This window comes from Oratosquilla oratoria, chromosome 23 (assembly GCF_046742065.1).
Source record: "Oratosquilla oratoria isolate Oo_2021 chromosome 23, ASM4674206v1, whole genome shotgun sequence".
NCBI lineage: Eukaryota > Metazoa > Arthropoda > Malacostraca > Stomatopoda > Squillidae > Oratosquilla > Oratosquilla oratoria.
This window is the reverse complement of record NC_134799.1, coordinates 15,467,607-15,532,929: the sequence shown is the minus strand read 5'-3', so window position 1 is coordinate 15,532,929 and position 65,323 is coordinate 15,467,607. Positions and strand designations below refer to the sequence as shown.

The window sequence follows — 65,323 nt, the reverse complement described above, 5'->3', positions numbered from 1 at the left end:
AAGGAGTAGGAGGAGGAGGAGGAGGGTGAGAAGGAGGAAGAGGAAGAGTAGGGGGAGTAGGAGGAGCAGGGGGACGAGCAAGGGGAGCAGGAGTAGAAGGAGAAGGAACACTCTCAGAAGGATGGCCAGGATGAGCATGAGGAGGAGGAGGAGGAGCATGAGGAGGAGCATGAGGAGGAGGAGGAGGAGCATGAGGAGCATGAGGAAGAGGAGGAGGAGCATGAGGAGGAGGAGGAGCATGAGGAGGAGGAGAAGGAGCATGAGGAGGAGGAGGAGGAGGAGCATGAGGAGGAGGAGAAGGAGCATGAGGAGGAGGAGGAGGAGGAGCATGAGGAGCATGAGGAAGAGGAGGAGGGGCATGAGGAGGAGAAGGAGCATGAGGAGGAGGAGGAGGAGCATGAGGAAGAGGAGGAGGGGCATGAGGAGGAGGAGGAGCATGAGGATGAGGAGCATGAGGAGGATGAGGAGGAGGAGCATGAGGAGCACGGGGAGGAGCATGAGGAGGAGGAGGAGGAAGAGGAAGAATCAATCCAACTCTTTTTTATTTATTCACAGTTCTCTTGTCGCTGTGGCCCGCCAAGCGGTTCCAGTCAGCCAGAGGGTCGGGACCTCCTCCCGCAACCAAAAGGTCGTCTTGCGACCTTTTACACTTTGTTCGAGGTGTCGTCAGATGATTTTATTATACTGAGGTGGGAAACTAACGCCCCTCCTCCTCCCTCCTCTTCCTCTCTCCTCCTCTCCCTCCTCGCCCTCTTCCTCTTCCTTTTCTGAGAGAGGTCCTGTTTATCTTCTTGGCTTGAAGATAGACAGAACTTCTCCCAACGAAGAAGACGAATAAATAGATAAATAAATTAATGTATAAATAGATGAATAGATAAATAGATAAGTAAATGAATAAATAAACAAGTAAATATATAAATACATAAATGAATAATTAAATAAACAAATAAATAGTAAAGAAATAGATAAAGAAATAGATAAGTATATATATATATATATATATATATATATATATATATATATATATACAGTATATATATATATATATATACAGTATATATATATATATATATATATATATATATATATATATATAAACGAATAGATAAATATATGAATGAATATGTACATATACAAATAAGTAAATGAACAAATAAATAAATAAATAAATAAATAATACAAATAAATAGAGATAAATTATGAAGTAACTCATAAAATAAATAACACTGAACAACAAATTAAAAAAAAAATTACTGGAGATGTGTAAAGTGATTTAGACTAATTTGGGTACGCTGATTTCAAAAATCATAACCGTTTTGCTGTATCACGTCAGGATTTTCAGTGACAGAAATATTCCCATTGCCTAGAAGTCAGGATTTCAATGAAATTTGCATATGTCTTTAACATGTCTGTTTCGTACAATTGTTGTTAACTTGTGTTATATTTCTTTCAGATAAAGATGAGTAGGCGTTCCTGTACCAATCATCCTGACAACTTCTGTTATGTCTGTGGTCGGTATACCAAAAAAGATCAACGGCGAAGTATATCTACAGCAGTGAAAATGAAGGCCGCCTACTTTCACTACTTCGGGTGTAAGGTGGGGGACCAAGAACAGAGCTGGGCACCACACATCTGCTGCACAAGCTGCCACACAGCCTTGACTCAGTGGTTGGTGGGCAAGCGCGCGAGCATGCCATTTGCGGTGCCCATGATATGGCGTGAGCCGCAGAATCATCATGATGATTGTTATTTCTGCTGCACAAGCATCGCCGGCTTCAACAAGAAGAATAAAGGCCACATCAAGTACGCTGACTGCGTCTCTGCTCGTAAACCTGTGCCTCATGATGACGAGAACCCCGTTCCAACACCTCCAGCTGATCAGAACATAGCTGTAAGCAGTGGTGAAGAGGATGGTGATGATGAACCTTTTGAACCCGACACTCAAGAACCACACCTTCTGAACCAGGGAGACTTAAATGATCTTGTAAGAGATCTCTCGCTGTCAAAGGCGAAGGCAGAGCTGCTTGGATCAAGGCTTCAGCAGTGGAATCTACTTGAACCTAACACCAAGATATCCTTGTTCAGAGCACGTCACAGAGACATGGCTGAGTTCTTTGAGATGGAAGACACGATGACATTCTGCAGTGACATCAACGGTCTGTTGGAAGAACTTGGGTGTGATCACGATCCTGCAGACTGGCGCCTCTTCATCGACTCGGGGAAGAACAGCTTGAAGGCTGTTTTGCTCCACAATGGCAACGAGAAACCATCAGTCCCACTGGCTCACGCGTTCGGCATGACAGAGACCTATGAGACTATGCGGCAGCTGCTTGATTCCATCAAGTACAATGACTTCAACTGGCACATCTGCGGAGACTTGAAAGTGGTGGCGCTGTTGTTAGGGCTGCAGTCAGGCTACACGAAATACATGTGCTTCCTTTGTCTCTGGGATAGCAGAGACGACAAGAATCACTGGACGAAGAAAGATTGGGAAGAGCGAAAGGAGCATGTACCTGGTCGACACAACGTGAAGCATGTCGCCCTTGTCGACCCAGCCAAGATTTTCCTTCCACCACTCCACATAAAGCTCGGCTTGATGAAAAGTTTTGTACGGGCAATGGATCTGAATGGGCGTGGGTTTTTATACCTCAAGGAGAAGTTTGGCAACACCTTGTCGGAGGCCAAGATCAAGGCTGGTGTCTTTGTTGGACCGCAAATCCGACAGATTATGAAGGACGAAACTTTTCCGACAACTCTAAACCCCAAAGAGCTGGCAGCGTGGAGGAGCTTCAAAGCTGTGACGGACAACTTCTTGGGGAACGAGCGCGCGGACAACTATGAAGAAATAGTGCAGCAGCTGCTGGAGTCCTTCAGGAAACTTGGCTCCAGGATGTCCCTGAAAATCCATTTCCTACACCAGCACCTGAACTTCTTCCCTGACAACTTGGGAGCTGTCTCGGACGAGCACGGCGAGCGATTCCACCAAGAGATTTCACTCATGGAGTCGCGTTACCAAAGGCGGCACAACCCGAACATGATGGGCGACTTCTGCTGGTTCCTGCATCGTGAAACTGACACAGAGCAGCACAAACGCAAAGCCAAATGCCTAATTTTGAAGCATTCATGATGAAATAAATGAATAAATGAATTTTTGTAAATTTCATTGAAATCCTGACTTCTAGGCAATGGGAATATTTCTGTCACTGAAAATCCTGACGTGATACAGCAAAACGGTTATGATTTTTGAAATCAGCGTACCCAAATTAGTCTAAATCACTTTACACATCTCCAGTAAAAAAAAAATTTGTTCTGTGTAATCAAATAAAAATAAATAAATAAATACATAAATAAGCAAAATTATACCGATCTAAATGAAAATAGATAAACATATATACAGATACATACATGAATAAATAGATCGTCACCCTTGCCCTAGGTGCTCCATCTGCCACTGGGCTCAAATTCGGACTAACAAAACACGAAAAGTGTTTGTTAGTTATTTTCAAGTCTCACTATTTATCTATTTATTTATCTATTATTTGATTGATCTATTCATTTGTTTACTTATTTCATATTTTTATATATTTATCTATCTATATACATGTACTCATTTATTTGTTTGTTGATTTATTTATTCCTTTATTTATTTTATATTTTTATATATTTATTCATTTATTTATTTATCTATCTATCTATCTATCTATATATATATATATATATATATGTGTATATATATATATATATATGTATATATACACACAAATATATATATATATATGTATATATACACACAAATATATATATGTATATATATATATATGTGTGTGTGTGTGTGTGTGTGTGTGTGTGTGTGTGTGTGTGTGTGTGTGTGTGTGTGTGTGTGTGTGTGTATATATATATATGTATATATATACATATATATATATATATATATATATATACATATATATGTATGTATATATATGTATATATATACATATATATATATATATATATATATTTATCTATTTATTTTTATTCATTTATTCAATAATTTACTTATTTATCTACTTATTTATCTATTTATTTTAACCTACTTATTCATTCATTCATTTACCTATCTATATGTTTATTTATTCGTTTATTTTTTATCTATTTATCTATCCATCTACTTATATATTTCTTTATTTTTCGTTGTACACGGTTATTTAAGTTTCGCGTTAATGTTCGCGTTTCGCCAACATTTTTTTCTTTCCCGAACGCCCTATATACATTTATATCCTCTCATAAACCTTAAGGTGGTGAGGTGGGAGAGTGGGAGAGTGGGAGGGTGGGAGAGTGGGAGGAGGGAGGGTGGGAGAGTGGGAGGAGGGAGGGGGGAGGTGGAAGTTGATGTGTCTTTATGTTTATTATGTGGGAGTATGATTTGATTTGGCCATTATTTATCTATTAATTTGTCTATTTATTTATCTATTTATTCATTTACTTATTTGTTTATTTATTTATTCATTTATCTGTTTATTTATTCCTTTATTTATTTATTTGTGTATTTATTTATTTGTTTGTATTTTTGTTCATTTATTAATGTGTTTACTTGTTTGCTTGTTTTATTTTCTTATTTTATTCTATTTGTTAATTCGTTTATTTTTCTGTTTTATTGATCTATTTGTTTGTTTATTATCTATTGTTCTATTTATTCATTAATTACACTGGGGAACACTCATTTTGTTGCATTTAAAAAAAGACTTTTCTATAGTCAACTTGAGTGTGCTGATTTCAAATCTGAAGTCGGGTTTTGTCTGCAAGCTACAGATTTTATGCAATTTGACATTTTTATTTATTTTTTAAATTTTCGTTATTATAGGAAATTGCAATATCAGCCACAATTCTTTTGTTCACTTGAATCTTAAAACAGTATGAAAGCCATTTCTGTACATTTATTAAGGCAAAAGAAACAGAACATTAACAGAACATCTATCCCAAAGTTAGATTAGCATCCTTCAGAACATCACCACAGCTGATGGAAGCTTATCAATTTCTTTGTGTATTTTTTTCAGGCAGGAATTTGCGTTTGTAACTTTTGCGTTTGTACATTTCATCTGGGCAATTTCGTTTAATGCTCCAGCAGTAGTCAGCCATCATACTTTTGTCCCAGCGCCCTTGGTAGCGTTCTTCCATGATCTTTAGGTCTTGGTGGAATCGTTCTCCTTGTTCGTCACTCACAGCCCCCAGGTTGTCAGGGAACTGATCAAGGTGGCTGTTCAAAAAATGAAGCTTGATGCTCATGTTGCACCCGAGATCACGAAAAGCGAGGAGCATTCTGTTCACAAGTTCACTGTAGTTCTCCGCCTTATTGTTTCCAAGGAAGTTCTGAACGACTGCCACAAAGGATAACCATGCTGCCCTTTCTAAAGCGGTCATCTTAGCAACAAACTGATCATCACGAATTAGGGTTCGAATCTGTGGACCATCAAACACGCCTGCTTTGATCTTCTCAAATGATAACCCTGGTAAAGCTGTGATGATGTGTTGGAAACATTCACCTTCGGTTTCCAGTGCCTTGACAAATTGTTTCATCAAACCTAATTTGATGTGAAGAGGAGGAAAGATGATCTTATCTCTGTTTACAATTGGGTCTTTCAAGGGTGTCACGAATAGGCCAGTCCTTCTGGACCCAATGTCTGTCTCGTGCTCGGCTGTCCCACATACAGAGGAAACATGGAAACTTGGTGAAACCTTTCTGTTGTCCAAGAAGAAAGTTTACCATCTTTAAGTCTACACAAATTATCCAATTGTGCTCATGATACTTTAATAAGTCCATGACCATTCTCATATCATCATAGTCTTCCCGCAAATGCACTGAGTGACCGACAGGTACTGCTCCATAAACATTGCCATTATGTAAAAGAACACACTTTAGACTGCGTTTTGAACTGTCTAAAAAGAGTCTCCATTCAGCAGGACTATAGTAAGGTACACCCAGTTCTTTGAGAAGCCCTGGGATGTCATGGCAGTAAACAAACTGTCTGTCTTTTGAAAAGAAGGTCACAAAAAGCTGGTCACGCTTTCTGAAATATGATACTTTAACAGAGTGATCAACAAGATTTCTGCCTTGTAATCTTGATGCCAAAAGCTCTGCTGCTTTCTTTGAAAGACCTAAATCCCACACTAAATCATTCAGTTCAGCCTGGGGAAGAGGCTTAGGGACGGGGAAAGGTTCAGTGTCTGAAGAACAGTCCTCCGATTGTGAACACTTTTCTGACAATTCACTGTCACAACTGTCTTGCTGGCTTGTATCATGTCCAATGTCTTTATCGTCCAATGAAGGCAAGCCTTTGAAAACTGGAACAGGTACTTCTTCAGAGTGCGGAACAGGCCGAATAGCTGAGGGAATGTTCGGATACGTAATCTTATGTCGGTTTTTCTTCCCAACACCCGTTGTGTTTACCATGCAGAAATAACAGTCAGTTACATGGTTGGTGGGTTCGCGCCAAATCATTGGAACTCCAAAAGGCAGACCTTTGCGTTTTCCTTTGGTCCAGTCTCGAAGCATTTCCTCACAATTGTGGCACACAACATGAGGAGCCCATTGCTTGTCTTGATCACCAAGATGAACTTCAAAATATGCCTTGTAGGCACGCTTGACGAACGAGGATATGTTACGTCTCTGACGATTGAGTGTGTAGCATCCACATATGTAGCAGAAGGCATCAGGCTTGTTTCTGCAATGATGTCTCATTCTGGAAGCCATGTTTGAACTGAAACAAAAGAAGAATGATCAAAATATTAGAAGCTATCTATATATATGGACGTTAAAATGCTTATACATGGTTTACGCAAGTTCACATATGTACAATTTCATTAACCTCAAATTGCATACAAACTAGAGCTTGTAGAGAAAAACTAATTTCAGATTTGAAATCAGCGCCTAAAACTCTTTCAAAATCCGTTAAAATATCCAATGCAACTCAAAGTTACTGAAAAAGTGTTCCCCTGTGTTATTTTTCTTTATTTGTTTATATACTTATACCAAAGGCCCTCTCCCCCTTTATAAAGAGGGAGACCATTTGAAAACATACATCTCAATATATGAGCTCTGAGCTCTCTTCCGGAAAAAAAAATAGCTGTCGATCACGAGTCCAACACGTGATCCAATACCATGATGAATCACAGCTTAGATGAAGGTCATTCCAGTCTCCTGCCACATCGTTCGCGTCAAAAACAACGTAAACGTACGTTTTGCTCGGTGCGATAATCATTCAACGATAATCGTTCATGGCTCAACGATGATCGTCCAACGATTATCTGGAGCACTCGTTCTTTGGTTTTGAACGGGGCTGTTCTCCTTCGAGCGACTGTTACTAGAGTCGCTAAGAATAAAGAATTTGTGCTCTATACAATCGTTCAACGATCATCGTTGAGCGATAATCGTACTGAGAAGAACGTACCTGAAGACCAGAGTTATTTTAACCCATAGCTTCATCCTATAAATCACCAGGACAAATGCCGAGTTAGTCTTGTAGGGGATAGTGGGTAAAGGACTGATTCTGTGGAGATAAACTTGAGGACGTAAACTAAGGAAAGAATGTTCTTTCCATGCCAACATAATACCGTTTGGCAGCCCTGGCCATTTCTTCATCGGTTGAGACGACGCACATATCACAACAAACTAGATGTGCACATTATTTTTTTCATCATCAAATATACTTTTATCACTGTTGGCATAGTATAAGTTTTGTTTATGTAATTTATGATAACTAAATATCCTTTTATTAATTCATTCTGTCGTGTAAAATGCAAAACGAAAGTGAATTAGGAAATCATAACACTACATCTAGTGACGCCTCGAGCAGGGTTGCCAACCGATGTCGTTCGAAGTGAGAAGGAGAAGAACGCCTTAAGAATGTGGGTGATAAAGAGCATTGGAGAGGAACAGAGCCCAGCGGAGGAGAAGAAAGGGCAAAGGAAGACGGCAGCCTGTAGTGCAGGACCTCCAGCTGGGGGAACGAAAAGTTATGAAGACGAGGAAGCCCCAAGAAGTCTTTTAAAAAGATGTGAAGAGAAATTGAGTCCTCTTGTGTGTCGCTGGGCTTGAGGAAGAAGTACGAAGAAGAAAAGGCAGATTTATAAGAAACGTAAAACTAAATTGAATAATTCTCAATAAATTTCATAGTAGGCCCGGGATATTTTATTCAATTACTCACGACAATTGTTAAACATCAGTCTAGACACGAAGGCTGTCAACAAAAATGGCTTTCAGCAAGGACGTATCAAATTACTTTCCACCTCAATGTTTTGTTTTTGGATGAGCTTAGGGTGAAGTGAACTTCGGGACCTACGCACTGTGAAGAAAGGTCTTCCAAGGATATTAAAGTCTTCATAAATCCCCAGGGTTTCTCTCGGCAGCTACGTCACTCTCTAGACGCTTTACCCGGCGACTTCCCTAAGCTTTTGCTCTCTTGGAGTTGATCCAAACTAAACCGACAACATTTGCGATTGCACAAAGAATCAGTCAAGAGAAGTCTGAAGGATGTCGAAGGCTGAAACATTTCCAATGACCCAAAATAACAGAAAATGGGAAAAGTTTTGTTGGGGGAAAACGAGGAACGAATAAATAAAATATTTTATGAATGGATCGCCTAAATATAAATCGCGCCATAATTTATACATTGTAATCAAACTACATTTCAAATAAATCACAAAATATATACATTTCATAGCCCTTTTCATCAGCTGATTGAAATTGCCTGTCGGTAGTTTCCAAAATAAACAACTAAAGTTATCAAACAAAACGAAAAACATAATCTACATGAAGTGTTTCAAAACAAGAATGTCGGTTCAGAAGGAAGGTTTGATTACTAGCAATAACGAAATCAAATGATAAAAGGATATGTAGGACTTAAGGTACACTTTCAGCGAAGTTAGAAGAGTAAGTGGCACAATGAAATATCACTGAGAGGAAGTCTACATTTAAATTGACCCTCAAAATTACTTTATATAAACTTTAAGTTTCGTTTGAGTTAATTCATTGGATCTAAGTTGTTAGAACGTAAGTATAACATGGTAGTTGGAAGAACTAACTTTGCCAAACGTGCATCTGTTAAAACAGGTCTAAGTTTAAAAATTCATTTGAATAAACACCACAAACTTAGTAATATATTGAAATATTAGTAAACATTTATACATTCATTAACATATTCAATTTTTTCCTATTTATCTATGTATTCATTATGTATTCATTTAGAGCTTTTTAACTGACTTTTTGTACACAACATACGGAAGCGCAACAGCTACAGCCTAAGATGTCTTCGAAAGATGCCTTCGGAAGATGTCTTCAAAAGATGTCTTCGAAAAATGCCTTCGGAAGATACCTTCGGAATATGTCTTCGAAAGATGTCTTCGGAATATGTCTTCGAACATGTCTTCGGAAGATGTCTTCGAAAGGTGCCTTCGGAAGATGTCTTCGAAAGATGCCTTCGAAAGATGTCTTCGGAAGTGCCTTCGAAAGATGCCTTTTAAAGATATCTTCGAAACATGTCTACGGAAGATGTCTTCAAAAGGTGCCTTCGGGAGATGTCTTCGAGAGATGTCTCCGAAAGGTGCCTTCGGAAGATGTCTTCGAAAGATATCTTCGAAAGATGTCTTCCAAAGATGTCTTCGGAAGATGTCTTTGGCGCCATCTCTTCCTTTCGCCACGATCACCCTACAGTAATGTATTTTGCTAAGCAAGGGGCTCCCGATACTCTCGCCGGATATTGCTCCAGAGGGTCTCTCTCTCTCTCTCTCTCTCTCTCTCTCTCTCTCTCTCTCTCTCTCTCTCTCTCTCTCTCTCTCTCTCTCTCTCTCTCTCTCTCTCTCTCTCTCTCTCTCCTATCCTCCCCCCTTTCCTCTCCTCCTATTTTCCATCCTCATGAGTGGCCGACCAAGAATGAGATGGATGGATGGGGTAAAAGGGGCATTGGGAAAGAGGGGAATGTCTGTTGAGGAAGGACGGGAGAGGACAGAAGATAGGGGTGAATGGAGACTGGTTGTGTATGGATGATACTGTGATCCATGAAAGGGAGTGGGTGGGGGATGGGGGTGAGGGAATATGTGTGAAGAAAAAAAAAATTGACGCAGCCCAAAGGGATTTCTCCCCGTCTTCTCCATTTCTGCATGAGGGGACGGAGAGGGGGTGTTTCCGATTTAATGAAGCGGCCTTGCTGTGAATGTGCTGTGTCTTGCGACACTGCTTCTGGCCTAGGGCGGTGGATAAGATACAGGGATGATCCATCATCCAGGAGGAGCCAAGATAAGAGGGAGGGAGGGGGGGTGGATGGGAATTGAGTATATGGCTATCTCCCTTGTAAGGGTGTAAGTATGTATGTACGTATGTATGTATGTATGTATTATTATTATTATCATCATCATTATTATGATTATTGTTATTATTATAGAAATAGAATATCGTATCAATACAAAATTGATACAAAGGAAGATAAAAAAGGAAACTCGGAAAGGGACCTAGGAGTAACAATCTCGAACGACATGACAACAAACATGTCAACAAATTAGGCGGAGAAACTTTCAACTTGCTAAGATCAATGAAAGTAGCCTTTGACTATATGGATGAAGAAATGGTAAAGAAAATACCAGTAACACTGATAATACCAAAATTGGAATACGCAGCGTCACCATGGATACCTAGTACCAAAAATAAGAACATAAAGGAACTAGAAAGAATTCAAAGAGCAACGACAAAGATGGCACCAACACTTTGCAATTTGACATACGAACAGAGATTGGGTCAACTAAATTTACCAACCTTGGAACAAAGAAGAGAAAGAGGTGACTTGCTAACCATCTACAGAATTATGAAAGGGATGGAAATTCTTGATAGGGATGACCTACTAAAATGGGACAGAAAAAACACAAGAGGACACAAGAAGAAACCTAAGGTGTTACAGAAGAGATCTGAAAAAGAATAGCTTTCCACACAGAGTGATTGATATGTGGAACAAACTGAATGAGGAAACAGTGAGTGCTAGAACTATAACTGACTTTAAGAAAATTTTGGATGGGGAAAGATACAATAGCGGGTCACTGCGAGCATAGCTCTCTTCCTGCAAAATACAACTAGGTAAATACAACTATGTAAAAACACGTACACATACGGCTCGACGGGGTAGTGGTAGCGTTCGCAACCCTTACTCCAGCGATCCAAGTTCGAACCCCGCCCTGGGCTGAGATTAATTCAGTATCGCTGTGCTGCGAGCCGTTACTCCAACATTCGTGAGCGGGGAGGTGTGTGTGTGTGTGTGTGTGTGTGTGTGTGTGTGTGTGTGTGTGTGTGTGTGTGTGTGTGTGTGTGTGTGTGTGTGTGTGTGTGTGTGTAAGGTCACAACACTACCCACAGTTCGATCACATATGAGCTCTGAGCTCTCATCTGGAAGGGTAACAACTATCAATCATGAGTCCAACACGTAATCCAAGACAATGGTGAATCACACACACACACACACACACACACACACACACACACACACACACACACACACACACACACACACACACACACACACACACACACACAGAGAGAAAGGGGGGGGATTCAAACTCAGATATATATATATATATATATATATATATATATATATATATATATATATATATATATATATATATATATATATATACTAGGGGTGATCAGAAAGTAATGACAGTCGGACTCGTAGCTGAGAGACTATAAGTGTTGGGGGGGCGGGGAGCAAGGGGCAGCAAGTGTTGCCTGTTGTTACATGTTTGAGCTTGTCGCTGTTTGTCTAGCTTACATTTTATCGTTGCGCTGTGCGATTGCGTCATTGTTGGTTTGCCTCTCTAACCGGAAACATGGATTTTTCGAAAGAAGGCTGCAGATTCTACACCTTCACAAGGTGGAAACTCGGGAAAAAAGCAACGGAGATCAGAGAGGAATTGTTGCAAGTTTTTCCCGAGTCTACTCCATCACTGGAAACTGTTTCTCGCTGGATTCGAGCTTTCGCAGCCGGAAAATTGCAGCTAGAAGGTGATCATCGTCCTGGCCGCCCTCGGACATCCGTGACCGAAGCAACGACGGTCCGTGCGCGGGCCATCATTGACGAAGATCCAACTGTTACTCTTCGATTCTTATCCTTGGAGCTCGGTGTCAGTTATGGGAGCGCACATGACATCGTGCATGAACACTTAGGGCTGAGGAAGAAGTGTGCTCGATGGATACCTCATTTGCTTACGGAAGAGCAGAAGAGCGAACGGGTGAGGATTTGTCGTCTATGGCTGGCTGAATTCGAGCCAAATGGTCCGAAACGGTTCTCAGATGTAGCTACCGGAGATGAGTGTTGGATTTCTTTCTTCACCACCAGAGACAAGCAGTCTAACATGGTGTGGTTGAGTGATGAAGAACCTCGACCTCAGATTCTGAAGGAAAGATTTCGCAGGAGGAAGCGCCTTTTCACCATCTTCTTCAATTCACAAGGACCAATGTGTGTGGATGTAATGCCTCAACAGTGTACTATCACAGCCCAGTACTACACTGATCACGTCCTTCCTCGAGTCCTGGAATATCAGGCCAAGACTGCACCAACCCGTCGCCGATCGCGCCTTTTGCTGCACCATGACAATGCTGCCCCCCACAAAGCTCGCCTCACTGTGCAGTTCCTGGAGCAGCAGGGGATCACACTTCTCCCCCACCCACCCTACTCGCCTGACCTTGCTCCCTGTGATTTTTGGTTGTTTCCAAAGATCAAGGGTGCGATCGCAGGGAAGCTGTTTCATCGCATCCAAGATCTGGCGCGAGCAGTCAATTCAGAGCTACGAGGTATATCGGCTTCTGAGTACCGTGAGTGCTTCATGAAGTGGCGAAAGAGGATGGAACGTTGCATAGAGGCAGGAGGGGAGTACTTTGAAGGAATGTAGGCCACTATTTGGATTTACCTCTGTACCGTGAAAATATATGGTATCACTGTCATTACTTTTTGACCCTCTCGTATGTGCGTGTGTGTGTGTGTGTGTGTGTGTGTGTGTGTGTGTGTGTGTGTGTGTGTGTGTGTGTGTGTGTGTGTGTGTGTGTGTATGTATCCACGTATGTGTGCGTGTGTGTATGCATAAGTGTATGTATGTATGTATGTATGTATGTATGTATGCATGTATATGTGTGTGCGTGTGTGTGTATGTGTGTTTGTATGCATACATGTATGTATGCATGCATGCATGTATGTATACAATGAAGACATATTTCTGGTAACCGGAATGTAGTTTTGGGAACTATTATGTTCTTAATAATGGAGAATATATAAGGTTTTCATTGTCACTATCAATAATCCACACTTCATCAGATTGAACGAGATAATAGTGTGACACTCACTGTACGGTGATAAAGAAAATAAACACTGTTTTCACCGTACGGTGATTATAGTCCATCAGGTGAGACGTTCTTAGAAAAATTCGCTTTTTCATAGAGATTTGAGATTTTTTCTTCAGTTACGACGTTTGAAATACAAGAGAACGTAATACGGCAGCGCGAATTTCTCCATAATTATAGAAGCTCTGGTAAACTACTACGAGTCCAAAACAATTGTAAGGGAGGATCTTAAATATAAAGATCATTGGACTAAAGAAACCACTACGTCACTGTAAAGCTCACCTAGGACTTTGCTTGCATTTCCTCCTGTAGTGTAACTCAGAAAAGCAAGTTGTGATATCTTTTGAAGAAGAAAATCAAGAAAAATATTCACAATTTCAATTTACCCTCGATTGAAGACTATAATAGAAGGAAAAGAACTTTAATGGTGGATGCTTGAAGGCACAGGGCCTATCAACTATGATTAAGATTGACTAACAAAACAGTAGAAACAAAGGCAATGGTGAAAGGAGGGAGAAAGTGAAAAAGAGATTGAAACAGGGTAAAGTTTCATTGTTTGATTTCAGCCAGGAATGTAGATGATATCGCCCCCACTGTAGCATCTGACAAAGAATAAATCGCCAAGAACATGAACAATACGCCTTTTTTTTCGCCAGCACCTTCAATAAAACAATTAGCTATCCCGAGTCCACTGCTGAACAAGTGCCTCTTTCATACTATTCCATGACTCGCACGATTGCGCCACTCTCTGCCATGTCACTCCTGCAAACTTCTCTATATTTTCTCTCCACCTTCTGTCTGGTCTCCCTTTTGCACGCTTCCCATCTCGCAGCGTCCATTCAGTAATACATTTGTTCCATCGTTCATCACTCGTTCGCGCTAACTTGTCCAATTCCATTTCCTCTCTTTTACCACCTCCACATTATATTTCACTCAAGTCTGCTCTCTCTCATCCAACTTGCTCTCTTTCAGCGTTAAGCCTCGTTTACACGGGGCAAGTTGAGAGGCAAGTCAAGCTTGCAAGTTATCTGCCATGTGTAAACATCTGCTTGACAATGAAAATTGGGCAAACTGACTAATTTTCTGTCAAACAGATGTTCACACACGGCAAGTAACTTGCACGCTTGACTTGCCTCTCAACTTGCCCCGTGTAAACGAGGCTTTATTCCTACCATTGATCTCTCCATTCACCTCTGTACACTCCTCAGCTTTGTTTCTATCGCCTTCGTCAGTTTCCAAGTCTCACATCCGTAGATTATTGCTGTCAATGTAAATTTATTGTAAACTTTGCGTTTTAAACATTTTCCAACCAATTGTAATACGTCTTTTTATTTCATCATTATGATATTTAGTCACTTTCACCATCTAGCCTAAACACTCTTCAACTTCAAAACTCTCAGTATCGATTAAGATATTTTTGTTTTGAACTTTTGTGTTGAACATTACTTTGGTTTTACTTTTATTCATCTTTAAACCTACTTCCATCCTTTCCTTGTTCAGATCGCTCAACTTATCTTGCAAATCTTCTGCTCTTAGGTGATTAGAATAATTGCCATTTATTTTCAAATTTTTCACTCCCCAACTTAACTTTCTGAAAATCTCTTCCAACCAAGCTATACATAGTTTGTGCGAAAATATATCACCTTGCCGTACTCCTTTCTCGATCTTTATCTTTTCTGTACCTTTAGTAGTCGAATCATAGTAAAACCCCTCCCAGTATATGGCAAATCCTGTAAGAGTGTAAGTAAATTATCTTATAAAATCAATAGGGAAAAAGCTCATCAGAATATTTTATACATCATATATAATCGTTTTCTTTAAAATCAAGTCCATCTATATTTGACAAGATAATAAGCCACAAAGTAGGATTGGATATGTGGAGCAGCGGAAATAGGGAAACTGACGCTTCCGCCAGTAAATGGGACATGCGTAAACGCGAACTCCCATTTTGTTGAATTTGTGAATTCTGCATTTTTGGGATGTTAACTGGTTATTTTCAATAGCTAGGTTATTCTAGTTTCTCACTTAGATCATGGTAAATATTTGATATTTGTGCGCCATGTGTGGAAGAGGAGGCCAGGAGGGAGAACTTCACTTGAACATGGCGTGATGTAATGGTTGATATTTTTTTCATAATATGCCAAAGTTGTAGAAAGTGGCGTATTATTTGCATAGTGGCTTTAACCTAACCTAACGTATCGTAGCCACCCAAGACTATCTAAACACATTCTTACATAATCAACAAAGTACCGCCCTTTTTCTCCCAAAACATAGCCATACAGCGAAAATTGTTTCACACTGTGATGTATGGGGGAAAAGTTAATATCGTTAACGATCTTAAATGACATTGGATATTTTTTAATTTGAGTCGATCATTTTTGTACTTCCCATAAATGAGATAAAATTTACCAAAATTCAAGAGAAACATAAAGCAGTATTTTATTTTTTAGGCGCTCCTTTGTAACAAATGGAAATTAATGGAATAATAACTATTTTTCATCTAGCTGACGAGAAAGTTGTTTACCATAGAGCACTGTACGTTGATAATTCCACATGCTCATCAAAATTCTCTTCATATAAAATACAACAAAATCATTTGTTCCATATGGCTTTTATAATATAATTTCATAATTTGTTTATTTCACTGATACAGAATGTTATCTAAATTTTTATTGGTATATTATGTCCATTTTAGAAATCTGTTTGCTACTGCCACGTCTGTTGTTTTCTTCTCATCAAGTATTACATTGGAGCAACTGCTGCCAGTGTAGAGCTAAAGATGGTAAGAGACCTATTTTTCTCTACTCTTGCATTTACATTTATCAAGTTCTTCCGAGGTCATCATCATCATCCTGTGATTTTTAAAATATTAATGTCAGCATATTTTATTTTTTAACCTTAGATAATTACATTGTAAAAGTCACAAGTGTGTCAAGTTGACACACCAATGTTTTGATTTCTTACGAGATGTTGAGTATTCTGCTACTTATTTTAGTAACAAAGTAGGAGACCGTTAATTATAATGCTTGGATATGTGGAAAGTTGCAAAACAAATAAGTGCCATATTAAGAAATATATTTCAAGCATTGAAAGTATTGCCAGATTATTGGTTGATTTAAAACTTATTGACGTATACGGGTCATTCATCATTGGATTTTTTTTTAAATTTCTGAGCCTTGTCCTGGCTTTTCCATCAGCTTCATGTATTTTAACAATGAAATTAGAACTGTTGCTCAAGTCACAATGTTAGCATAACCTTAGGTATCATTTTCTTTTCTTGCATGCAAGTTTTAATTTTTCTGTAAGACCTTTTTCTTGGAATAACAGTAAATTTAATGGAAAAAATTACAATATATTGCTATGTAAACTTTACTTGCTTGATCACTGTCACCATTGTTACTGTAATAGTCTTTAGCTCCTGCCCAATAAGTAATACAGGAATACCTCACTATAGGACCAAGACCCAAGTGCTATAAAAAAGTAGGTAAAACAAATGTTGGGTGTATGTGAAAGCCTCAGGAGGCAAAAACTGTGGATGGGGTTGACAGGGTCCATGAACACAACCCCCCCTATTATTTACATGTAAAACCCACCTCGATATACAAATTTTCGTATCGCAACCAGTCAACTGGAAACACAACTCGGTTGTATAGTGAGGTATTCCTGTCATAATATTCTGCAAGCCATTAACAGCCCAGCCGGCTAATGTAACCTAATGTAATAAATTAAAAATAGATAACCTCTAACTACAGAGCGATAAATATTTTTGGTAAATTCTTAGAAGTGCACACCTATGTGCTATAGCAATAAAAAATTATAAATTTTGTAAATTATAATACATCAACGTAATATGCGATTTTCTTGGTGGAAATTGATAACAAAAAAGTTGCTCAAACTGATCTATAAACGAACAAAGTCACAGCGGTTGAATGATAAGCCATATTTTGATCGATTCCAAATTTTTTTTTTTTTTTAACCTAACCTACCTAACCTAACAACACTATGAAACCTAACCTATATTCAGTAATTCGGTGCCTCAAATTCTAAAAATTATCCAGGTTGTCATCATCATCATGGATGCTGACAACCTGATTATTATTGTACCTCAGGCAATTAACAGACAATGCAGAACCCCGTGTTCTCTCAAAAAGTCCAAGGAAGGCCTGTTGTTTTTGTAACTGCATTTATTAACATCACCTGGAGTTGGAGAACACCTGGCCCACAACATGAAAGCCATCGTCTAAGTGACTGGACAGACAACAACATAGCGTCTTAACTGTGTCCCAGCGGCTTTGTTCATCAGTAGATTTGCTTGTAGCAAGGTTTTTTGTTATTTCCACCAAGAAAATGTCATATTACGTTCATGTATTATAATTTACAAAATATTTAATTTTCCATATTGTGTAGGTATGCAAATTAAAATAATACCATATTTTTGTCAGATGCAGTACTCTTGTCTGATTTACTTGTATTAATCTCAATATATAATTAAGGAGGCTCACCATGGTTCAGCATGGGCGCATATTTCTAACAGCAGCTAAATGAAATCAGACATGTGGGTTCAACTCCTCTTCATGGCAGAGATTAATTTTCCAAGAATATGATGGTCTAAGGGAAGCATAATGTTCATAAATATGCAGTCTCACTAATTTGTGGCTCCATAGTAATCTGTTAGTTGCATGCCTTGTATGAGTGAAAGTAAAACATTTCCCTTTAATCATGTTCATGTTATGTTAAACAGTTACTATTTGTGATTTTTTTTATGTGTATGCATGTCACCATCTTAAAATGTATTGTCTCGTAGTTGTGACTGGACACATTTCTCCATCTGACTGTTTTAGTCAGAATAAAGTTAATTTGGCTAATTTGTGCCAGATATCACCATTGCACGAGCCGTGCAATAACCCAGTGAATAGAGTGTCAAACATGGGACAGGTGAAAATGGTACAGGATAGTATTAAGAGTGGGGGATAGCATAATGGAGGGACAGTTCTAGAACAATAAAGTATCATAATTTCTATGAGTATAGATTTCTTCCAACATAGACAAAACGATGTGTGGCTCTGCTCCGTAGGTTGCATGCTGCTGCACAAAATATACCACACAATAACATTCAGCCAATACTCCAGACAAGGAGGGTGGGTTGCCAATTAATTGTAACATTGCTTCTGACCCAGGGTAATGGGCAGGATACAGGGATGACCCATCATCCCTAAGGAGCTAAGATGAGAGGGAGGAAAGGGTAACAGATGGGAGTGTATACTGGTCTTCTGACTTGGCTACTTCCCTTGCAAGGGGAAGAGAAGCTCTTGGTATATAAATACAAATGATTAGTCACCCACTTCTTTTCATTTCAGGTGTCCGTGATCAGTCATGTTGACACAGGTCATGATGACATGATCCATGATGCCCAGATGGACTATTATGGGACACGTCTAGCCACTTGTTCTTCAGACAGGTCTGTCAAGATCTTCGAAGTTAAAGGAGCAAAACAAACCCTGTTAGCTGATCTGAGGGAGCATGAAGGACCTGTAAGTGTCTCATTTTTTGTGATTAAATTCTTGCCTCTGCTTCTCTGCTTTTCCTAGGCCACCACAAGCAATCCCTAATCTTTGTTACTAGTATCTATATTACCACTATTACCATTCTTGGGTCAGTTTACAAATACAGACGCTCCTCTACTTCGTTCATTCGTTTTACGTTTTTTCGATTTTACGTTTGAACTGACTGTAAAAAAATTGTATATATATATATTTATTTTTATTTTTTAGTTTAGCGCGCTCTCCGTAGTTCAAACGATACTTACGCATGACGCTGTGTCCATTGTTTACATGGCACAAACGACAGACTGAACATGCCTTGCCTCCTCCTCCACCATCTCAATTTATGTTGCTTGAATTTAATTTATTTGAAATTAATGTTATCATTTTACAATGTTATGTGTATAATTAATGATTTAGGGGTGTTTTATAAGATACAGTAATAGAATTTACGGATGTATGGTACAGTAACAACTTACATTCATTTTCAACTTATGTTCGGCCGTTCGGAACATAACTAAAACGTAAGTTGAGGAGCGTCTGTATTCATTATCAGCCACTGTCCTGAAACCCAACAACCACCATTTCCAGGTCACTTACCATCATCACTTTGTTATGCGACAGGAACATTTCTTTAATCACCGTTGCTATTTGTCTTAAATCATTCTCTTCATCCTAATCCAAATCATCCTTTTGAATTTAAATAATCTAATGGTAGTTGGATTACAGTGGTTGGTTTTCATGGGGCCATAGATCTTCCATAAGGGATCAATCAACCTCTTGCCCTTGATCTCTCTTGCATAAGACTTATGGCCTCCAGGAAACCAGTAACAACCTCTAGATAGGACCATAAGTCACAGAGAAGATGTATAAACACAGCAAAGGAAACGTGGACTGGAAGTGAAGTATTTATTCCTGACATTTCGTCTATTGACTTGTGAGAAAGTCAACAGATGAAACGTCAGAAATAAACGTCTCACTTCCTGTCCATGTTTCCTTTTCTGTGTTTATGCAAATTGTTCACATATAATTTACATAGAGAAGAGATGTGTTGTTAGTGTTGGGCATAGAAGTAGTAGGTGTTTTCTTCTGTGTGGTGGTTCCATGCGGGGCAATTTGAATCTGTGGGCAGGCATATTATGTACTGGAACTGTCTACCTGCAAGAGAGAACCAGGGCAATAGATGGATTAATTGCATATGTATTAAGTCTTTGTTCCCATTTAATAGTTATTTCAGTGTATTTTAGGTGTGGGTTCCCATTTGGTATTTTATTTCAATGTATTTTTGGTGTGGATTACTATTTGATACACATTTCAATGTATTTTAGGTGTGGCAAGTAGCATGGGCTCATCCCATGTATGGGACCATTTTGGCATCTTGCAGTTATGATCGTAAGGTCATCATATGGCAAGAGGATGGACACACTTGGAGAAAAATTCATGAATATGCAAATCATGATTCCTCTGGTACGTGTTTATATATTAGTAATTGTTATTAAGAAACTTCTTCTGTTGTTAAGAAACTTGTTATTAAGAAACTGCTTCTGACCCAGGGGAGTGGACGAGATGCAAGGATGATCCATCATCCAGGAGGTGCCAAGATATGAGGGAGGGGAGTGGAGTGCGATGGGGATGGAATGGGTGGGAGTGGTTTTTATGCCTTTGTTTTTTGGCTACCTCCCTTGGAAGGGGAAAAAAGCCTTTGGTATATGTATGTACTTTTAGGTTTTGCCTTGAGTTTCACTAACTGAAAATCTGCAGCCTCATCTGCCAGATGTACTTCTCTAGTCCTCAAGGAAGAAATGGTAGAGTATTGTCTGTAATATATTAGTGTATCACCAACTTTTGTTGTTGGAGGAAGGAAACTGTTGCTAATTGTTAGTTCTCTATATATGAAAAGGTGAGAGACTAATCATTGTTCCATCAGGCTTTGCAGACAAACCTGCAGCTCACCAGTGGTTGGCAATGGTCCTTGGGCTCTCGTAGATCTCGAGGAAGAAACTTTGGACTGTTATCTGTTTTGCTTTAGTGTGGGACTGTTTCAGCATTTAACCACTTTTGGCCAATGACGAAACCTCCCACATGGATACAACACAGACGACAATTTAATGTTTCTTCCTGGAGAGATCTTTGGGAGGTTCCAAGGGCTGTTGACAACCACTGTGGGACTGCAAGTTACTTATTGAAACTTGAGGCAACACTTGATCAATCGATTGATTGATTGATATACAGGTAAACGTCGACTTACGATGGCATTAGGTTTCGATAGAGCCATCGTAAGACGATCTCATCGTAAGTCGATCCCCACTCTGTTCCGTGGTCACTGTACCTAGCCTACCTGTATATTAACCACCAGAGATACTGAATATAGCCTATTAAACATGTACAGTAGTTTATTTAATTATTTTTATCCTTTTTACCATATTCAAACACTATGATATGTATTTTCAGTACGGAACTTAAATCTCGCGGGCAGCAGCCAATGCCAGCCGTACGACGTGACGTAATAATACTCGCATCATAAAATATAGTCACCGCTTTTATCGATCGTTCTCTCTTTCACCCGCGAATTTTGAAAACCACAGAGAATGGGATTTAGGGCACATTTGAGAGAATGTAAAAACACAGGGGCGACTACAATAAATATAATCAAGACGCCGATATGGCAGAGTCGCGAATCCACTTGCTCCTCATGACGCCTACGTGTGCGGCACCGTATGGAAGGGGTTAAATTATCATATCGTCGTCGTCGTCATCGTAAAGTCGAACAATCGTAAGTCGCGGCCATCGTAAGTCGACGTTTACCTGTATTAATTGAACACTCACAAACACAGAGCCATGAAGTAGTTAGCAGTTATGATCAGGTTCTCTCATAGATCACCCAGGGAAGAAATGTGGACTAAATAACAGTGTAAGTAATATGGGTCTGGTTCTGTCACTAGCCAATAGGAGGAGAGTAAGCTGTACTAATAGGAAATAGTGATGGAAAGATAGTTTAAATAGATGGAAAGCTCATAAGCCTCATCTAGAGACTGCCTCAGTCCCTTGGGTCTATGCACCTCCAAATGGAGGCGAGGGCATAATGTGAAGCAAGTGGTAGAGAGACGATTCTTTGATCTTTGACGTCTTTCACATAAGATCACTTGTGTAGGTGCCCATCATGGATTCCGGCTTCATGACTGGTATTTATTATTTGTAAATTTATTTGTGTTTCTATGTTTTAATTACCCACTGTCGGAGAAACAAAGCAAAAGAAACAGACGAACTGTATATTTCTTTTGCTTTGTTTCTCCGACAGTGGGTAATTAAAACATACATACATACATATACCAAGGCTTTTTCCCCCTTCCAAGGGAGGTAGCCACAAAAGGAAAGGCATAAAAACACTCCCACCCATTTCATCCCTAAATACACTCCACACCCCTCCCACCCTTCCTCTCATCTGAGCACCTCCTGGATGACGGGTCATCCCTGAACCCTGCCCACCGCCCTGGGTCAGAAGCAGTGTCACAAGACACAGTACATCCACAGCAAGGCCGCTTCATTTAATCGGCGACCCCCCCTCTCCGTCCCCCTTTGCATATAAGGAGAGGACGGGGAGAAATCCCTTCGGGCTGCGTCAAAATTTACTCACACATACTACCCCACCCCCCACCCCCCCGCCTATTCCTCCTCATGCAGTCACAACATCATCCATATACAACCATTCTCCACTCACCTCTGTCTTCCGTCCTCTCCCTTCCTTCCTCAACAGACATTCCCCTCTTCCCCAAAGCCCCCTTCACCCCATCCATCCACCTCATCCTAGGACGTCCCCTCATGTTCACTCCCTCCACATCTGCCTTCCATACCTCTTTTACTAGTCTTTCTTCACTCATTCTTTCCATGTGTCCAAACCATCCTAATATTCTTTCATCAACCCTCTCTCCCAAATCCTTTTTCACCCCTGTTCTCCTCCTCACCTCCTCATTTCTCACTCTATCTAGCCTAGTAACCCCCACCATACTTCTCAGACACCTCATCTCAAACACATTCAAACTCCTTCTCTCTTCTTCTCTTATGTTCCACGTTTCTGCCCCATACAGTGCTGTTGGCACAATCACTCCTTCATACAGTCTCCTCTTCGCATCCATTCCCAAATGTCTATTTCTCATTACACTCTTTAAACCACCAAGGCATTTACTCGCTTCTCTCAATCTACATTCTACCTCCACCTTCACTCCACCTTTTCCTGCTACACTTGCACCCAAGTATCTAAAACTATCCACTTCCTCCAGTCGCTCTCCCTTAATGTTCACTTCCAGTCTACTGCCACTTTCACCCCTTGTACATCTCATCACCTTACTTTTACCCACATTTATCTTTAGCTTTCTTCTATCACATACTCTCCCAAACTCTGCCACCAGCTTCCTCAATCCCTCCTCTGACCCTGCCACAAGCGCAGTGTCGTCCGCAAACAACAGCTGGCTCACCTCCCACTTTTCTCCATTTTCTTTAACCATCTCCAATCCCTGACTCACTACCCTAGCATTCACCTCTCGCACCACCCCATCCATGTATAAGTTGAACAGCCAGGGCGACATAACGCATCCTTGACGAAGTCCCACCTTTACTTCAAACCACTCACTCTCTCCATTTCCAATCCTAACACATGCTCTACTACTCACATAAAAACTCTTGACAGCTCCCAAAAGCTTTCCTCCTATCCCATAAATCTGCATAACCTCCCACAGTGCCTTTCTGTCTACCCTATCATAAGCCTTTTCCAGATCCATAAAAGCCCAAAAAACATCCTTCCCCTTTCCTATAGCTTTCTCACATATCTGTCTTACCACAAAGATCTGATCTACACAACCTCTACCCGTCCTAAATCCACACTGTTCCTCACCAATTACTCCTTCTGTTCCTCTCCTAATCCTCTCAATTAAGATTCTCCCATAAGCCTTCCCTACTACACTCAACAGGCTAATCCCTCTGAAATTACTACATTCACACTTGTCCCCTTTTCCCTTGTACAGAGGAACTATACAGGCACTACTCCAGTCCTCCGGTACTTTACCCTCTCTCCAGCAAACATTAAATAATCTCACCAACCAGTCCACCATCACTGAACCTCCCTTTTTCAGACATTCTGCATGACATCCATCCAGACCAGGTGCCTTACCTGCTTTCATCATCTTTACAACTGCCTTCACCTCATCCTTCCTTATTTCTCCTCCGTTCTCCTCACTCATCACTCTCATTTTCTTCGTATTTCCCACTGCAGCTATCTTTCCTTCCCTATCCTGCTACTACATTTTCGTCTTGTGTTTCTATGTTCATGTGGAGATCTAAGTGCCTAAAAATATTGTTAATTTTTTCTCTGTTTACAATGAATAGTGCTTTGTTCATTTTTTCTCCATTTACAGTGAATAGTGTTTGCTGGGCCCCACACGAGCATGGACTAGTGTTAGCCTGTGCCTCTTCAGATGGAACCGTCTCAGTTCTCACTTACACGTCCGTACACACTTGGGAAGCAAAAAAGATCACAAATGCTCATACGGTAAAGTATCTGAAGAATGTTTGATGTGGGTAATGAATAAAGGAGGTGTCACTGAGATAAATGACATATGGTAAAGTATCTGAAATTTTTTTGATGTGGGTAATGAATAAAGGTGTCACTGAGATCAATGACATACAGTAAAGTATCTGAAAAATGTTTGATGTGGGTAATGAATAAAGGAGGTGTCACAGAAATAAATGAATTAGTCTAGTGGCAGCCAAAATGAAAGGGAAAAATTCTATCCATTATGGAAGAATTGAATGAAATAATGTTTGACCACTTGTACTGAGAGGGTGCTGTGAAGATAAAATATCATGGCATTGTAAAAGGGAAATTGCCTCCCAGTTTTATTGGGGTTAATTTAATTATATTGTGTAAAGGCATATCCATTTGAAGGTAAGAAAACAAAGCTTTTAGCGAGACTTAACATTTGTAATTTTCTGTTTAGATCGGGTGTAATGCAGTAAGTTGGGCTCCAGCTGTAGCATCAGGCTCCGCAGATGGCACTGCACGTACAGGAGCTGTCCAGCGCTTAGTCACTGGTGGCTGTGACACATATGTGAAGATTTGGCGACTAGACAGTGCATCTGGCAATTGGGTTGAGGAGACGCGTCTGGAAGGCCATTCCAATTGGGTCCGAGATGTTGCTTGGGCACCTTCCATCGGTCTCCCTAGATCCATCATAGCTTCCTGTTCACAGGTTAGTATAAATCTTCATATTTGTTTGAAAATATATATTACCTTACCTTACCGGGGTGCCGTATCAACTCTGATGTTGGCCTCTATGGAGCACCATTCCTGTCTGCACATGGCTCTTCTTAACCACTTCAGTACGGGACTTAAATCTCGCGGGCAGCAGCCAATGCCAGCCGTATGACGTAACGAAATAATATTCGCATCATAAAATATAGTCGCCGCTTATATCGATCGTTCTCTCTTTCACCCGCGAATTTTGAAAACCACAGAGAATGGGATTCAGGGCGCATTTGGGAGAATGTAAAACACAGGGGCGACTACAATAAATATAATCAAGACGCCGATATGGCAGCGTCGCGAATCCACTTGCTCCTCATGACGCCTACGTGTGCGGCACCGTATGGAAGGGGTTAACAAGATGGCATTTGTTATTTCATCTACAGATGTCCTTCATCCATCTACATATTTTATGCATGGTCTTCCTCTTGCCCTCTCCTTCTATTTTTCCTGTTAGGCACATATATTCTAAATGTTGTTTTCTCATGACGTGTCCTACAAAGTGTAACTATATTTTCCTGATAGTTATTATTATATACAGCCTCTATTTCTAGTGTATTAGTGTGTTCTCTGGAAGAAAATATTCATCATTTTTGACACCTTACGTGTATACCTTTCACTCCCTCCCACTTTAAGCCATGCAAAGAGTTTCTCTTGTCATTTTTCCAGCACTATAGGTGTTTCATATGGTAGTGACTGGTACCATAGCAGTGACTGGTACCCGTCCCCAATAGTACAAGTGCATAAGATAAAGTTCAAAGCTTTGGCCACAACTATTCAGCATCTTATGATGTAGGCTCCTCGTCTTCACCTGCAGTTCTTCTCTCCCATCCCCTTCCCCTCCTGATCTGTAGGTACATGTATTTGTTATTAGTATTTTGTCAACAAAAAAACAGTGCTTCTCTCTTTGGAGACAGTACCACACCGAAGAGGAGTTGTATATGTTAAAGATGAAATTGAAGTTAGCAGATTTCTTCTTCTTCTTCTTCTTCTTCTTGTACTTCCTCCAGCCTCACTCCTTTAAAACTTACACCAAGATTACTGCCATCCTCTTCCCTTGCACATCTCATATTACTTTTACCCATATTAACTTTCAATTCTATCCTCTATACTCCCAAACTCACTCACCCCTCCCTTTCAACTTAGTTTTACTCAACACCAACACATCCATCTTCCTTCTCACAAACATACTGCCTATCTCTTCCCTTTTACTCTCACCTGTACCACACCCACGCACATTAACCCCTACCATACAGTGCCGCACAAGTAGGCGTCATGAGGAGCAAGTGGATTCGCGATGCTGCCATATCGGCATCTTGATTATATTTATTGTAGTCGCCCCTGCATTTTGACATTCTCCCTAATCTGCCCTTAATCACATTCTCTATGGTTTTAAAAATTCACGGTTGAAAGAGAGAACGATCGATATAAGCGGTGACTATATTTTATGATGCGAGTATTATTACGGCACGTCGTACGGCTGGCATTGGCTGCTGCCCGCGAGATTTAAGTCCCGGAGTGAAGAGGTTAACCCCATCCATACAGTGCCGCATACGTAGGCGGCATGAGGAGCAAGTGGATATGCAAGGCTGCTATATTGGCGTCTTGATTATATTTATTGTAGTTGCCCCTGCGTAATAACATACTCTCTAAACTGTCTTCATCACATTTTCTATGGTTATCAAAATTCACGGGTGAAAGAGAGAACGATCGATATAAGCGGTGACTATATTTTATTATGCGAGTATTATTACGACACATTGTACGTCTGACAGCTAATGCTACCCGCGAGATTTTGGCCCGGAGTGAAGAGGTTAAAAGACCCAAACCTTAGGGTTCTAGTTTGAAAACTCCTCAGACCCTCTTATGCCTCGACTTCTCATAGGAATGTACCCCTTAAAGTGACAGAGAGCAGGATCCCTAGTCCCATCCTCTGTCCCGTCTTGGTCGCCTTTTACAAGCCAAGTAGGAAGACTCAATGGCAGTATTCTTCCTTCCCCTACCACAGGGTGGGGTAGGCAGAAATGGAAATCTATATATTCAGAGAAGTGGTACAGGACAATATTAACCTCTTCACTCCGGGGCACATCGCACGTCTGGCAGTATTAGCTGCCCGATGTGCGATGTTGCGTCATAATAATCGCATTATAAAAAATAAAGTCAGTGCTTAATCGTTCGTTCTCTTTCAACCGTGTATTTTGATAACCATAGAAAATTGATTTGAAGCCAGTTTAGAGAGAATGGAAATTACGTAGGTACGACTACAATAAATATAATCCAGATGGCGACGTCGGCATCGAGTACCCACTTGCTCCTCATGCCGCCTACGTAGGCGTCACCGTATGGAAGTGGTTAAGAGTAGGAGGACAGTCACAGTGAAATAAAGTAGCATATTTGCTCTGACAAAATGATGTGTGGCTCTGGTCCCAATATAGACCCTTAAGTATCAGCTGCATAGTACTGAGCAGATTTTTACCTCACAGTAACATTCACCCAATACCCTAGATGGGGGTATAAGAGAATTCTAAGGTGATCCTTCAAGATGAACAGTGAAGTTGTCTATTTTCGAATCGAAACCTGTCAACCCCCTCACCTCTGTTAAGAAGCTGTGGGGAGGGGGGGGGGGGACAATCTCCAGAGTGGGTCCAGGATCTCGATCAACTTCAGCTGCATTTCCTTACCTTTTTACACATGGGGGCTAACCACCAGTGACTGCTCCCACTCCCCACCACTTTCAGAGGATGATACGGAAACAGTACTGTTTGCAAGCAACGTTACTGGGGCAGCAATGAAACAGGTTGTACTGTTTGTGGGTTTATTAATCTGTAGGTTATGAGTACAGAGAAGGCATGACATGTACCTAAGGAGTCTACAGAGTAACTGGCCTGTGGGCGCAGGTACTAGATGCTGTAAGCACACAGAAGAGAAGGGAGTCTTTGTTGGATGCATGAAAGGGCTTTTGTCCGGGGGCGTCACTGTTGGTCAGAGCATGCCATTGGGCAATGTCATTCTCTTTACACAGAAGGAAGACGATGCCATGTCATACACATGTATAAGTGAAGGACTTGTGCCTGTGACAAAGGGTCCTTGTATTGGAAAGCATATGGTAGTAAGGGCACGCTACAACACTACAGTGCAATCTTATGGTGCCCTGCTCGTGTCGGATGCCAGGGCACCTTATAGCACTACACCATGGATACCGCATTGGAACAACACTAACAGCAATCCAAAATCTCATCCCAGAAAGATCTGTAGAAGTGCCCAAAGAATGTTGTCAGCCACTTTGGTACTGTTTGTGGGGTAAGGTATTACTGTTCTTGTACTTTCAGGATCGACGAGTGATTATCTGGACAAGTGATGCTGCGACTGGTCAGTGGCAACCCCAGGAATTGCATACATTTGATGATGTGATTTGGCATTTGAGTTGGTCTGTCACTGGAAACATTCTGGCTGTATCAGGTGGAGACAATAAGGTGTGTTTCTTATTTTAGTTCTTAGTTTTTTCTCATGAAGATAAATGTAATATTAAAATTGTGAGGATAAAGTTAAACGAGTTTATCTTTCAAGTTGATTATGGGTCGAAATTAAGGTAATTTTTTGTTTAAAAATTTTTCTTTTGTACAGGTGAGCCTCTGGAAAGAAAGTCTTGAAGGTCATTGGGTTTGCCTAAGTGACTCAGCCAAGAGCCAAGGAGGAAATGAACAGAGAACTTTATAGATCTCAAAAATTGTTCTTTTGTTATAGAACAGTTAATTCTTAAGATATTGAATATCATAGATGTTGAGAGAAGTAATATAATTATTCGCATTGTATCAGATTTTGCTTTCTACTGCTCTCCATTGTTCAAAATTTAGAGCATGAGATTCACAAAACGATTTCAAACAGGTGTGCATAGTCTATTTGAAGAAATTGGAATGTTTGGCAATGTCCCGCAAAAATTTAGCATAGAATTAACAAGGTGCAAGTGGCCATTGGTATTTTCACCCTTGCATCTTCACATTGTCAAATGTACATATTTGTATCTTCCATTGAAGATCTATAAGTATAGTTTTCTTTTTTGCATCCTGTTTTTTAGATATTTTTGTTCCATGCTGTAAAGATGTTTGGGTAGCTTTGATAAATAATGTCCTTCATATATTGAATTTTCTTTTCCTTTGCTGCATAAAAATATCATTCAGTTGATTTTCTCTAATTTATTAAGCATGATTTTGGCCACAAGCAATTGAAAACCTCAGTGAAATAAGCTAATTTGGTGTTTGTATTTATATAATTTATAAAGTACACCAAGGCATTGCATTGGCTGAGGTAACATCTCTTAATTTCTTCAGTATTCTCACAGCCTCCCAAATATATTGGTGCCATTGTCAAAAGGTAAGTCAAAATAGGCTAGACTAAGGCATACCATTACATTTTGGAACTCGACTATGGTGTGAGGAGCTACCCGGTTTATGGGACTGTTGCTAAGCAAAACCCAAATTTTGGAAAAAGCATCATCTCATTGGTGTTTCAATATGAACAATAATGCCATCTATTGAGTATACCCAGTATATTGTGGGAGGAGCTTAGCAAAAGCCCGCCAAAACTTCAACCAATAGTAAGAGGAGCTACTCGACTTTGGGGCTCTATTGGTAAGCAAAAATCCAAATTGAGGAAAATTCCTCCTCGTGTTGGTGTTTAAACATAAAACATAATGCCATCTATTGAGTGCACCCAGTATATTGTGGGAGGAGCTTAGCAAAAGCCCACTAAAACTTCAACCAATAGTGAGAGGAGTTACCCGACTTATGGGGCTCTATTGGTAAGCGATATTCAAATTTTGGAAAAATCATCCTCGTGTTTGCATTTAGATGTAAGACAATAATGCCATCTATTGAGTGTACCCAGTATATTGTGGGAGGAGCTTAGCAAAAGCCCACCAAAACTTCGACCAATAGTAAGAGGAGCCCCTCGACTTATGGGGCTCTATTGGTGAGCAATATCCAAATCTAAGAAAAATCATCCTCGCGTTGGTGTCTAAATATAAACAATAATGCCATATATTGAGTGCACCAAGTATGGGGTTCTATTGATAAGCAAATTCCAAATTTAGGAAAATTCCTCCTTGCATTAGCGTTCAAACATAAACACAAACATTGAGTGCACCAAGTATACTGTGGGAGGAGCTTAGCAAAAGCCTGCCAAAACTCCGGCCAATAATGAGAGGAGCTACCAGACTTACGGGGTTCTATTGGTAAGCAATATCCAAATTTAGGAAAATTCCTCCTTGTGCTGGTGTTTAGATGTAAACAATAATGCCATCTATTGAGTGCACCAAGTATACTGTGGGAGGAGCCAGTAGTGAGAGGAGCTACTCAACTTATGGGGCTCTATTGGTAAACAATATCCAAATTTCCAGAAAATCATCCTCACGGTGGTGTCTAAATAATAATGCCATCTATTGAGTGCACCCTTTATATTGTGGGAGGTGTTTAGCAAAAGCCCACCAAAACTTAGAACAATAGTAAGAGGAGCTACCCGATTTATGGGGTTCTATTGATAAACAAAATCCGAATTTAGAAAAAATCATCATGTTGGTGTTTAAACATAAGCAATAATGCCATCTATTGAGTGCACCCAGTATATTGTGGGAGGAGCTCAGCAAAAGCCCGCCAAAACTTCAACCAATAGTAAGAGAAGCTACCTGGTTTATGGGGTTCTACTGATAAGCAAAATCCATTTCACACTAGTGTTTAAACATAATAATGCCATCTATTGAGTGTGCCCAATGTATTGTAGGAGAAGCATAGCAAAATCCCTCCAAAAATTTGGCCAATAGTGATTGGAGCTATCAGACTTATGGGGCTCTGTTGGTAAGCAAATTCCAAATTTAGGAAAAATCATCCTTGCACAGTTGAGGGAGGTATGGGATGTGAAGGGTACAGGAGAAACGGAAGAGAATGAATATGTTTTAAGGAGGAAATGCTGAAGTACATAGAGATGGGATGTGGGATGAGGAGGATAGGAGGGAACAGGAGAGGCAGTGAATGGTAGGATGAAGAGGTGGGGGAAGTAAAGCCAGGAAAGAAGTGAGTATAGATGAAATGGAAAATTATATGAAATGTACAGAATAAAAGGAGTAAGCAAAATGAAAGGTGAGGTAGGCCAAAAGTATCAGCAGAGTGTGGTTGCTATAACAAGAATATGAATATCTCATTGACTACAAAGGAGACAGAAACACATGGATACAGTTAAGTTGTTTATTCCAAGGTCGAGGGCCACGAGGCCTCCTGCAGATTTGACCTGGAAATCACTCAGACCAAAGGTGCAGGTGCCAGAGGCAGAAATATGAAAATCAAAACATGAATTTGGCTGGGCTCCATGCACATGCCCTTGGGTCCAGGTTGCTCACATGTACCTCACAGCAGCCTCTGCTTGGCTCTCCCTCTAGGGCAACTTTGGACAAAATCAGTAACCTGACAATTTTTGCCAAAATCTGTGGTTTCCTTTTTTTATTATTTATTTATTTTATCTTTTATTTTTATTTTTTTTGTCACTTTGCTGTGATTGGGCCACTAAAATTAGGGTGATTACTAATACACCCAAATGGATGATGGATAGGTTGAAAAATGAGATTGGGATGAAAAGAGGGTTTTATGTTAAAATGAAAAGGAGAGAAATGCACCTAAGGACTAGATATAATGAAACTGATCGACAGCCAAACAGGATTTAACCCAAAAGGGCTTCTTTCTTCTTTACAGAACCAAAAATAAGGTAAGGATAGGCCCAAAATCAACAAGGATGTCTTGATAGATTCAGAGGAAAAAATAAGCATTATTTATTATATTTATTATATTATTATATTTTCTCTCAACATTTACAAAAGAGGGGATATAGTACCTGACTGCAACCCGATCTTCAGTGGGTATGAAGGAAGTAGCCTAACTAGTATCAGCATTAGCAAGGAAGAATTAGTGAAACAGATTGACAGACTCAATGCTACAATCCTCAGGTCCAGACAAAAAAAATTCTGGGAGCTAAAAGAGTATAAATTTGAAATTGCTAACAATTAACTGAAGTACCTCTTTCTTGGGAGCAGGAAAACATTGTTCCTGGTTTTAAAAAGAGTGGTAAATCTTCTATGCATATCTACAGGCCAATCAGTTTGACATTGGTTATGGGTAAAATGCTGAAATAATTAATATCAAATAGAATCAGGACTTACTTGTGACTCTAAGCATGGGTTCACCAAGGGAAGGTCATATGTAACAAGTCTTTCATCCCTTTACACTAATGTCTATAGCAGATAACAACAATAGTTACAATGTTATTTACCTTGGTGTTCAACAAGGTGACCTGCCAGAAACTGATAAATAAAGTCAACCCAAATAATTTCTGACAGTTGCCCAAGGATTCGAACAAGGGTCTTGCTTGACGCTAGACCAGACCTCTACCGACTGAGCAACTATAAAACTCCCGAACTTGGAAGTTGACCTAACTCCCAAAGAATCTATGGGTTGACATACACTGTCAATGACGATTCTCTTCAGGTAAATAAAGTCAAATCCCATGGCAGAGGAGGAAAAGTGTTTGAATGGATTAGTGACAGAAAACAGTGGGTCACCATATGGTATAAAACCCAAATGGTGTAGTGTTATTAGTAGAGTTCCCTAGGGCTTGCTTGTGGATCCTATACTGTTCATTATGTATATAAATGTCATAGACAATGGGATTATTAGTGATGTTAGGAAGTTTGTAGATGGCACTAAAATAGGATGCCATACTAGGTCAGAGGAAGACACTGGGATATTGCAGAAAGATCTAAACAAATTACAGTATTTGCATGGTTGGTGAAATGGCAAATAGACTTCAATATCTCAAAGTGCAGTGTGTTAAACACAGGTTTACACAACCCAAAAAACATGTATTGCTTTAATAACACCATTTTAGAGAAAACAGAATGTGAAAAACACTTGGGAGTGTTAGTGAGTCCTGACCTTAAATTTAGGAAACAGTGCATTGGTGCCAGGGATTAGGATTTGTTGCTAGGATGATTATAAACAAAAGTACGGATTTAGTTATCAAACTCTACCTGGTGATAGACCCATCCTTTACTATGTAGCACAATTTTGGTCTTCATCCTATTGCATGAATATCAATTCACTAGAATCAGTACAGAGAATGACCAAAATTACACATGGGCTCAGAAATTTACCTTACAAAGACAGGCTAAGATACCTTAACTTACACTCTCTGGAAAGACAGAGTGTGAGGGTGATCTAATAGAGGTATTCAAATAGGTTAAGGGGTTTAATAACGGTGATGCAGACAAGGCCATCATAATTTATTAAGACAGCAGGGCAGGACTAGTAGTATAGGATTTAAATTGGACAAATTTAAAATCATCCTCTCTGCCTCTCTTAACTTCCAAGTTTCTGCTCCATACAGTGCCGTCAGCACAATCACCCCTTCATATAGTCTCATCTTTGCATTCATTCCCAAATGCCTATTTCTCATGACACTTTCTAACCCTCCAATGCATTTCCTTGCTTCTTTCAGTCTACAATTTACTTCCACTGCCATTTCTCCCTTTCCTCCCACATATGACCCCAAATACTTAAAGCTATCCATGTCCTCCAGCCTCTCTCATTTCACTTACTTTCAACTTGCAGCCATTCTCTCCCCTTGTACATCTCATCACCTTACATTTACCTTAATCCCTCCTCTGACCCTGCCACAAGTGCAATGTCACCAGCACACAACAACTGGCTCAACTCCCACTTTTCTCCATTTTCTTTAATCGTCTCCAGTCCCCTCCCCATTACCCTTGCTTTTACATCCCACACCACCCCATACATGTACACATTGAATAGTCATAGTGACATGACGCATCCCCGTCACAGTCCAACCTTTACCTCAGACCACTTGCTCTCTCCATTTCCAATTCTAACACAGGCTCTACTACTCTCATAAAAACTCCTGGCTGCCCTTAACAGCTTTCCCTCAATTCCATAGAGCTGCAAAACCCCACACAATGCCTTCCTGTCTACCCTGTCATAAGCATTTTCCAAATCCTTAAAGGCTCAAAAAACATCCTTACCTTTTGCTAAAGCTTTCTCACATACCCGTCTCACCAGAAAAATCTGATCCATGCAACCCCTACCTTTCCTATACCCATACTGCTCCTCTCAATTAAAATCCTCCCATATACCTTCCTAATTACTCATCAAACTGATCCCTCTGAAACTACTACACTCGCATTTGTCCCCCTTTCCTTTGTAAAGTGAAATTATACAAGCACTCCAGTCCTCCAGCACTCTACCCTCACTTAGATACACATTAAATAACTTCACTAGCCAGTCCATTACTGTACCTTCCTTCTACAGACACTCCACATGACACCCATCTAACCCAAGTGCCTTACCTGCTCTCATCATTTTCAAAATGACTTGCACTTCATCTTTTCTTATTTCTCCTCCATTTTCCTTTCCCACAATATCATTTTCTTAGCACTTCCCACTGCTACCACCAATCCCTCCCTATCCTCCTCCACATTTAACAGCTCTCTAAAATACTCTGCCTACCATTACCGTCTCCTCCTCTGTTAACATGTATCCATCTGCACCTTTTACCTTTTCTTTACCTGGCTCACCTCCCATTCCTCTCTCAACTTCCAAAATCTGAAAACAAAATACAATAAAATAAAATAAACAAAATAAATTAATAAGATTTGGCTGGGCCACCTACACACGCCCTTGGCTCCAAGTTCCTCACAGTACATGACTTTCTACCTCTGGGGCAACTTTGGTCTGAATCGGCAGTCTGACAATTTTCAGCAAAATCCAAGGGTTAACCTGTTTTGGGTAACATAAAAAACTGTAATAGTTTATTTGTTTTCTGTTCCATTTTATTCATACTTATCAATATAATTTGTATTTTTTTTTTAAGTCATAGAGTATGTCATTAGTTTTGATGACTTACCTGTTGTGACTACGAATGTAATTTTGTATATGAAAGGAGTAAACATCTGGATTTTTGTGTGATGGTATCTTACTGTTTATTTATATGGAACATAACTATTTTCTATGTATGTCAGATTCTGTAACACAACTATTTTCTACACATGTCAAATTCTGTAAGTTATACAAAAACATATGGGGTCATATACGTGTATGAAAATATCTAATTTCTCTTAGCTTCTATTTCTTTATTCTATTTTCAGCTTAGTCTTATTTATTGCTCTTCCATTTTCTACCTAACCTATGTCTCTTAATCCAACACACCAAATGCCACTTGTGTGAACATTTGGGCCAATGACATAAACTCGCCTCAGGAATTGGTCGAGGACATAAAACCCAACCAATTGCCAAATTGGGTTTATGTCTTGGGTCCAAATATCTGCATGTGGCAGTGGCAGTTGGTGAGTGTTGGATTACAAGACCTAGGTGTATTGCATTTTTTTTCCATTAGAATTTACAGTGAGATTTTTATCTTTATTTTTTGCATGTGAAATAACTTATAAATCCATAGAAAGGCATTCAAATAGCTTTTGTTGTCAAGAAATACAAGCGCATAAAGAAGTATTCATGCATGTTTTTGTATTTGACACATACAAATAAGAGAAAACAAGAAAATGTATATAAATTTGTTTTAAAAGCTAAGATTATTAGTATCAATTTTCATGGAAAAAAGGGGAAAATGTAGCCATAAATTTCTGCATTACAGGGAAACTATGAAAAATAAATTTCTTAATATTGCACATTTTGCTGAAAAAGAGCAAACTGACAATGTGTATTTTTTCTCATATCAAATTTGTTGAATTATGACATCAAATTGGATTTGCTCATGAATCTATTACTTATGTATTTATTATAGCCCTTGATGAAAATTACGTAACTCAGAACAAAAAATATTATGTATACTTCTAGCTCAGCTGTTCATGAATATTATTTTTTTTTTCTAGTTTAGTGCTCTTTACAGAACTTGATGGAGATTCATTTTTCAGAAAAAAAAAATTATACATTCTGTTACTTCATTTTATGTTTCAAGAGAAACAATTGTCAAGAAATGATAGGTATTTTTCTTTTTGTTTATGTTCTGTAGTGTATTTTAATAATAATAAAAAAAAATACTCAACCACCAATTTCTTCTTATAATTTCATAAAAACATAATTTTCTTAGGTACATCAAGTGCATTTGCATTGGTATTTCTACACTATGAATTTATTCAGTCAAGGGATTTTTCAGAATAATTAATCTACCTTTGTGAGAGCCCCAATACATATATATATATATATATCTAAATAAATAGAACACAAGTATGGTTATCCAATTTTATTTGATGACTGTCATATATACAGTATAACCTATCATAACATATTCATTTTCAACTTTTGATCCAAGGTTTACTGCATATAAGTAAGCTATTATTTTAGCATGACCCATTTCATGGCACTTATGATATAAGGGTTTCCCCAAGGAGTCCCATGTGCCTTCTGGTAATTACAGTATCTGAAATGACCTGTATTGGTACAGCTAAATTTGAAGAAAAAAAAAAAAAAATAGGTAACCTGTTTTTTTATTCAAATACAAAAATCTAATATGGATGTTAGATGAGAAAATGTCCAAAAATACAAGCAGATTACATTCAACCAGCAAACATACTTTAGATTTTTCTTCATACTGTATCATGGATCTATAAGTATAACATCACCATGTTTTCCATTAAGTCCATGTCAGAGCAACTGTACTTTATACTAAAAAACATTATACTTAGCCTGATTAAATGGTAAAATATCAACTCACAAATTTCCATAAAAAAGTAAACCCTTGCACTACGACAGGAAAGAAATAAAACAAATATAGTAATACTCGTTAAATTGTCTAGTGCTATATCACAGCCACAAACTTCAGCCCACAGCATAAAATAAATATTCAATTAGGTAAGAATCTCAAATCTGAGCCATAATTTAATGACTATAATGTTAATTTAAATTGCCTATAATAAGAACAAAATGTGACAATTAATCTATTATGGCCATATGACTAAAAATTTTAGAGATTCCGTTCTGCATGACAACTGACAAATTTATACATCTTTGAGGAACTGTTCTTTAAAGGATTAATATTTTCACACATTTGAAAAATATATTAAACCCTATTATAACCAATATCCTTTGTCACACAAAAACATCATGATGCAAATAAACACGCACTTAACTACTCTTAAATGGTGACTTCCCTGTATGCTCTCCCAATATACACAAGAAACTAGCATGCCAGTGATTAGGTCATCATTCACCACTAAAACAGTACCAACTTAGAATTAGTCTTGTACCGGCACCTAGTACTCCAGATACAGTCACCACACAGAATACATTATCTTACACTGCCTTATATATAGTGTGGGTAAAATTAAGGTTATAATACATAAAGTGGAAGAAAGTGGTAATGAGTTCGAGGTAAGACTAGACGAAGTGAAAAGCTTAAAATATTTTACCCACATTTACTTTCAACTTCCTTCTATCACATACTTTCCCAAATTCCATCACTGTCTTGGATCCACAAACAATAACTAGATCATCTCCCACTTCCATCCACTCCCTCTAATCATCTCTTATCCTCTGCCAATCATCCTTGCATTTACCTCCCATACCACCCTATCCATATGTACACTGAACAGCTATGTTGACATAACACAACCCTGGTGGAACCCCACCTTCACCTCAAACCATTCACTCACCATTCCCAACCAGTAAGTCACCTGATGAGCCCATGTGTCACTCACAGAAGAAATTTTGTGTTGTTGTCTGGGGATAATTAGTGCAGAGCAGTGGGAGATAAGGTGTTTAGTATCCTACGTATGATGGCTGCAGCTTGGGCAATTTGATTCTGTGGTCTACCATATTCTGTGTCAGTACTGTCTTAAGAGATGTATATCACTGTAAGGTACAATCATTTTCCATGCCATATATCTAACTTATTATTCTACACCTTGTAATTATTCAGTGATTACAATAATTTCTCATAGCACTGAATGAACAGTAATTCATTCATTATTAATCCAAACTCACTGGGCTTTTGTATGAATATTCACACAAATATCAACTACCAACCAAAGTAGAAAAAGAAAATATACCAAGTAAAAACCATCTTAATGTGGAACATTCAACCACTGGACAACAACTTCTGTGGTGTTTGAAACGTAAGTCAATGCTACAAAATTATTGCCTATGTTGCATGGTACATGAAAATAGGCAAACTTGTGCCATGCCTGCTGAGTATGACCGATTACAATGTCAACATGCAAAGTATAATTGACAAAAGGTACATGGGCACTCACGTATGTGCGCATCATACCTCACAACACAAGTCAAGAAGGTATCGACGTTAAGGCTAGTACATCCCATGGGATTAATACAAACTTTGATTTGAAAATTAAGTTTATGAGCCATGTGAACCAGAGAATTATGAAATGCATTTACAGAGTGTGGGTGATCAAAAGACTTGTTATTTGAAAGTAGGTGCAGTGATAAGAGATGAATGTCAATGATAATATAATGAGGTAGTATTTATATTGATGAATAAGATATCTACTTGATTTTACTATCATGAAATACAGACAAATAATGCGGAATACAAACTGATATATACCATGAGATAAGATCATTATTATTGTACATAAAGACTGACAGAATATGGAGGCGAGGTGGCAAAGGAAACTTCAAGGCTGTATGATGTTTTATTCAGAACAAAATAGTTTTCTTCACTGGAAGTGCGAGTCCACTGAAGAGGGCTCAAGAGGTCGAAATGTTTAGTTCTGAATAAATCTCTATACTCTAGCCTTAAAGTTTCATTTGCCACCTCACCTCCATATTGTTATTACTGTTGGGTTATGGATCCACTCTTCAAATATCATTGAACATTTCTTTATCCTTTAGTTTTTTCACCATTGCCTTCTTTGAGACTATCTTCTAGTATACCATAATCTACATATTGTGTTATCATGACAGAATGGAACATATCAAAAGTATGTGTTTCATATCTCTCACACTTCTGCCCTCAATACCATAATTTTGATTTCTCCCATAAAAACTCAGCTAAATCCTGGATCACTCCCTTGTCATCACTAATTAAACCACATCAGAAATTCCCCTTTTAGACCCTTTTCACACTAGGCAACTAGTGACCGTCACTAGTCCTGATTGGGAGGAAAATGAGAGCTGTAATTAGAGAAAAATTCTCCAACTGGGAAGAAGTAAAAAGCGGTGTCCCACAAGGATCAGTACTGGCCCCGATCATGTTTGCCATATACATTAATGACATGAATGAAGGCGTGGAGTGCTATATGAATTTCTTTGCAGATGATGCAAAATTACTTAAGAAGGTAAAAACGGAAGAGGACTGCAACTCATTGCAACAAGATCTGGACACGATATGGAATTGGCCTCAAAAGTGGAAAGTAAAATTGAATATAAAGAAATGCAGTATAATGGAATTTGGAAAGAGTAAAAACAGAATATCAATAGATTACAGAATTGGGGAAGAAAAAATAAAAAAAGCAAACTCTGAAAAAGATCTTGGTGTGATGATTGGAAAGGACATGAAACCAGATAAGCATATAAATAAAATATTCGGAGAAACCTACAACTTATTGAGGTCAATCAAAGTGGCATTTGCTTATATGGATGAAGAAATGATAAAGAAAATACTAACTACACTAATAAGACCAAAACTTGAGTACGCAGCATCACTTTGGACACCCAGTACCAAAAAGAAAATTAAGAAACTAGAAAGATTACAAAGAGCGACAACCAAACTAGCACCGACTCTCGCCGAACTAACATATGAGCAAAGACTATCTAAATTGAACCTACCAACTCTGGAACAAAGAAGAGAAAAAGGAGATTTGCTGACTATCTACAGAATAATGAAAGGAATGGAAGTTTTAGACAGGAACGACCTGTTAGTGTGGGACAACGGTAAAACGAGAGGACACGGGAAAAAAATGAAAAAAGATAGTTATATAATAAACTTGAAAAGGAACAGTTTCCCACACAGAGCGATAAATACATGGAACAAATCAGACAATAAAACAGTATGTGCAAACACTATACAAGATTTTAAGATAAAACTTGATGCGGAGAGATACAAAGACGGGTCACCACGAGCATAGCTCCCCTCCCGTATATTACAACTAGGTAAATTCTAGTTGCCTAGTGTGAAAGTCTCGGAAAACTGCAAGCAACCAGTGACTGTCACCGAGTTGTGGAATCCTTTCTGATCACCTCATTAGTCAAAAGAATGGCATCAATGGAGGAGGTGCTTCTGTTGGCTTTGCTGGTCAAGAAAAAGAGATAGTCGGTGACAGCAACTGCCAGTGATGGTCAACCCTATATGCCAGCTTCACTTTCCACACTTGATCTCACTTCCTCAATTCTTAGTCTATCAATTCTTGTAGTCCCTACCATACAGCAATGGAGTGACTGACTAAAACCACCCCATCCATGTATATGCAGAACAATCCCGATGACATTACATAACCCTGGTGCAACCTCACCTTTACAACAAACCAATCACTCTCACCACTTCTAACCATCGCATCAGCTCTACTGGTCACATAAATGTTTTAGAAAAAAGAAGAAGAAGAAGAAGAAGAAGAAGAAGAAGAAGAAGAAGAAGAAGAAGAAGAAGAAGAAGAAGAAGAAGAAGAAGAAGAAGAAGAAGAAGAAGAAGAAGAAGAAGAAGACGAAGAAGAAGAAGAAGAAAAGAAGAAAAAAAAAAATTGCCAAATTCTCGCATATCTGCCTCACCATAAAAATCTGATCCACACATCCTATTCCTTTTCAAAACTCACACTGTTCCTCCTAAATTACTCCCTCTATTCCCCTCCTAATCCTCTCAACAACAACCTCCCATATGCCTTTCCAACTACAATCAAAATATGGATCCCTTTGAAACTACTACATTCATATTTCTCTCCAGTTGTCTAGCACATTCCCCTCAGGCACACATTAAACAACCTCACTAGCAAATACACTAGTTCCTCCCTTTGTCAAATACTCCAAATGACATTCATCCAACCCAAGTGCCTTACCAGCTTTCATCATTTTCAATGCTCTTTATATCTCCTATTTTGTTAAAGCTGTCATTTTCTTCTCGAATCACAGTCTTTACCTGGCACCTTTACCTTAACCTCCTCCACACAATTCTCTGAAATATTCCCCTTTACTTCCATCAGCACATGTCCATTTGCACCCTTTACCTTTTTTTTTTAACCTGACTCGCCCCCTTCTCTCTCTTCACTTTCTTCCAAAACATCTTTTTATTCTTTTTAAAATTCTCTGTCAAACTCTGACTCCATTTTACATCTGCCCTCCTCTTTGCCTCCTTCATCTTGTTTTTTTTCTTGTGCCTCTCATATGCTTCCCTTGTCCTACTTCCCAACTAATCCTCATATGTTGTAGTTATCAAAAATAACATACAAGATGGAGAGAGGGAGAGGGAGGGAGGGAGGGAGGGAGAGAGAGAGAGAGAGAGAGAGAGAGAGAGAGAGAGAGAGAGAGAGAGAGAGAGAGAGAGAGAGAGAGAGAGAGAGAGAGAGAGAGAGAGAGAGAGAGAGAGAGAGAGAGAGAGAGAGAGAGAGAGAGAGAGAGAGAGAGAGAGAGAGAGAGAGAGAGAGAGAGAAATGAATGTGTACAAGGAGACACTGCTTCTGACCCAGGGCAGTGGACAAGGTGCAGGGATGACCCGTCATTCAGGAGGCGCTAAGATAAGAGGGAGGGTGGAGGGGTGTGGAGTGTATTCAGGGGTGGAATGGGTGGGATTGATTTTGTGCATTTTTCTTTTTGGCTACCCCCCTTGTAAGGGGGAAAAAGCCTTGGTATATGTATGTATGTATGTATGTACATGGAGAAAAGAGATGGGAAAGTGGGCTAAAAAATCTTCAAGCATCACTGGCATTTCATTAGAGCAGAAGTGAGAGCAACCAAGTATTTTCTTTTCTTTTTTTTTCAAAATAATTTCAAATGGTAACATGATTTCATAGAGACCAAATTATGTAAACAGTGGCGGTGCCAGGAATTTTTAGTTGGGGGAGGCTAAGGGGGGGGCTGAGCAAATTTTTTTGGGGGGGGCTAATAGTAATATGATAATACACATATATTATCCTCATTTCAGAAGGGGAGGGGGTTAATGGTTGGGCTAGCACTGATGGCTGACAAATCTTTAGCCCTGGCAATTAAAAAATCCACTTAATAAAATTATTTCAACGAGTGTTTTAAATTTTCAATTTGCTCATTTCAGTTGGGGGGGCTATTGGGGGGGCTGGCCACTTTTTTGGGGGGCTAAAGCCCCCCCAAGCCCCCCCCCCTGGCGCCGCCACTGTATGTAAACCATACAAAATCCCATATTTTTTCATATATAAATTAATTATATTTCTCCATTCTTAATGTCTAATAAATTCCACCTCGTATCACCCATAATATAAAATCTATATTTCAAGACAGATAACCTGAAAGCAAGTGAACTTTACTCAAGTGACAAACTGTTGTACATCACTTCAGTAACCTTCAATGTTTACAGAGATTAAGGGGCTTTACAAGAAAAAATAAAAATGAGAGTAGAGATAAATACAAATAAGCAGTACAGCAGGATCTGAGTAGGACCATTCTGCCACCTAACGACTGCTAAATGAATTTGCATGCATATTTCAATCTATGTGCCTTACTTGATTATATCTTTTTATCTGATTAAAAACAAACTAGAATGATCAAAACTGCAATTGCCCAACACAAAGATAATAGGTTTACTGTACTTATATGACAAAAATATCAAGCAGCACAAAGAATGTATTTTATAAGCTTCAGAAATGAATTTTAACAGAGCTTTAGAATAAAACTGAACTACTATAATTGCAATAAAAAAATGAGAGAATCCAAACCTTCTCTCCTTTTGGCACTGAAACACTAATGAATTTATCAGTATAACACTTCATCATCCCTGCTTATTCTCCTTCCATGCGTGTCAGGCTTCCTCGTCAAGGACTTGTTCCTCTTGTTCCTCCTCTTCTACATCTTCTCTTCCTTCTTCAGCCTGACTTGCCCACCACGACACCAACCCAAGACCCTGGTCATTGATGGCACCCTGAAAGAATCAGAGAGGAGCACATAACTAATACACATGTACATACATACATACATATACCAAAGGCTTTTTCCCCCTTACACAGGGGAGGAGGGGGGTTAGCCAAAAAGAAAAAGGCATAGAAATCACTCCCACCCATTTCATTTCCCATATATTCCACTCCCCTCCACCCTCCTTCCTATCTTAGCACCTCCTGGATGACGGGTTATCCCTGCATCCTGTCCACTGCCCACTACACACACAAATACATATATGTGGTTGGGAGTTGAATGAGTGGGTATGCGTGCACGCCTTGACTGGATACCTCCCTCATAAGAGAGAAGACACCCTTGTGTGTATTTACCTAGTTGTATTTACCTAGCTGTATTTTACGAGAAGAGAGCTATGCTCGTAGTGACCCACTATTGTACCTTTCCGCATAGAGTTTTTTCTTAAAGTCATGTATAGTTTTAGCACTCACTGTTTCCTCATTCAGTTTGTTACAGATATCTATCACTCTTTGTATGTGTGCATGTATGTGTATTTACCTAGTTGTATTATATGGGATGGGAAGCTATGCTCGTAATGACCCATCTTTATATCTTGCAACATCTAGTTTGTTCTTAAATTCTTGTTGTTTGCACACATTATTGTTTTGTCCACTTTGTTCCAGACATCCACAACTCTTTGTAGAAAACTTTTTTTTCAGATCTCTTCTGTAACTTGAGTTTCTTTTCATGTCCTTTGTTTTTCTTCTATCACACTTTAATAAGTCTTCTTTGTCAAGGACTTCCATGCCTTTCATGATTCTGTAAATGGCCAATAGATTGCCTCTTTCTCTTCTTTGTTCCAGGATTGGTAGTTCCAGTTTAGACAATCTTTGCTCATATGTCAATTTTGAAAGTGTTGGGGCCATCTTTGACGTTCTTCTTCGGATTCTTTCTACACTTGTCTGGGGTATTGGCTGCATGTTACTGTGGCAAAGTAGCATGCAGCTGATACTTTAGGGTCTATATGGGGTGCCCCTATGGACCAGAGCCACACATCATTTTGTCTGTGACAGAGGAAATCTCATAGAGAAATTATGACACTTTTATTGGACTGTGACTGATCCTCTGTTATGCTGTCCCCCAACCCCTTGTTACACTTTTATTGGACTGTGACTGACCCTCTGTTATGCTGTCCCCCAACCCCTTGTTACACTTTTATTGGACTGTGACTGACCCTCTGTTATGCTGTCCCCCAACCCCTTGTTACACTTTTATTGGACTGTGACTGACCCTCTGTTATGCTGTCCCCCAACCCCTTGTTACACTTTTATTGGACTGTGACTGATCCTCTGTTATGCTGTCCCCCAACCCCTTGTTACACTTTTATTGGACTGTGACTGACCCTCTGTTATGCTATCCCCCAACCCCTTGTTACACTTTTATTGGACTGTGACTGACCCTCTGTTATGCTGTCCCCCAACCCCTTGTTACTGTCCTGTACCATTTCTCTGAATATTCGTTTCCTTTTTATGCCTAACCCTGGGGTGGGGGAAAAGAACGCTGCCAACAATCTTCCCACTTGAGTCATACGAGGCGACAAAATAGAAAAGAGGGTAAATGCCTTGGGGGAATTAAAAAATGTAATGAGAAATTGACATTTGGGAATGGATGCTAAGAGGAGATTGTATGAAGGAGTGACTGTGCCGACAGCACTATATGGGGGCAGAAACATGGAACATACGGGAGGAAGAGAGGAGTTTGAATGTGTTTGAGATGAGATGCCTGAGAAGTATGATAGGGGTTACTAGGTGGGATAGAGTGAGAAATGAGGAGAGAAGGAGAACAAGGGTGGAAAGGGAGTTGGGAGACTGGGTTGATGAAAGATTGGGATGGTTTGGACACATGGAAAGAATGAGTGAAGACTAGTAAATGAGGTGTGGAAGGCAGAGGTGGAAGGAGTGAACATGAGGGGTCAACCTAGGATGAGATGGATGGATGGGGTAAAAGGGGCATTGGGAAAGAGGGGAATGTCTGTTGAGGAAGGATGGGAGAGGACAGAAGATAGGGGTGAATGGAGAATGGTTGTGTATGGATGACACTGTGATGCATGAGGGTGAGTAGGTGGGAGATAGGGGGCGAGAAAGTATGTGTGAGAAATAAATTGATGCAGCCCGAAGGGATTTCTCCCTGTTTTCTCCTTTTCTGCATGAGGGGATGGAGGGGGGGGGTCGCCGATTTAATGAAGCGGCCTTGCTGTGGATGTGCTGTGTCTTGCAGCTCTGCTTCTGACCCAGGGCATTGGACAAGATGCAGGGATGACTTGTCATCCAAGAGGTGCCAAGATAAGAGGGAGGGAAGAGGGTAGGGGGGAGTGGAGTATGTAGGGGATGGAATGGGTGGGAGTGGTTTTTATGCCTTTGTTTTTTTGGCTACCTCCCTTATAATGGGAAAAAAAGCCTTTGGTATATGTATGTATGTATGTATAATTATATGACATGTATTGGCCCCCATGGTTCTCTTCTGGAACCAGGAACATTAACCCCTTCGATACGATGACGCCTACGTAGGCGTCATGAGGAGCAAGTGGGTACGCGAGGATGCCAATGTCGGCGTCTTGATTATATTTATTGTAGTTGTACCTGCGTGACCCCCATACTCTGTAAACTGGCTTCATCATATTTTCTATGGTTATCAAAATTCACGGGTGAAAGAGAGAACGAGCAATACAGCGGTGACTTTATTTTTTATAATGTGAGTATTATGACGCAACATCGCACGTCTGGCGGCTAATGTTCCCTCCGAGATTTTGGCCCGGAGTGAAGAGGTTAATAATTCTATCCTGAATTTTGACAGAAAATGCTAAATGAAGAAGAAAACTTACATATATGATGTATGGGAGTTTCCTTTCTGATGTACTACTGCTATTACTAGTGCTGCTTTCTCCCACATCAGGACCTGATGGTGTTGTGTCTGTAAATTCCTCTGCTATCACTTTAAACACAACTTTCTCACCTGGAAAAAAACAAGCAACAGTATGCTGTGTCAGATCACTAATTTCTTTATCTACTTGATATATATTAGAAAAGAAAAAAGAGAAAAATTAAATTCTCTAACTTCCCAAATGGTTTCTATCTATATATACAGGGCTTCTTCACTCTTGTAAAGGAAGCAGAGCCAGTGCATAAGTAAAGGGAGTGACATTTCACAAAAAAAAAAAAAAATAAATAAATAAATAAAATAATAATAGTAATAATAATAATCCCACCCATTCCACAACCCTTGCTTCCCTTTCTTCTTAGCTCCTCATGGATGAAGGGTCATCCCTGTCTCCTGCCCAATGCCTCAATTAGAAGCAATGCAGCAAGACAGTACATCCACAGCAAGGCCACTTCACTTAATTGGCAACCCCCCACCTTCAGGCTGCATCAAAATATCATCCACAATTTGTTTCTATGCATTGTAAAAAGTAAGAGCACAGTGAGTCTTACCAATATCCATAAATAAGTGATGTGTTTCTTCTTCAGTCTGGTAATCCCATACCCACAGCTGCTCAGTCTCGTCGTATCTCGCATTTGCCATCATTGAATCACGCCGAATAATAACGTCTTCAAAAAACCCAAGACTCACTGACAAGAATAACACAAAATTTAATCAAACATGGCTTCAATTAATTAATTAAATACTGCCTCAAGTTTCAATCAATAACAAAACAAGTCTCTTCAAACAGAGACATGATACGCACCTGAACTTGAGATAAAAGCAAAATGATCTTACCATTAATTCCTTCTGCATTACAACTCTTGATGGTTCCTTCAAGTACTTCCTCCAGAAACGGGCGAAAGACGACATAACGGAACGTTACTCTGGTGTGGGAGGCACCATCCCCGGGGAATATGTACGATTCTCCGTGTGACGTAACATCAAAAAGAGCGATACAGAGTCCTACATTGAGCACCACCTGAAATGTTCAACACAAGTCCTTTGAACAATAAATTACCAATACAGTACATATCTATGTGTGACGTAACATCAAAAAGAGCGATACAGAGTCCTATATTGAGCACCACCTGAAATGTTCAACACAAGTCCTTTGAATAATAAATTATCAATACATATATTACAACCTAATGAGTCCCATCTTGAAATGTGAGTAAAAACCAAAGATCCCCCAATGTGAAAATAGCCCATTCTTTGTCCGATACAATAACGTGATGACTGAGGAGCCTGGAGAGCCATGACCACACTTTCTCACTAATAGCTCAGCCATTAACTAAATCACATTTATGAGAGAGAGAAAGAGAGAGAGAGAAGAGAGAGGGGGAGGAGAGAGAGAGGATGAGGATGAGAGAGAGAGAGAGAGAGAGAGAGAGAGAGAGAGAGAGAGAGAGAGAGAGAGAGAGAGAGAGAGAGAGAGAGAGAGAGAGAGAGAGAGAGAGAGAGAGAAGATAGTGAGAGAAAGAAAAAGAGAGAGAGAGGCAGGAAGAAAGGTAACCAGAAGAGATAAAAGACAGAGAGGGAGAGAAAGGAGGAAAAGAACCAGAAAGAGGAGGAAGATGAGGAGGAGGAGGAGGAGGAGGAAGTGAAGGAGGAGATATACAAGTGGCAATCACCAATCTGATGACTGGGTCAAAACTTCCTGGAAGGATTGAAGATTTCATATGCATTAAGAAGCATACTTTAATACAGCTATTCCCTCCTTTTTTGAGGTCATTATATTCACGTGAAAAAGTGATGGATGCCCTTTTCGTCATATGTAGACATAATTCTTTGTATATCTAAAACTATATTCCTCATTATCTATTCCCTTTTTGTACTTCATAATCTTTTCCATTTACAGTCAACTTTTCCTCTTAATATTGTATTATTTATTTCTTTTGTTATCATTTGCCTGTTTGTTTATTATTATTTGCTTAATTCTCATTTATTATTAGTTGTATGTCAATTTATTTTTATTTACTATTTACCTGTTTGTTTATTATTTAACCATACCTATGCATTTATTAATGTATTTGATTTATTATTATATACATTATTATAGTTTTCATTTGTTCATTTATTTTTTTTTTTTGCATCCGACCTAGGTATGGAGCAAAAGGTCTCCTGTTGGCACGCCCCCTCTCTTGTGATCCTTTGTAATATTCAGTCCCTTTCAAGAGTTTCTCAGTCTGCTTTCTTTCAACACTTCCCTTCACTTCCATCTTTATATTTCCTCCTTGCCTCATCTACTGTAGACTTATTTTCCTTGGGTCACTTTAATCTTTCCTGTCTGTTATTACTGTGTCTTGCGACACTGCTTCTGACCCAGGGCGGTGGGCAGGGTGCAGGGATGACCCGTCATCCAGGAGGTGCTCAGATGAGAGGAAGGGTGGGAGGGGTGTGGAGTGTATTTAGGGATGAAATGGGTGGGAGTGTTTTTATGCCTTTCCCTTTTTGGCTACCTCCCTTGGAAGGGGGAAAAAGCCTTGGTATATGTATGTATGTATGTATGTCTGTTATTATTTTCCTTAATATTATTTCTACAAAAAGATTCTACAGGATGTCACATAGTCATTGCCTCAGGTGTCTCGCATCTTTTAATTTTCATTGAGTACCTCCTTTAGCATACATACATATACCAAAGGCTTTTTTCTCCTTTATAAGGGAGGTAGCCAAAACACAAAGGCAAAAACCACTCCCACCCATTCCATCCCATACATACTCCACTCCCTCCCACCCTCTTCCCTCACTTTTATCTTGGCACCTTCTAGATGACAGGTCATCCCTGCATCTCGTCCACTGCCCTGGGTCAGAAGCAGTGTCACAAGACACAGCACATCCACAGCAAGGCCCCTTCATTAAATTGGTGACCCCATTTTCCATCACCTCATGCAGAAAAGGAGAAGACAGGGAGAAATCCCTTCGGACTGCATCAAATTATTTCTCACACATACTCCCTTGCCCACCCCATCCCCAGGATTGTTGTTAGCCACAGTAAAATTTGAGGCAACAATTACTATTAGTATTACCTTATTTGCCAATTTCCTATTCAGTTCTTCAACAACTGCATCATTCAATGTTTGCCCAAACAACCACGGTGGAATGCGAACCATATGCCGAATTTCAGCAAGCTGGAACATTTTATTCTTTCTCCTGAAATATAAATAGTTCTGATTGATGTATACAAGTAGACAAGAGTCAATGTAGTTTTAGGGCTTTAAACACATTTTTTAAATTTAAAGGTCAATCTGAACAACTGTTCAGATATGACTTCAGATATTTTGAGGCCATATGACAAGGAATCCAAATATCAGCTTTAGAACTCTAGATTGAAAAATAAAAAAAAATCACACTTTAGCAAAATCTGAGGTCAAGATTTGACCCCTGGGGTATCAAAATTGAAAAAAAAAAAATAATAATAATAATAAATACATAAATAAATATATATATATATATATATATATATATATATATATATATATATATATATATATATATACTGTATATTCATATATATATATATATATATACACACGAGAAAAATGAAGGCATAAGCTTTAGCTATTAGAATTGGTAAAAAACTTGTTTATGCTAGTATTTTTCATATGATTAATACATAAGTGAGCGTCATATTTATACATTGTCCGTCAACTGTACATATGGAACTATGGTGCAGAGCAGCAGATGTGCATGCCAAAGAGTGGATGAAGGACCTGAAGGTGTGGGTGATGTGGCTTGGAATATGAGCCAAATTCCTCTTTCAGTATTTGACCAGATATTCATTTATTAATAATAATAATAATAATAATAATAATTTTATTTGGCAATGAATCAATATACATGAAGTGCAGATAATGAAAAGAACACATAATTTGAAATAACAATTACAATTGCCAAGGATAACACAAAAAGAGGAAACACTCGTCCACACTTTCTTTACTGGGGTGGTAGAGCACTATTCCCCACAGGGGTGACCAGTGCTATCAACCATGTGCAGTACTTCCCCTCCAATGCTTCGAGCAATGAGAAAGCTAATGATTGATAGAAAACAATGGGACATTTTTTTTTTCTGGGAAACATCTTTATAATTACTGGGTTACGTTGGTTAGGTTTGGTGCAGATGTACTACTCTGCACTGTTACCCCACCAAAATAGAAATAAATAAATAGGTAAATTTTTAGAAGTGCGCATCTACATGATATAGCACTAGAAAATTTAATATTAATTTTGTAAATTATAATACTTCAATATATCTTTTTCTTGGTATAACTCAATGACAGAAAAAATGCTAAAAGCAAAGCAGCACTAATGGAACTGTGACAACTGTTTGAGGTGCCATCTTTGTTTTGACAGATGTGGAGGTCAAAGAAATCAAAGTATAATAAATTCCTCAAACCTAACTTACCTAACCTGCATTTAGTAATGTGGTACCTATAATTCTAGAGGTCATCAGGGTCATTGTCGTCATTAGGAATGATGACAGTTTGTTTTTGGCATTCAATCAGACTGCAGGGTGTAGTTTCATAGCTTGGAGAAAAGCATGAAGCTTAACTCTCTAGCACTGTTATAAAAATATGTAGAATGGTGACTTCACTTGGAGTGGGAGAACACCCGGTACACAAGAGCAACGCCATCATCAAAATGACATTGACGAGAATAGACAGATGACAACATGGTCTCTGGAACCTATTGTTGCAGCTCATTTGGTAATGCATTTGCTTTTAGCAAGGCTTTTTGTTACTGATTTCCATTAAGAAAAACATGTTAATCTACTAAAATTTACAAAATATTCATCTACTGCTATATCACATAGGTATGAGTATGCATTTCTAAAAAATACCAATAAATCAATCAATCACTTTTAAAAATCACTACTGATGTTACTTATTTATTGGTTAAAAAAAAAACTCAAAACAATAAGAATTATCTGATGATGCGTAATTGCATCTGTGGGTGAAATTCCAGAATCACACACATAAATTTAACATGAAAATTATGTTGTCCAATAGCTCCTAACCTAACCAAACATAACCATTTCATAGAAACAATGGATCTTTCAAATGCAAACAAGAAAGAAGTGAAAAATATGTTTGTGTGATACTGGCTAACTAGGTCAAACACCACCACAGGCGCCACTGTCGATGACGAGCACAATAGCGCATCATTTTAAGCGCACGCCATTGAAACGGCCAAATTTACATACCGCAGGAAATTTCATTCATAAAAGTGTTATGCGAGTGTATTTACTATGATTGTAGTAAATTTCAAACAATCACATCATCAGTTACATGTCAATACATAAAAACATAAGATAAACATGGCGGCCTGCATTCAGCAGTAAGTCAAAAAAATTTGTTTCAGCGTGAAAAATGAGCTAAAAAATCCAGTGAATTGGCAACAGACCAAAATGAACAAAAACTACTAGTCTCGCAGATTATTCTAATACCAAAACAAAGGCAGAGTGTTACGGAAGAGCTGAGAAATCGGTGGTACTAGTTTTTTTCCCTATCGGGTCGAATTATTGGATAACAACAACGTACTGGTGGTATGGATCAAACTACACTATTAAGTTTCTTACTATTATTAGTGTAATAGACATATAGTTGAATTATTTGAACTATTTTCTTTAAAATGTGTGATTTTCATGTAATTTGATGAAAGAGAAGTTACGTTTTCATCCTCTGTAATATTACGGACCACAGCTACGATTCATCCAGCCCGCCATCTTTGATCACTGGTGGTATGGATCAAACTACACTCTATTAAGTTTCTTACTATTGTGTTATTAGTGTAATAGATTGCATATAATTATTTCAACTATTTTCTTTAAAATGTGTGATTTTCATGTAATTTGACGGTATTCGTAGCTGTGGTCGGTAATTTTGCAGAGGATAAAAACGTAACTTCTCTTTGATCAAATTACATGAAAATCACACATTTTAAAGAAAATAGGTTAAATAATGCAACCATATGCTAAATTTTTATATAAAATTGTGCATTTGAGTAAAAACAGTCATTGTTTGGGTTTGGTCAGCTTTGGTCGGCGATTCGTGAGACTGCATGTTTTGGCCCGATTTAATACCATTCAAAATGCAATATCTCAGGAACTAGGACAGCTAGATGGATAATTCAAATTGCATTGTACTCATAGCGACTTTCTGCATCCCATGAGAACTACTTCAGCTCAAATATCAGGAATTCCATTTTCATGGTGACCTAGCTATACTAATACTGGCATAGAAGCCATCTGTGAGGTTGGCAAACATCTTTATAGTTACCAAAAACAGATACAAAGCCTCCTGATAATAATACTTAAATCACTGAGGAAAAATAGAAAATAATCATGAAGACTGAAGACAAAATTTCAACAGAAACTGAGAAAGGGTTAAAATCACTAGTCAAAATCATTAATGAGAAGTATTTAGTCTTTCAAAACTGCTCATTGTTTAATTGTGATAATGAAAGCATCAATTATCTGAAATGGCATTAAGCTGTATCACTTATTTTCACATCTACTTAATACTATACTGTATAACTTACCTTCAACTTACTCAAGTGGATTGGGTATATTATAATTATACCCAATGGCTGAACTTCTAAGTAGCCTTTCCGTCACAAAGAATTAGCTTAACAAATACCTGAGTAACCTCCTGCATGAGATAAGCAGTCTACTATTCATATGAACTTATATTAATTACAGATATTGAGTATAGTAACACAAAACGTCAGTATTTATTAGTTTGCTTCAGCCACCTGCACACTCCTAACGCCATGTGGCCCGTTTATTTACATGGACCAGCTGATTTGTATTGTCCCTCAGCTGATATATTGCTCGGTCAAATTATTTAAACATGATACTATTATAGTGCATTTTAGATGGTAAAAGTATATAAATTACGATAATCACAGAGAGTAATAAAAGTAATGGGATCTAATTTAGAGAATGTGGGAGTTTTAAAAGGTGGCGCAACTCTATACCGTAATAAAGTATATACAAATTGAATAGATACCTTAAAATAGGAACTGTCATATAAATTTTAATACTATCCCACAGACTCACCTATGGACTATGGAATGATATATTACACAATATATCTTACACATTGCATCATTCATACTCATTTCAAACGTCCTTTCAATAACAGTAATGTAATTTACCATTCAAAGGTCAACTGAGAAGGTTTTCAAAGAGGTGGTGAATATTCGCTAGATGTATGGCATAGTCACTTTTTGATAAAATGATACAAGAATAAAGCCTCGTTATTACGCAATGTGATAAAAAGTTCTATCAAAATATTGATAGCAGATCAACTTTTCCTTCGCCGATCTTCGGCTGTTCTCCTAAGGCTCCATCGGCAATAACGTCACTTGCGATGATTACATGCTGATGAAAGTTACCATACCAGTGGTTTCCAAACTTTTTTATTTTCCCCTACAACCAGTTTAACCATGCAGATTCCCCCCTTCATGACAAGATACACTGTGACTATTTACTAATCTATTTTGAAAATGTACAAATAAACTGATAAACATAAGTTACATAGTAAACTACACCGACCATCTACAACAGGTATACTATAACTATGACTATCTCGGGTGTAGTGTGTATGGAGGGCAACCAAGGAATGAAATAAAAGCAGTGTCTTTTCTCTTTATTAGTTAAATCAGGCGAGAATGTGGCGAGCCTGAAGTCTGGAGCTGGAAGTCCTCAATTCGAAATTAGGAGAGAAAAGGCTTCGGGGCTAGATGAGTTGTTGCTGGTCTATGGACCATCCCCTGCTCGCGCGGGATCGGTAGTTGTAGGAGGGGAAAAGATGTTTGTATGAAAACGAAAAGACAGTTGTGTATAAAAGAGGGCTATTGCCAACGGGCGATTTTAGGGATGTTTATATCGTGGGATCGTGGCTTTGGCTGGAATCAATGCAAGTAACCGTGAGGTTACTTTTAGGCATATTTATTCATCTTAACCTCATCCAACAACGTTAGAAAAGGAGTAGGAGGTTTAGTCGTAGGAAAAAATAGAAAATTGGAAATAATCTTCGTGGTAGGTAAACTGAAATGAGAAGATGCAATAGGGAAGATAGAAATGAAAATAATTTCAGTAGAAGGAAAATTTTATGTATATGTTTGTGCATGTATTTTAGTTTGATATGCTTGCGCGTGTATACGATGATAAACAGTCCCCCACATGTACTTGAACTACTTCTACGCGATATTTTGGCTTATAGTATCACCGCTGCAGAAATGGGATGGACTGGGAATGTACATGTGTTGTTGTCGTTCCCTAGACTGTCTGTCCGAGCAGTCCCGTCTCCCCAAGGAAGGCCACAGCCGAAACTGGGTTTTCCCACAAATCCTTTACAGAGTGTATGTTGTGTTGTTTGCGTGCATGATTGTGTATAATGCAGTCTTCCATTATGTGTTGTATGGTATGGGGTGAAGTGTTACATCCTGGGCAGCTGTTCACAACACGGTCGTCCAGCCTCTTCTGGTAGCTTAGAAGTGCTGGGTGGTGACCGCATCGCAGTCTGGCCAAGTGGACTCTGTCCTTTCGTGGGAGAGAGGATTCAGAAGGGTGGATATCAGGGGGTCTGGCATGCAGCAGTGTGTTGTCTTTCAGTGTGTTAATGGAGCGGTGAGTGATATGATTATGAATATGTTTCCGGAGGCTGGTATTTGGTGGTTGTGGAGGAAGAGAAGAGAGTATCTGTGCGTAATAAAGGTCTTTGGGTGTAGTTTTAATGTGTTGTAGAAACAGCTGGCCTTCGGCCTTGTATTACTATTGTATAGATTAAGTCCATATTTCGCCTGTACTACAAATATTTGCATCCTCATGAAAGCACAAACTAGGCCCTGCCGAGCCATGTTTTGGTCAGTCTGGGTCCTCCGCTACCTTTTGGTACGCAAGACTTGTATACTGTACAAGGAAACAGGCTTGGGTCTCCCTGTTCAGTTCTCTTTTGTACTTGTCACCAGTGGTGCGCGACCCAAGGCCCGCGGTCACTCTTGCGGTTAGGGCATGCCTCGGAGCCCGACCGCCAGCCCAGCCTAGGTCGACACTCGCACTTACCAGAATAAAACCAGCAAACACTCCTGAGCTTCATTCACTCCCTCGGCACCAAAGCACAAGTACCGTTCACGTAATGTTACAATGCTACGCATAGAGGGTTGTTGCCTCTAAGTGTGTGTACATACAGCCTGATAATTATGGGCGAGATATTGACATCATCATATATTATTGATATGTGCAGCTATACATGATTTCTGGTGAATTACTTAGGAAAAATAAGATCATAAGAACTTCAATGTTAGATCACACCATCACAGATGTAGTACATTGCTGAAATCTTGTATGAGTTGTCTTAATTTGTAAATACCATGGAAAAAGAAAATAAAGTTGTGTATGATAATTATATATTTTCATATATTAAAAAAGAGGCAGGAAATATTTTTTACATCTGGTATAAATAAAGATGCTCTTCATTTAACTACAAACATAATTATGGAGTAAATAAAAATTTACAAATAAAGTGTGATTGTACAAATATTTTCAATATCCTGGTGTATTAATCTAGATCAAAAACAATTCTCAAAGAATCTTTCAAATAAAGTCTTTAATCTTTGACTATATTCAGTGGAGTTCTACTCCTCAATCTAGGGTAAAAAGTAATCTAAATTTGAAGTATAATTCAACACAATCTAGGGGTCAAGATGAAGATATTTCTATTAATTGTGAGAAAATTTTTACAAGGAATATAATTATTACATTTTTTTGAGGCCAGGAATTCAATGAAGTATGCCCATTCAAGGAAGCTTGATGGCTGAGCGGGTTAGGGCGTCATTACTTGCGGAGAAAGTTGAGGTGAGGTCAGTTCAAATCCTGCCACTGGCAAAGTTGAACCAAGGGCATGGTTCATTAAATTCCACGCTACAAAGATCTCTGTAAGGGGCACCATCCTAGCCTCCCAATAGGGGAAGAGTGTGTGATGTTAAACCATATCATCATCATGCCCATTTAAGACAGCAGCAGATTTGAACTACCTTCACTCCTGACCCTGTACCCAAACAGTGATGCTCTAAACTTCTTGGCCAGCAAGCATCCCAAAATGATGCTCTGTAACAAGGAACTGCCCTAGTCCTTTCTGAGAGGTAGTGGTTGTGACATTACATTAAATCCTAATCATTGCATGAAGGAATATTGGGGGGCACAGGACTGATAAATATTAGCTCTAACATTGAGTTTTCAGATTTACATTTTCTCTTGTGATAAAACTTTTATTTTAATGAACTATTTCTTGCATTGTGAAATTGCTCAGTACGGGAGAGAGAGTTCCTTATTTTTCTCACACATCTTACTCATCCCTTTCATGTCTCCTTGCGTTAAATAATAAGAAAAATAGCACCATATAACTTTCTCTACAGTCCTGTCATTTCTTTCTTGGTGTGCTATTTTAGCATGGAGCCAGGAATGGGAAACGAAGTTCAATACCAAAAAAAGCAAGGTACTGGAAATGGGTAATAGTGGCAAAAGGCCATCTTTAAACTATTTCTTGCAAAGCAAACACATTACAAAAGCAAAAGAGGAGAAAGACTTGGGAATATTGATAGAAGACAACTTGTCACCTGACAGACATATCAACAGGATTGTGGAAGAGACATATGAACTACTGCAGAAAATTAAAGTGGTGTTCCATTATAGAGATGAAGAGATGATGAAAAAACTCATCGAAACCCTGATACATCCAAGACCGGAATATGCGTCAGTAGTATGGTCCCCCCACAGAGTGAAGGATACAAACAAGATTGAGAAAATACAATGGACAGCAACCAAACTGGTCCCCAGCCTGGCAGATAAATCATATGAGGAGAGACCAAAAACAATGGGTCTGCCAACTTTGAAAGATCAAAGAGAAAGAGGTGACATGATTACAGTGTTCAAGATGCTAAAGAGGATAGATTGCACTGACAGAAGAGATCTCCTGATTAAAAATGAAAGGGCTTTAAGAAGTCATGGAAGTAAATTAAGAAAGACTACATGTCAAAAGGATGTGAAGTAATAGTTTTCTATATTGATACATCAATATGTGGAATAGCTTAGAAGGTGATATAGCCCAAGCTCAAACAATACACGAGTTCAAATGTAAATATAATAATTGGAAATCAAAGATACAGATTATGTTGGAACCGTACATGAATAGGTATATGTATTAGAAAAATATGACCCGTACATGAAAAGGTATGTTAGAAAACTAGAGAATAGGAGAGAGGACCCGACAAATATTTGTTGCTCCTTTCCTGTATACTATAATTAGGTAAATACATCATGTGGAATAGACCATTGCTTATCTTCACTGTCATGTTACATGACATGTTACACAATGGACACGGGGCATCACACACACACACACACTTTCAACGAACGGACGGCTTGACGAACGCTCTGAAGAAAAGTGCAGATTGAGGATACCAACGCAAAGAGAAGTGCCTTTTGGTATTTGCAAAGTAAGGAACGCGGAGCGGGGGAGGGATTACTGGGGAAATGGAAGGTAATGAGGATGTGGAGGACTTGGCCCAGGCAGACGGGCGGAAGGTCAACATGAAACGACCACCGGATGACGAAATGGCAAATAAAAATGTAAAGATTAGAAGTATAGAGAGGAGAAATACAGTAGAAAGTGACGAGAATATGTTCCAGGGATTTAAAGAGGGTGGGGGGGACACAACCCCCCCCAGACTGATAAGACTAGAGGAGAGAGTTGATAAGGTGATCGAGGACTTGGAACGTAAGTTAGGTAATGTAGGCTCCATTCTCCAAAGAATTGAAAGATTGGAACAACTAGAGAAGGCTAACAGAAACTTAACTGAAGAAGTAGAGGACCTAAAAAGACAGTTAGGAAATGTAAAGGAGGAGAATGAGAAATTGAAGAAGAATAGTAATGAAAACAGTGAGAAAATAGCTACAGAAGCTAAAAATTGGAGAATAACTCAAGAAGGGAATAAGGTTTCATTCACTGACATAGTCAAACAGCAATTGAAAGAACATAATGAAGACTCAGTTATTAAAGTGATTAGACAGAAGGAGAATATAGTAAGAGAATTAGCTGACAAAAAGAAATGTATAATTATATTAGGAATGGAAGAGAAACATAACCCAGATAGAACCGCAAGAATCAAGGAGGAAAATGAAAGGGTAAGCAGTTTATTAAAATTAGTCCAGGAAGATGAACCAGAAATTATAAAGGAAATTGAGGAAAAATTCAGACTCGGAAAATATAGTACAGATAAGACCAGACCAATTAAGATTAAATTCAGGTCACAAACAACGGCAGAGAAAATTCTATCCAAGACAGGGAAACTAGCAACAAATGATCAATATAAAAAGGTATGGATAAAAAGAGAAATGAATAAGGAGGAAAGAGAGGCAGAAAAGCAGAAAAGAATTGAAGCTAAGGCAAAAAACGAGGAAAGAACGGAGTCAGAGAAAGAGAGATTCTATTGGAGAGTAGTGAACATGAAAATAAAGCAGTTCGACATACTAAAGAAAAATATAAGGGAAACAGAGAACACAATGGAAGTGGCAGAAAACTAAGAGTGTCTTACACAAATATAGATGGATTGATAACAGGATTGAATGAACTGAATGATTATTTGAAAGAAAAAGAACCGGACATAATGGGAATTGTAGAAACAAAATTAAAAGGCCCACTACCACCCAACAGTGTAGGACATGATACATACAATTATTGGATTAGAAACAGAGAGAAAAAACAAGGGGGTGGAGTTATGTTCCTGACAAAGAAGGATATAAACGTGAAAGGTGTCATATATGGAAAGAATACAGTAGAGATGATTATGATAGAAGTGGAAGACCGAGATAAGAAGAGCAGAAAATTTGTGATCAACTATGTGCCTCCGAAAACAGCCTCATGGGAGGAGAATGAACATAAAAGTATGTTAGAGGACACAAAGATAGCATTAACTAAAATAATGGAAGACGGAGGAAGAATAGTTATGATGGGCGACTTTAATTGCAAAGAAATCTGCTGGGAAGAAATGACAGTAAAGAGTGGTGATGACTCATGGGGAAATGCTCTACTTGAGATGATTACTGACCATTCAATGACACAATGGATACAAGAGAACACTAGGTATAGAAATGAAGAAGAACCATCGAGGCTAGACTTAATAATTACATCTGAACCTAGAATAGTGGACAAGATTGAATATAAAACACCAATAGGTAAAAGTGACCACATATTGATTGAACTGGAACTTAATGAAGAAAAATATATGAAAAGAAATGAACAATATAGAAAAGGAAGAATGATGTATGAAAAAACAAACTTTGATAAAATAAGAGAATTCTTCCAACAAGAAAACTGGGAAGAAATATACAAAGAAGAAACATCAGTGGAAGAGAAATGGAATATTTTGACAAAAATTTACAAAGAAGGAGTGGAAAAGTATGTCCCAAGACAAAAACAAGAAAAAGAATATGTAAAATGCTGGTACAACAAAAGTTGTAGGGAGTTAAAAGACAAAAGAGACAAAGCCTGGACCGGATGGAAAAAAGACAGAAGACCTGAAAAATGGAAAATATATACTGGTTATAGAAATGAATATGTACAAAAGTGCAGAGAGGAAAAAAGAAAATATGAAAAAGATGTTATAGAAAAGTGTAAAGATCAACCAAAAATATTCTACAGATTTGTAAACAATAAACTGAAAAACAAACAAGACTTGGAGAAATTAAGACAAGGGGGAGTTGAATACACTGAGGAAATGGAAATGGCAGAAATTATGAACAAACAAAATCAGTGTTTACAAGGGAAAATATACAACCTGAAGAGATTGAGTGGAAGGAAAAAGTCCCCCCTATGGAAGAAATAGAAGTAACGAAGAATGAAATATTGACACACTTGGGTAATTTTGATGTCAGAAAATCGCATGGGCCAGATGAAATAGCAAACTGGATTCTGAAAGAATGTAGGAATGAACTGGCAGACAAAATACATAGCATAATAAGCAGTTCCTTAAAAGAAGGAAAAGTTCCAGAAGATTGGAAAAAAGCAAATATAGTACCTATATATAAAGGAGGAAATAAAGAAGAACCTACCAACTATAGACCAGTCTCTCTAACAAGTACAATAGCAAAAATATGTGAAAGAATTATCAAAAGTAGATGGGTAAAATACTTGGAAAAAAACAACGTACTAAATCCAAGGCAATTTGGATTCAGACAAGGACGATCATGCGTCACCAATTTAATATGTTTCTATTCAAGGCTAATAGATATAATACAAGAAAGAGATGGATGGGCTGATTGTGCATTTCTAGACCTAAAAAAAGCTTTTGACAAAGTACCACATAAGAAGTTGCTTAAGAAATTAGAATATGAAGGAGGAATACAAGGTAAATTGCTAAATTGGATGGAAGACTTTTTGCAAGAAAGAAAAATGCGAGTAGTGATAAGAGATCAGCACTCAAAATGGAATGAAGTAATAAGCGGTGTCCCGCAGGGAACAGTTCTGGCCCCAATAATGTTTGCTATATATATTAATGATATGGATGAAGGAATTGAAAGCTATATGAGCTTCTTTGCAGATGATGCAAAATTACTGAAAAGAGTGAAAACTGAAGAAGATTGTGAATCACTACAGAGAGATCTAAATAAAGTACAAGAATGGAGTAGGAAGTGGGAGATGGAGTTCAATACAAAAAAGTGTAGTATAATGGAATTTGGAAAAAGCAAAAACAGAATAACAGGATCATATAATTTGGGAGAAGAAGGAATAAAAAGAGTAGAAAATGAGAGGGACCTGGGAGTCATTGTTATGAATAATATGTCACCTGAGAAACATATAAATAAGATTTTTGGAGAAACTTATAATTTAATAAGAACAATCAAAGTGGCATTTACATACCTGGATGAAGAAATGGTGAGGAAAATCCTAGTCACCCTGATAAGACCAAGATTGGAATATGCAGCAACGATATGGTCACCAAGTACAAAAAAATGTATAAAAAAACTTGAAAGAATACAAAGAGCAATTACTAAACTGGCACCAACACTCTCAAAACTATCATATGAAGAGAGACTACAAAAACTTAAACTACAGACACTAGAGCAAAGAAGAGAGAGAGGAGATTTGATAGCTATTTACAGAATCATGAAAGGCATAGAAATTACTGATAGAGAGAATCTGATAAAATGGGATGACAGAAATACAAGAGGACACGGAAAGAAAATAAAAAAAGACAACTATAGAAGAGATTTGAAAAAGAACAGCTTTCCTCACAGAGCAATAGACAGTTGGAACAAGTTAGATGAGAAAGTGGTGTGTGCAAAAACAATACATGAATTTAAAAATAGTTTAGATAAAATGAGATATGAAGACGGGACCTCACGAGCATAGCTCCCCTTCCCGTAAAATACAACTAGGTAAATACAACTAGGTAAATACACATGCGTCCCCAATAATGTTTGCTATATACAGTATATTAATTATATGGATGATGAAATTGAAAGTTATATGAGCTTCTTTGCGGATGATGCAAAACTGTTGGAAAAAGTGAACACTGAAGAAAATTGTGAATCACTACAGAGTGATCTCAATAAGGTATGGGAATGGAGTAAGAAGTGGGAGATGGAGTTCAATACTAAGAAGTGTAGTATAATGGAATAATAGGATCATATGAATTGGGAGAAGAAGGAATAAAAAAAGTAGAAAATGAGAAGGACCTGGGAGTCATTATTATGAATAATATGTCACCTGAGAAACATATAAACAAGATTTTTGGAGAAACTTATAATTTGATAAGAACAATCAAAGTGGCATTTACATACCTGGATGAAGAAATGGTGAAGAAAATACTAATCACTTTGATTAGACCAAGATTGGAATATGCAGCGACGATGTGGTCACCAAGTACAAAAAAAATGTATAACAAAACTTGAAAGAATACAAAGAGCAATTACAAAATTGGCACCAACACTCTCAAAACTATCATATGAAGAGAGACTAGCAAAACTTGAGCTACAGACATTAGAGCAAAGAAGAGAGAGAGGAGACTTGATAACTATTTATACATACATATACCAAGGCTTTTTCCCCCTTACAAGGGAGGTAGCAAAAAAGGAAAAGGCATAAAATCATTTCCACCCATTCCATCCCTGAATACACTCCATACCCCTCCACCCTCCCTCTTATCTTAGCACCTCCTGGATGACGGGTCATCCCTGCACCTTGTCCACTGCCCTGGGTCAGAAACAGTGTCGCAAGACACAGCAAATCTACAGCAAGGCCGCTTCATTAAATCGGCGACCCCCCCTCTCCGTCCCCCCATGTATAAAAGGAGAAGAAGGGGAGAAATCCCTTCAGGCTGCGTCAAATATTGCTCACACATACTACCTCACCCCCCATCCCCCCGCCCATTCCACCTCATGCATCACACATCATCCATATACAATCATTCTCCATTCACCCCTGTCTTCTGTCCTCTCCCGTCCCTCCTCAACAGACATTCCCCTCTTCCCCAAAGCCCCCTTCACCCCATCCATCCACCTCATCCTAGGCCGTCCCCTCATGTTTACTCCCTCCACATCTGCCTTTCATATCTCTTTTACTAGTCTTCCTTCACTCATTCTTTCCATGTGTCCAAACCATCCTAATACTCTTTTATCAACCCTATCTCCCAACTCCCTTTCCATCCCTGTTCTCCTCCTCACCTCCTCATTTCTCACTCTATCTAGCCTAGTAACCCCCCATCATACTTCTCAGACACCTCATCTCAAACACATTCAAACTCCTCCTCTCTTCCTCTCTTATGTTCCATGTTTCTGCCCCATACAGTGCTGTTGGCACAATCACTCCTTCATACAGTCTCCTCTTAGCATCCATTCCCAAATGTCTATTCCTCATTTAGAACATAAGAACATAGGAATAAAGGAGACTGCAAGAGACCATAAGGCCTACACTAGGCGGCTCCGTATCCATCACAACCTGTCGTCCCCATCCATAAAGTTGTCTAATAATTTTTTAAAACAACTGACAGTTTCAGCGCCCACAATATGGTCACCAAGTCTATTCCACTCATCGAACACCCTATTAGTAAACCAATTCTTGCCCATTTCCTTCTTAAATCTAAATTTGTCCAGTTTATACCCATTACTGCGAATCCTGCCCTGTTGTTTTATTATGATGACCTTGTTTGCATCTCCCTTGTTATAGCCATTGATCCACTTGAACACTTCTATTAGATCACCTCGCACTCTGCGTCTTTCCAGAGAGTGTAAGTTTAGGTACCTAAGCCTCTCTTCGTAAGGCAAACTTCCAAGTCCATGTATCATTTTGGTCATTCTTCTCTGTACTGATTCTAGTAAATTTATGTCCATTCTGTAGGATGGAGACCAAAACTGTACCGCATAGTCAAGGATGGGTCTAACTATCGCTAGATAGAGTTTAATAATTACCTCTGCACTTCTATTTGTTACCGTCCTAGCAATGAAACCTAATGTTCTGTTAGCTTTATTTCTGGCACTAATGCACTGCTTCCTGGTTTTAAGGTCCGGACTCACCAGAACTCCCAAGTCCCTCTCGCACTCAGATTTTTCTAAAAACGTGTTATCTAAGATGTATCTATTTTTGGGGTTGTGTAGCCCTACGTTTAACACGCTACACTTAGAGATATTGAAGTTCATTTGCCATTTCTCTGACCATGTTAACAATTTATTATTTACTCGCTTCTCTCAATCTACATTCTACCTCCAACTTCACTCCACCTTTTCCTGCCACATTTGCACCCAAATATCTAAAACTATCCACATCCTCCAGTCGCTCTCCCTTAATGCTCACTTCTAGTCTACTGCCACTTTCACCCCATGTACATCTCATCACCTTACTTTTACCCACACTCATCTTTAGCTTTCTTCTATCACATACTCTCCCAAACTCTGTCACCAACTTCCTCAATCCCTCCTCCGATCCTGCCACGAGCGCAGTGTCGTCCGCAAACAACAACTGGCTCACCTCCCACTTTTCTCCATTTTCTTTAACCATCTCCAATCCCTGACCCACTACCCTTGCATCTACCTCTCACACTACCCCATCCATGTATAAATTGAACAGCCAGGGCGACATAACGCATCCTTGACGAAGTCCCACCTTTACCTCGAACCACTCTCTCCATTTCTAATCCTGACACAAGCTCTACTACTCTTATAAAAACTCTTGACAGCTCCCAGAAGCTTTCCTCCTATCCCATATATCTGCATAACCTCTCACAGTGCCTTTCTGTCTACCCTATCATAAGCTTTTTCCAGATCCATAAAAGCCCAAAAAACATCCTTCCCCTTTCCTATAGCTTTCTCACATATCTGTCTTACCACAAAGATCTGATCTACACAACCTCTACCCATCCTAAATCCACACTGTTCCTCACCAATTACTCCCTCTGTTCCTCTCCTAATCCTCTCAATCAAGATCCTCCCATAAGCCTTCCCAACTACACTTAACAAGTTAATCCCTCTGAAACTACTACATTCACACTTGTCCCCTTTTCCCTTGTAAAGTGGAACTATACAGGCACTCCTCCAGTCCTCCGGCATAGAAACTATTGACAGAGAGGATATAATAAAATGGGATGATAGAAATACAAGAGAACATGGAAAGAAAATCAAGAAAGACAGTTATAGAAGAGATCTGAAAAAGAACAGCTTTCCTCACAGAGTAATAGACATTTGGAACAAGTTAGATGAGAGAGTGGGGTGTGCAAAAACAACACATGAATTTAAAAACAGTTTAGATAAAATGAGATATGAAGACGGGACACCACAAGCATAGCTCCCCTTCCCGTAAAATACAACTAGGTAAATGCACAGATGATGTGGAAGACTTGGAAGCTGGCAGAGGAGGACTACAAAATTGGGGCCTCCTGCCATCAGAGGTCAGAGGGCATGTAAATCAAATGACGAATATAAGTAGAACCCTCACATCCATGCCCCATTGCTTATATGTTTTAGATAAGTATTAGTGACTACAGTATATTGTAAGCCCTCTTCACACAAAAA

The 65,323-nt window shown here is 38.9% G+C and overlaps 2 protein-coding genes across 4 annotated transcripts; one reads left to right on the top strand and one right to left on the bottom strand.

Annotated features, from left to right (window-relative positions):
* Positions 1-16,033: 16,033 nt before the first annotated feature.
* Sec13 (nuclear pore and COPII coat complex component secretory 13) lies at positions 16,034-29,324 on the top strand. Its single transcript, XM_076206745.1, has 7 exons — positions 16,034-16,136; positions 18,712-18,885; positions 20,223-20,361; positions 24,303-24,436; positions 24,885-25,136; positions 28,519-28,662; positions 28,814-29,324. The coding sequence occupies exons 1-7, from the start codon at positions 16,134-16,136 to the stop codon at positions 28,904-28,906; spliced, it is 939 nt and encodes a 312-aa protein (XP_076062860.1). The 5' UTR covers positions 16,034-16,133; the 3' UTR covers positions 28,907-29,324.
* A 7,160-nt stretch (positions 29,325-36,484) lies between these two features.
* Polr3H (RNA polymerase III subunit H) lies at positions 36,485-53,555 on the bottom strand. Of its 3 annotated transcripts, none has more exons than XM_076206748.1 (6): positions 53,413-53,555; positions 49,284-49,407; positions 47,053-47,236; positions 46,767-46,904; positions 46,160-46,290; positions 36,485-43,309 (listed from the first exon to the last, which is right to left on the bottom strand). In XM_076206748.1, exons 2-6 carry the CDS (start codon positions 49,392-49,394, stop codon positions 43,190-43,192), a joined length of 684 nt encoding a protein of 227 aa, XP_076062863.1. In that variant the 5' UTR covers positions 49,395-49,407; positions 53,413-53,555; the 3' UTR covers positions 36,485-43,189. The 3 variants fall into 3 exon arrangements, with proteins under 3 accessions (XP_076062863.1, XP_076062862.1, XP_076062861.1); XM_076206747.1 differs by lacking the exon at positions 53,413-53,555 and adding an exon at positions 52,806-53,197; XM_076206746.1 differs by lacking the exon at positions 53,413-53,555 and adding an exon at positions 52,795-53,195.
* Between the last annotated feature and the right edge of the window lie 11,768 nt (positions 53,556-65,323).

Coding starts and splice junctions, on each gene's coding strand:
- Sec13 (XM_076206745.1), top strand. Junction 20,362..24,302: donor TGCAAATCATGATTCCTCTG/GTACGTGTTTAT, acceptor CTCCATTTACAG/TGAATAGTGTTTGCTGGGCC. Junction 24,437..24,884: donor AGATCACAAATGCTCATACG/GTAAAGTATCTG, acceptor TTTTCTGTTTAG/ATCGGGTGTAATGCAGTAAG.
- Polr3H (XM_076206748.1), bottom strand. CDS start 49,394: ATGTTCCAGCTTGCTGAAATTCGGCATATGGTTCGCATTCCACCGTGG. Junction 47,237..49,283: donor ATAGGAAATTGGCAAATAAG/GTAATACTAATA, acceptor TGAACATTTCAG/GTGGTGCTCAATGTAGGACT. Junction 43,310..46,159: donor AACTCCCATACATCATATAT/GTAAGTTTTCTT, acceptor TGATTCTTTCAG/GGTGCCATCAATGACCAGGG.